Source organism: Rhincodon typus, chromosome 23 (genome assembly GCF_021869965.1).
Source record: "Rhincodon typus isolate 14 chromosome 23, sRhiTyp1.1, whole genome shotgun sequence".
In the NCBI taxonomy this organism is placed as follows: domain Eukaryota; kingdom Metazoa; phylum Chordata; class Chondrichthyes; order Orectolobiformes; family Rhincodontidae; genus Rhincodon; species Rhincodon typus.
In genome coordinates, this window is record NC_063354.1 from 12,705,295 (window position 1) to 12,770,480 (window position 65,186).

A 65,186-nucleotide genomic window follows, 5' to 3' on the forward strand; every position below is an offset into this window, starting at 1 on the left:
TGCCTTTTTCCGGAACATTATTTCTATGTATAAAAACATCCAATGCCTTCTTGAATGCCTCAGTTAAACCTGACTACACCACACTTCCATACAGTGCATTCCGGACCCTACCTACTCTCTATGTGAAAACATTTACTTTTACCTTGCATTTGTTTCTTTCACAAAACACTTTAAAACTGTGCCCTCCTGCCCTCGATCTCTCTTATGCTCGTAAGGGAAATTTCTGATGTTATTCTGAATAAAACCAAAACTTTGATTTTAATCTTGAGTGGGTTCAGGGTGGGCAGGATGCAGAAAGGGTGGGAGCAGGAAGAAGTAACTGCTCATTTCCCATGAGCTCTTGAGCCACATACCAGAAGACTTGCCAAGGCATTGCAGTGCTTTTGCTGAGAGTGTGGAGACGTTTGCTTCCAGTTGCTGTGTATCATCTCCCCTCTGCAATGTACTCTGGATCGCGTAGACATTTCCACAAATACTCCACCAGATCTTCACAACAGATATCCACCTTTGCCTGCTTTCTGAATTTGATTTACGGGGCTCCTTTGAATCCACTATTTTGACCAAGACATTGATCACCAGTTCCAAAACAATCCAAATGACTCACTTGCCGAATTTTATTTGGTAAGATTCTTATGAAGAGTCCCTCCCTGTGGAATTCACTCCCACAGGAAGTGGTTTTGGCCAAAACTTTTGTTTTTCAAGAGGGAATTAGATATAGCTCTTGTGGCTAATGAGCAGAAGGGATATGTGGGGAGGGTGGGATTAGCTCGATGATCAGCCATGATTATATTCAATGGTGGAGCAGACTCAAGGAATCCAATGACCTACTCTTGCTCCTATCTTCTCTGTTTCTATGTTTCCATATAAATATAGTTTGTTGTACATTGGCAGAGCTAGAGCAGCTGCCAGGCCAACTGTGGACTCCACAATGGTGAGATTGATGAATCATATTGCCAGATTGTTTGAAGGAGTGACTGCCTCCAGTTCTCCTTTGGAGTGGCAGTAGTGCAAAGGGCGTGGCAATACTGTCTTCTTGAGAGATGTCAGCACAACTTGCTCCCCTGTCACCTCTCCAATCAAATAAAAACCAAAAGAACTGCGGATGCTGTAAATCAAGAACAAAAACAGAAGTTGCTGGAAAAGTTCAGCAGGTCTGGCAGCATCTGTGAAGAAAAAAAATCAGAGTTAATGTTTCGGGTTCGGTGACCCTTCCTCAGAACTGATGGTGGCTGGGAAAACATCAATTCATATGCAGAAAACAGGGAGGGGGATGGGGTAGGGAGTAAATTATAGGAAAGAGCCCAAGGAGAGAGAAGAGCAGTTGGATAGACAAAGGACTTGATAACGATTTTGCTAGGAGGGTGAATAGTTGTTAATGGGGACTGTTAGTGACTAACAATAGGTAGTGTGTGTTGGCAGGCTGTGTGATAACAAGGCCTGGTGTATAGGGTGGGGGCTTAGGGCATGGGAGAGTTTAGATCCTAAAATTATTGAACTCGATATTGAGTCCGGAGGGCTGCAGAATCCCCAAGCGGAAAATGAGACATTGTTCTTCCAGCTTGCGTTGAGCTTCGCTGGAACACTGCAGCAAGCCAGAGACAGAGATGTTGGCCAGAGAACAGGGTGGTGCATTAAAGTGGCAGGCAACAGGTAGCTCAGGGTCTTTTTTGTGAGCAGAACTTAGATGTTCTGTGAAGTGGTCATCCAGTCTATGGTTCGTTTCCCCAGTGTAGAGGACACCACATTGTGAGCAGCGAATGCAGTAGACTAGATTCTAGGAAATGCAGGTGAAGTGTTGCTTCACCTGGAAGGTATGTTTGGGTCCTTGGATAGTGGGGAAGGAGGAGGTAAATCGGCAGATGTTACACATTCGCTGGTTGCAGGGGAAGATGCCGTGGGAGGGTGTTGGGGGTGAAGGAAGAGTGGACCAGGGTGTCCTGGAGGGAATGGTCCCTGTGGAAGGCAGACAAGGGCAGGGAGGGAATATGTGTCTGGTAGTGGCACCTCGCTGGAGGTGGTGGAAATGGTGTCTGGGTGTGGATGCTGATAGGATGGTAGGTAAGTACAAGGGGAACCCTATCGCTGTTGGAGGAGGGAAGAGATGGGGTGAGGGTGGAAGTGCAGGAGATGGGTCGGACCTGGTTGAGGGCCCTTGTGCTGGGGAATCCTTGGTTGAGGAAGAAGGTGGACATTTCGGAGGCTCCCTTGTCGAAGTTGGCCTCATCTGAACATATGCAATGGAGACAGAGGAACTGAGAGAATGGGATGGAGTCTTTACAGGAAGCAAGGCATGAGGATGTATAATCCAGGTAGCCAATCAATCTCCAATCTCCAATCAATACCTGTCATAGCGCCTTCAAAGCTGGGTAACACTACTCTGGAAACTGCAGATGAGCAGTAGTCTGCAATTGGCTCTCACACACTCAAACACCAGGAAGTCACTGAGTGGGAGTATCTTGAGGGTTCCCTCATGAGAAACAGCAACTTGGTGCCATTAAGGGAACATCTCATAGGAGCAAGTGGAGGCAGTGAAGCCTATTTGCAAGAAAGCACCAGGGGTCCTTCATTTGGGTGAAAAATGAATCAAAGCCATGCATTGTAAACTTGGTGTGACCTTTGCAAAGGCATCAGGAAAGCTTCAGTTTTAGTCTCTAATGTGGGGCAAATCTGTTGACCTCAGCAAGGGGCAGTAAATAACACGACTCAGTGGATCTTCACGTGAGGAGTTTGCCAGGGCCTACCAAGCCTTGCCAATCCAGTACGGGGTGGGCTGAAGGTAGATTTTTCTCCTGGGTTTGTCAGGGATATTTCCCACCTGTCACTCGCATCTTTGAAAGACCTTGGCAGATCATTTTCGCTAAAGTTTGAGGCATCTATGGGTGAACAATTCATCCATTGCCCTTCAGGCTATTTAGCTGTAAGGAGGTAATATACCTGAGGGTAACACACAACTCGCCTGTAGGCAAAATGATTCCTTTTGAAAGTACAGAATCCAAAAAAAATCTTTTTTTTACTTCAGATCCATTGTGAAACTGCAGCGACAGTGAGAGGGCTGTCTGCCTTTCCAGCCAAGAAGTATGGAGCAGAAAAACCTCACTGATAGCTCCTGCAGGTATATGAGGCCCACACTAACCATACAAACAACACTTTCCTAGTTTTCAGAATGAGTTCATTGGCCTAAGCCAGAGGGGGCTCAGGCATATGATTCACCTCAGTTGTGCCACGAGAATAGACTCTCAGGATGTTGCTTGACTGCCATAAAAGTAGTAGCACAGATTATTTGAGAACAGCAGCATGTATTGCAGTGATCAGCAGCTAAATCCCTAACTTCGAAATTGTGAAGTTCAATTGCAGCTGACATTTCAGTTCCGTTTGATCATTTCTGGCATTTTTTTAAAAAATCATTTCCACTGTTTGGAAGTTTGTGTCACTGAGTGCAGCATCTCTGCGGATAGCTATCAAACTCCACATTTAGTAAATCTCACAGCTTGTTGCTCTCCGCAGCACATCAAGAAGTCCAAAGGTCAGCGTGTCTTACCCTCCTTGTTGGTGACCCAGTTGGAACTTAAAGGAAGCAAAAGATAAGTCGATTTAAAAAGTGTGCAGCCTAATTAAGTAGAAAAAACTTGGCTCACGTTGTGAACAGCTGGTCCTTTGAATTATATTATCAAATCTAAGCCATGTTTAACTATCAGCTTGAAACATGTCATTACAAATATTTACCACAGCAAAATGAGAGCACAGTGCATATATTACAGATGGAGGCCATGTCGCGCAATTTAGTGAATTACTCTTTATTATTCAATTTGCCCTGCATTTCTTTTTGTACCCTGCTTACTATTCTGAGGACTACCAGAGACATCTACACGACTATCACTTGTTCAGCAGTTTCCCTTTTAACTTTCATGAGCAGGATGTGATCAATCTGTTATGATAAATACAACAATTGATGTCATTGAATTATAATTTGATTTTTTTAACGAGAAACCACACTGGTTATGCTGCAGGATGGTGGTCAGAACTGATCCTCTTGTATACATTTAAAATATTAACATTTGGAAATATATTTGATTATAGCATGATCCTGTCTTAAACTGAATTGCTGAGTGATGACTATAACGAAAGGCATTATCAGCATTTCCTAGATGTAATATGGCTGTAGTGAATCTGGCCAATCCTTCTTTGTAACCTCTGATGTGAATCCACATAGATGATTGCATTCCTTTATTCAGTTAGGTGCCATTTCAGAGAAAGCAAAACTTATGCCTTCAGGCAACACCTCTTAAAAGCTCATAGGCATCTTAAATCAAAAAGAATTTGCAGCATAGAAACAGGCCATCCAGCCCCAACCTATCCATACATGCAGTTATTCTCTACATCAGCCTTTTCCCCAATCTATTTGACCTGACCTTATCAGCATGACCTGCTTTTTTTTTAACCTCAGAACTTAGTACACCTCAGCTCTTCCCTTCAGCTATTCCTTGAGATAGCAAGCTGGGCAGCCTGAGTTCTGTTGGATATCTAAATACAAATGTTGTTTTTAAAAAAAAGCTGTTTCTTGGACCTGCAACACATGAAAAGCCTCCCTCTCAGAGTGCTATGCCAGTGAAATGTGAGAAGTGAAACCAGACAACCCAGGAGCAAATACCAGAGATGTAGGTGTCAGCATTACTTGATGAGGATTAAGCTGTTTTGAGGTAATGGCCACCTGACTGACTATTTTGTAAAGCATGAGCTGTGAACCATTTCACATGATCCTGGCAGTCAGGTAGAACCTATATTAGGCTGAAATCTCAGTAAAACAAGGAAGGAAGACTGTGTAACTACCCAGAGAAAGCAAAGTGACAGGAAATGCCGATTGCATAGGAATTTTGAAACATATCGTCATAAAATAAATTTTGTGCTGACATGGTCCTTTTCTTAATTGATTAAAGGTAGAGTCCTCCAGGAAATTTCCATTTATGCTGTGACAATTGCCCCTCGTGTCTTTTTGAAGGATATCCTTCAAAAAGACATGAGGGGCAATTGTTTTACACAGAGAGTGGTTCGTGTGTGGAGTGAACTTCCAGAGGAAGTGGTGGATGCGGGCACAATTACAATGGTTAGAAGACATTTAGATAAGTACATGAGTAAGAAATGTTTGGAACGATAATTAGTTTGGGATTATGGTCAGCATGGACTGTTTGGACCGAAGGGTCTGTTTCTGTGCTGTAAGACTCTATGACTGTAGAAGTTGATGTAGGTGCAAAGATGGCTGATCACAGTAAAAACCAGAAGAACGCCAGCAGTGAGGAAGGGTCACTTGACTCAAAATGTTAAGTCTGATTTCTCTCTACAGATGCGGCCAGACCTGCTGAGCTTTTCCAGCAATTTCTTTTTTTATCACTGATCATAGTAAAATGGGCAAAGACTCGAGGCAATATCCCTTCATATTGAAGTAGAGAAGAAGGAATTAACTCATGACACATTGTCTCATGGAAGAGAAGGTATGAATTGTGATGATGCTTGCAATAACTGCTGACTAAGCCTCCTTTGGCGCCATACTGTGTTATTGATTCTCCTCCATGGGAAGGACATACAGCCATATCTCCAGAAAGGACACAATATCTATGCCTCAGAATCCCTAACTGCTGTAGGAAACAATTGGGTGAAGGAGATCTGAACATTTGCTGTTGGTGTAAGGTTATGCTAAGCGTATGCCCCAGAGTCCAGTTTATCAAAAGTGAAGAGCTACTGGGATCAATACTAAAAGCAGCAGTCTGTTTTCCATAGAGGCATTGACTGGTTTGGCATTAAGGTTAATTAGTGTCAACCTTTGCATTACAAAGCAGGTAAGCTGTTGGAGTCTTTGGCTCCAGAATATTCTTGATAAAGAAGAACAGGAAGCTTGCTGAGAAATAACTGCCAGGTAACATTATAAAGCAATTCCTGTCATGATGAGCCTATCATCAGACATTACCATGGCATTAAAATAAACAAAGCCTAAATTCCACAGCTTAAAATTTTTGATTTTTCATCTTTTGAAATGAGATGGTTCAATAATGAATCAGTCTCCAAAAGCATGGTCAGTTAGTTAAAGGAGAAAAAACCCAAAATATTTACTCATAGCAAAGATTATCAGCTTTCTCCCTAGTTTTAAGGAGAAATGCAGATACAAAACGTTTAACATGATGTCTTAGAGTGGTAGAGGGGTCAAGAAAGACCACGTATTTTATGTTCTCAAGTGCACCTCAACTTTATAAATTTTTTAATCAGTAGTTGTTTCACAACGCAAAACAAGAAGACTTAGATTTATACGGCACATTTCCTGCCCATACAGCCAACGGAGCACTTCTGAAGTGTTGTCACTGCAGTAATGCAGGAAACGCAGTCACCAATTTGTGCACAATAAGCTATCACAAACAGAAATATGACAATGACAAGTGGTGTACGAGTGGTGTACCACAAGGATCTGTTCTGGGTCATCTTCTATTTGTGATTTTTGTAAATGATTTGGATGTAGGAGTGGAAGGGTGGATTTGCGGACGATACGAAGGTGGGTCGAGTTGTGGATACTGCGGAGGGCTGTTCTAGGTTACAAAGGGACATTGATAGGATGCAGAGCTGGGCTGAGAAGTGGCAGATGCAGTTTAACTCTGAAAAGTGTGAGGTGATTCATTTTGGAAGGATAAACTTGAAAGCAGAATACAGGGTTAAGGGAAAGATTCTTGGCAGTGTGGCGGAGCAGAGGGATCTTGGGGATCAGGTCCACAGTTCCCTGAAAGCTGCCACCCAGGTGGATAGAGTTGTTAAGAACGCATATGGTATGTTAGCTTTCATTAATAGAGGGATTGCGTTCAAGAGCCATAAAGTTATGCTTCTGCTATACAAAAGCCTGGTTTGGCCACATCTGGAGTATTGTGTCCAGTTCTGGTCGCCTCATTACAGGAAAGATGTGGAAGTGTTGGAAAAGGTGCAGAGGAGATTTACCAGGATGTTGCCTGGAATGGAGGGAAGGTCTTATGAGGAGAGGTTGAGAGAGCTAGGGCTTTTCTCTTCAGAACGACAAAGGATGAGAGGTGACTTGATATAGGTGTGCAAAATGATCAGAGGTATAGGTAGAGTGGACAGCCAGAGACTTTTTCCTAGGGTGGAGGTAGCTATTATGAAGGGGCATAGTTTTAAAGTGAGTGGAGGTAGATATAGGGTCAGAGGTAGGTTCTTTACTCAGAGAGTGATAGGAGCATGGAATTCATTGCCGGAGAGGGAAATGGAGTCGGCCTCATTAGGGGCATTTAAGCGGCTATTAGATAGGCATATGGATGATAGTATAAGATAGGGGTGGAGGTTAGATAGACCTTAGGTTTAGGGTAAAAGTTCGGCACAACATCGTGGGCCGAAGGGCCTGTACTGTGCTGTACTGTTCTATGTTCCATGTTCTATGTTCTAATGAGAATTTTTGTGTCATTTTTTTCTGAGGACTAAATGTTGGTCAGGACATCAGGGATAATTCCACCCAAGCAGACAGGGTCTCAGATTAAAGTTTACCGTGAAAGATTGCACCTCCAGCAATGCAGTGTCCCATCAGCACTGCACTGGGATGTCAGCGTTGATTTTTGTAATCAAACTCTGGACTTGAACCATAAACTTCCAACTCAGAGCTACAGCTGACACGGTGTCCAATGGACATAAGAGTTAATGACCCAGGATATCTGAAATCTAATAAAACTATGTAAGATGTCTTTGTTAATGATAATGTAGAAGTACCTTTTCCCATTGGATAGTTAGCTTGTAGAATAAATTACCAGTATTTATTCAGTTGTCACCAATAAAAAAGTTGATCCTTATTTGTGGGGAGGGGAATTGAGAGTTTTTGAGATATTTAACAACATGAGCTGGATACTGGTGAAAACTAGATCATTGAGTAAGAACATAATGGGCGCCCCATATGTAAGGACAAGATGCAATCAAAATTGAAATGCTCGCTTAAAATAATATGTATGAAATACTTTTCATTTAGCTCCATTCCACATATCATGAACAAAGCAAGACACTAAACTTGAAAAGGAGACAATCTGCTCTTCTGTTAGCCTTTTGTTCAGTTGTACTTAAATCTCACCTTCCTATCAAGAGAATTTCAAGTTAGTTCAACCAACCTGGAAGTAAGAATTGCTTAATATGTGTTCTTTTTATTTAAAAAGTACAAGTAACAAAATATTGCACAAATGCTAACCACAGGGTGAATAGTTTATATGACGAACTGTACCTCATTTGCAATCAGCACTTGCCTCACTTGAGAAATCAAGGAAGTACTAAATGTGTCTGTGCACAATCACATTGCCTCATCATTTCTGCTACCGAGACAAGTTACTGTAAATAACATGCTGTATACATTTTAAATAAATAAACCAAAGCCTCCGGTATATGTAGGGAACTGTCTGTTTTTGGAATGTTAAAGGTGGGAGCCTTTCCTTTGTGAGTAATAAAGCTTTTATTTTTCCCAAGTGTTCACATTCCATTGCTTCCCTTAAATTTCAAACAGTTGCTGTGAACTACATATATCATCCAACACTTTGCAGATCAATAAAGTTTTTCCCTACATTCCTTGGCATCCTTTGACATGTTCACTTTAGACCAGGCATTAAATATTATTATTTTGTGGGCACGTCTTTCGAAGAGACAGGTCATGATTTTATTTGATGAACTCTTGAACCAGGTTAGGTAACACTCTTTCTCTGAAGATTTGTTAGCATTGTGAACCCTTGTACATTTGCTACTGTGCAAAGACCCATCTCCAGTGGAATCACTGCGTTTATAAGCAAAGGTCAAGTGCTTTGCTGTTTGTTAGGTGACAAATGGGTATGATTAATTTAAATCACTATCAACTCAAAGAAGTGCAAATGTGAATTGGATACCCCCTGGAAGATTCATTGTAGTATAATGAGGTTGCATAGCCAATTTCCACTATTATTATGAACACAGGAATTTATTCAGTTGGAATTCAGGAAGTGTATATAACATAGCAGTAAAATTCAAAGTTGGCAGAAGATGTAACACAGTAAACAGTGTTGTATGTTGATTAAAAACTAGTTTCTTAATTGGCGGGTTCAATCAGGGAGGCTGTATTGGGGGAGCTGGTAGCACAATGGTAATATAACTTGGCTTATAATCCATGCTCCTCTATGCTAGTATTGTTGGGGAATTGGTTCAAATCCCACCATGGCAGGTAATTAAAATTTGAATTCATTTTTTAAAAAATTAGTCTAATGGCAATTAATGTCAATTGTTGTAAAGCACCACCATTTCACTAATGTCCTTGTGGGAAAGAAATCTGCCATCATTACCTGGTTTAGTTTACATGTGACTCCAGACCCACAGAAATGTGGTTGACTCGTAACAGCCCTCTGGGCAATTAAGGACAATAAATGCAGCAACACGCAAATCCCATGATAAAAAAGAAACATGCAGCTGATCTGCTATTATGCTTTGGGCATCTTCAAAATTTTCATTTTAACCCATCATGTTAATGTGTTACGTAGACAGGAACATTTGGACATCACATTATTCTTAATAGATAAATAGCAAGTGAGGTGGCAATTTCAGGAGAAAAGAGTGGCTAGAATGTGAAAATTATTACTGCAAAGACTACTTGAAGTGAATACCACAGATGCATTAAAGGGGAAGCAAAATAGTTATACTGAGGGATATAGGGATAATAAGGTTGAGTTTGATAATCCAGGGTGGGACCCAACTCATAGAATCATAGTCATACAGCACAGAAACAGACCCTTCAGTCCAACCAGTCCATGTCAAACATAATCCTAAACTAAACTAGTCCCACCTGCCTGCTCCTGGCCCATATCCCTCCTACCTTTCCTATTCATGTACTTATCCAAATGTCTTTTAAACGTTGTAATTGTGCCCACATCCACCACTTCCTCAGGAAGCTCATTCCACACACAAACCACCCTCTGTGTAAAAAATTTGCCTCTCATGTATATTTTAAATCTCTCTCCACTCACCTTAAAAATGTGCCCCCTAGTTTTGGAATCCCCCACCCTAGGAAAAAGACAACTACCATTAACCCTATCTATACCCCTTGTGATTTTATAAACTTCAATAAGGTCAACCTCCTATGCTTCAGTGAAAAGGGTCCCAGCCTATCCAGCCATGCTTTATAACTCAAACCTTCCATACCTGGCAACATCCTGGTAATCTCTTCTGAAACTTCTCTGCTTAATAACATCCTTCCTTTGTGTACAGTATAAATACTGGCATCAACTATTTGGGCCAAATCGGTTGTTCCTTTGTCATTAATTATGTGTAATTTGAGAATTCAGCCAACTGAAGCACAGGCTTTTACCTCCAGTATGAAAGGGTTCCAAAATTGAGGTAAATACTGGCACAGGAATGCTACAACTTTACATCAGCAGTTTCCATTACAAATGTGGACATGGGGATTTATAGTGGGGAAAGCTTTATAGACAGGAAATGTGTCCAGACATGGGATTTTAATATATTGTAGATAAATGATCTTAAGTCTCAACGCATTTGATTAAAGTATGGGAGGGTGCGCTTACATAATCTGGTTATGTAGCCAAATGTAGCAAACCTCCAATGTTGTTCCGATCTTTGGTTTCATAAATATCATACATTCTGGATCTTAAGGGAGAATAGAATTTAGATTGTTCCTTCGATCACTCAGTTCATGGTCTCCCTTGAAAGATGATTCAAGGCTATTGTTTTGATTGAGTTTAACCTTCATTTATAGAACGAGAACCATAACATCCACAGGCTGCATGATTCACTTTTTTTTTCTTTGGCACATTGGACCTCATTGAAGATTGTGCCATTTGAAAGATTTCTGGGGAGACTAGAAGCAATTCACATATTTTCAATCTGCGTTTTGTTTCTAAGCTAGAATCTAAGATTTGTTATAGCTTTATACATGGGTTCTGGCTATTTAAATGGCGCTAGATGTGCAAACTGTGGGGCAGAGGCCAGACATTGTGCAATGATTAACTGACCTCCCGGCTCCCAAAGTCTGACCACCTGCTGCAAGGCACAAGTCAGAAGTGTGATTGGATACTCTCTTTTTGGCTGCAGCAATTCATCGAGCTGCCTTAGGCAGCATTTCCATATCCATGATCTTTACCACCTAAAAGGACAAGAGAAGAAGGCAAACAGGAACAGCACAACCTGTAGGTTCCTCACAAATCAACCACCATCTTGACTTGAAACTATATACCTGCTCCCTTGTTCTTGCACAGTCAGATGCCTGGAACTCCATCCTTAATGTACAGTGAGTTAACTTCCACCACATTATCTGCAATGGTTTAAAATAAAAGTTCACGATCACTTGCTCAAGTGTAATTAGGGATGGGCAATTAAACCTGGATTGTACAAGCAATTATTACATCCCATTAATTAATAAAGAAAACAAAACATCATTTATGTGTCTAAAATCTTTGCAGCTTAACATTTTATATAATTACTAATCAGAGTCTAACTGAGGTTTGAAATGCCATTGCATTTCTCTAAATTGGCCTCAATGTTTGATGGAAGGGGGAAAATGCTCTGAATATGTTTTTCACCTAAGTGCACTTTGTTGCTCAATTCTTCATTCAGCATAAATACTTTGCAAGCAAATTTTAATATTAAAATATTTGGGTGGCACTGGGAACAAATTAAGTTATTTAGATGATATCCTACCTCTTCTATACTATTGGCGAAACGTTGATGTGTTAGGAGCCGGTATTGGGCTGGGGTGGACAAGGTCAGAAATCATACGACTCCAGGTTATGGTCCAACAGGTTTATTTGAAAACACAAGTTTTCGGAGCCTCATTTCTTCTTCAGGTGTGAAGAAGGTGTGAGGCTTCGAAAGCTTGTGTTTTCAAATAAACCTGTTGGACTATAACGTGGTGTCGTGTGAGTTCTGACCTGGTGAAATGTTTTCAGAGGTCAAAATTCTAGCCTTGATTTTAAAGAACGCTTTGCAAGTTTTAGAATATAAAAATGTTGATTGATCACAATAGTACAATAACTTGTACTTATAGAGCGTCTTGAACACGATGTTTGAAGGAGACTCGCAGGAGCTTTATCAAACTAAATTGACACAGAGCTACGTAAGGAGATGTATAGGACAATCCAAATGTATCATCAAAGTGGTAGGTTTTAAGGAGGTTGTGAAAGGAGATACAGACAGATGGAGACAATGAGGGAAGGAATCAAGAGACTAGGGCTAAGGTGCCAGAAGTTGAAGTTACCACTGACGGAGTGAATAACATAATGGATGTGCAAGAGTTCAGAATTGGTGAAGTGCAGAGATTTCAAGGGTAGGAGGAGGTCACAAAACATTCATATATCATAACATTCAAGGCTACGAGCCAAGTGTTGGAAAGTGGGACGAGTGTAAATACATCGGGAAAGACTCGATGGGATGAAGGGCCTCTTTATGCTGTATGACTCAATGACTCTACATTGCAAAGATACAAGGATAGGGAGCAGTGAAGCCATGTGAAAACTAGCGTGAAACATTTAAAATCAAGGCATTGACAGAATGGGATGTACTTAACTGAGATAACCCAGTGTTGATGGTTCAAATTGGGTTAAGTGCCAAAATTCTACAGAAATAACATTCTGTACATTCTTTGTACATAGTTTTAGAGAATTAGAGAAACGTACAAAGCTGTGCTAAACTCCTTGGGCTAAAACTTACCATAAATCAGCGAAGGGTCAATTTCGGCGTGTTTCAAAGAGGCTTTCTCTCCAAAGGTGCCGGTGAGTTTTCTCATCTTATCTTCCCTGACCTGCCTCATCAGCTATGCACCACGTCCTTGTGGCACCCCCGTTCTTTATAATCTCCACTTGCCATAAGTGAAAGCACTTTCTACTACTATGACCACTGGGATTCCTGTTGTCAGTGCCACCTTCAAAGCCCAGTCGTGCACACAACCAAGTGCTGGCAGTCCGTAGCTGCCCTGCACAGTTCCTGTCAATTGCCCCGAATATCTTGGAAAGAGGGAAATTGCAACCCTGTTTTGCCACTGAGGCATGGGCATGCATGCAGCTACTATCTATGGAACATACCCGGGGATGTTGGTGCCGGTTTCCAGGATGCAGGACTGGAGCATCGAGTGATGTGTTGGAATCGCCAAGTTACGGGATCTTTTGGTCTCAAAGTTGGGAATTTCCTCAGTTCTTCCAACTTTTTCACCAATGCCCACATCGTTCAATGGCTGTGTAGATAGTGCTGCTTGCTTCCAGGTGTCCAAAATGGCAATAGAGTAATGCCAACTTGCCTCTTAATTGAGGCCACCACCAAAAGTGCAATACAATCATCAAAGAGTTAATAGACCATCTGTGTTCAGCAGGTTGGTTCTTTCTGGAAAGTAGCACCTAAATCTAGTTTAATGACTTTACAAAGAACAATTTTTGAACGTGTCTCTCGTGCTAAAGAATGCTGAAAAACCTGTCTTTCCTCCAAAACGTTTATGTATCTATCACTTGCAAATGTCCAATGATTGAATGAGTACTGAAGGCTTTGCATGGCTTAAGTACATTCATAAGAATACAATTCTGCAAAAGAAATATTTTAAATGTTGTCTCATGTCCACATCTGTCATACATAAGACTGCTTCTCATTACAGCAGAACCATGCTGCTTCAAATATTTCTTGCAATTCCATTTTGCACCTTTCAGTTTATTTTACTGGGTGAATGAAGATAATCAAAGTCTTGAATTCCATGTTATTGGGCTGCAAGCCCATGTTTTATCCCTTCTCTTTTAAATTTACATTCAAACGACATTCTCTTGGGATAAATTTATTCAAATGCATTTTGTGCATTCAGTGTGGGATCTTCAAGTACATCGAATTTCTGTTTTGAGACTATTTATTTGGTGGACACAGCAGAGGTGAGGAGTCCAACTTCACGCTTGTAACTGGAGATGCTGTTGAGTGCTAATGGGATCAGATGGAGACTTAATCGTGGTTTGGCTCTGCATAGAATTTCTCATTAAGATAAATGGTGTTGAACTGGGCAGGAATCTGCCTGAAGGAAATTAAAATGTGCATAATTTCACAAAACATTCCAATAGTGGCCCACTGTCATAAAAAAAAGTTCTTTTACAATGAGCTAAAAATTCCTGCATGCAAATGCAGACTGAATTCCATGACTTGGATCCCTATATGGCAGCAGTAGCAAAGAGTCCACCATTATCTTCACAGTAATAAAGGTTGGAAATCTATCTTGAAAAATGCTCAAAGCAGCTTTGTTTTCCACAGCAACTGCAATAAGTCACTGATTTTTTTTCTCTCTCTGGCCCAACTGTAGTGATCCAAATTTGGATTCAGCTTTAGCTTGTCCTGTTAAGAATGGATTGCAATAATATGGTAAATTGGGATAAAAATTGTCTCCTGCCAGTCCATGTCAGCATTGGTCACATCCCTCAACATGTTTCCTGTCATCACCACGAGTACAATAATGAAAAGGAATATTTAGCATTACATTGTTGCATAGTGCTAGTAACTGGTTCTTGGCAGATAAGTAATGGAAATAGTGGTGACTGGCTGGCTGCATACTTCTTCTCTGACAAACTGGACAATTGTTTTCAGTTGGTGTCCTGCGTCTTTCAAGTTCGCATTGCCTGGGGGTGTTTCTGCATGTATTTGCCTCATGAAGTGGGGGCAGGAATGTCAAAAAACAATCAAAACTTCCTTTCCTTCTTCTCTGATGCAGTCCTTCAGGAATGACGGTGACTTGTTCCCATTCTGGTTCAATGGGTTCTGATGCTCAACATGCAGACAGTGCCATGTGCCAGGTGGAATGTGCTTGAATCCTTGGGCGGATGTGTTGTCAGGGGTTTACAAGCTCTCTCCAACGTCACAACTTTGCACACTCCCATTGAAGACTCTCGATGTATTTGATGCCTTCCTGTATGTACCTTCACCATTTTGATCGTCACAAGCCAGTAACAGCCATGAGTTAGCAGCGACCTTTCAGAGATCTCCTCAAAGTGTCCCCTGAAGTGCTTTCTTGTCCTGGATGTATTCTAGCCCGTTCAAGCTTAAAGTGGAGCAGTTAATTTTGGAGTTTGATGCCAGGCAGGCAAGTGACATATCCACTCCGTCAAGCTGGTTTTGACCCATTAGCTCCTCAAAGCTGGGCGGGTTGGCCTGGGAGGAGAGTCGGCAGATGGACTGCGTTTCATACCACTAGACTTGGAGGATCCTGTGATAACACAACTAGTGGTACATTCCGACTGCTTTCAGGTACTTGCTGTAAGTTGTCTGAAGCACAATGGAGCATGGGGATCAGCGTTGCCTGGTAAACACTGATATGGTTTTGTGTTTGAGATCTGTTGTCTGAAGGCTAGTCTTGCACATTGCAGGGGGTGATTAATTTTGTCATCTAAAGGAAGATCCTAAAATATGAAAAATGGCTCACATTTTCCAGGAACCTGCCTGGACTTAGTAACACTTTTGGACTTCATGTTGCTGTTACAAATTTAAAGTTATAAATGATTGAAAGGTTTTGGGATTATATCTCTAATTTAGAGTAAAATGTGGGAATGGAAAAAGATCATGTGACCTGCTTTGAATCCTACTGGCATCAGGCTTGGGTATGTTGCTTGTTAAAGATTAAAGGATGAGAGAAAGAGCTGCGAAATGTTCATAGCTGTAAACAATAGCTAAGCAACCATTCCAACCATGGATGAGCTGTTAGTGCTCATGTTCAAGGGAAGTGTTACAAATATCAGGTTTTGCAAATGGTCATACTTTAAATTGTCTCCTTAATTTCAAAGTAGAATTTGAATTGCTGGATATGTCAAGGATAGCTAATTAACATTTCTACCTGGATCTGAAGCCTATGTGATTCCTGTTGCCATGGAGATGGATTTTGAGAGGGGTAGCGTCCACACAAAGTCGATCTCGGATCAGGGTGCATGTTTTCCTAAAAGTATCATGGAAACTCAGCGACAGGGACAATCTACAAGGATTAAAGAGTGAAACAAAGCAGAGGGATAGAGGCAGCAAGTCTCTGGTTTGTCATGCAGAAAGCAGATGGGAGTTTGTGCTTGGATTGATGAGACCAAGTTTGTGAGTGTTTCAGGGAGCCTGGCAGATCCACCTTAATTTGATTAGAGATAAAAATCTTTAATTCATCCCTCATCATGAAAGTTAATCGTTATGTGGTATTTATTACTGAAACTAGTTTTTTAGTTCAAGATTCATTTTTTAAGGGATTTTAAATTGCCCAGCTGCCACGAGGAGATTTTAATTCATATTATTATTACACGACTCCGAATGACTCATTCAATAACTTTGCTCCTATTCCCTTAAAATTTCTCAGCTAAGCTTACACACATCTTTTGGACAAACATCAATGTGATATTATCCATACGACCAGTTGTATACACAGCATGACTTTTGCATCGGACAATTGTGACAAATAAATTACATTGTGTACTTAGCGTGCTAAGTATGCTTCCCCACAGCTTGTTTTAAGAATTAAATGGAGGAAGTGAATCCATTTACGCATCAAAGGTACTCCACTTTTTCTGGGGCTTAACTTAATTTGCCTCAAAGGAAGGAACTTATATATGAAGTCCAAATTGTGGGTCAATTAATTTTGAAACACTTACAAAATGTTCAACATGCTTGTGACGCAAATGTAAAAACTGATGCTAAAAAGATGTTTAAAATGTGAAGCAGACCTTAATGGTGTAACCATTGAAAATTGAGATCTTTTTATTGTAGAATCATACAATTGTGGAATGATATAGCACAGAAGGAGTTCATTTGCTTACTGTGCCTCAGTGGCAAATCTTTCCTTTTAAAAGGAAAACATTGCAGTGATACAGTGCCTTTCATTTCCCCAGGCTGTTGCAAATAACTTTGTCGTCAATTAATTGTATTTTGAAGGGTAATCACTGTTCAACACACAAAAGACTAAATGAGGTGAAGGAGTATACAATTTATTTTTGTGAGGTTGACTAATGGAGGAATGTTGATTGGAAGAATACCCTGTTATTAGAATAGTCTGATGAGAAGAATTGCATCCATCTCATGAGGCAGGTCAGGCACAGTTTAACTTCTGTTTACAAAATAGACTTTCTACTATGGCTCCAGCTGATGGTAATATTGGACAAGTCAGATTCTAGAGTTGAAACCTGGCTTGGTAGGCCATAAGACTAACTACTTTTTAATTTGGTTGCCATTGTGGTTGGTCATAGAACATATTCACAAGAGGCTGCCAATGTACTTTTAACAACAGAACATAGTTTTATGACACAGAAGAAGAAAAAGATAGTGACAATTTGAAATGATCTTACCATGACCAGTGAAGGTTACATTCAATCTTTTATCTCAGCTATATCCTTTATAGACATTCAACCCCTTATCACTCCAATCTTCACGTCAAAATTTGTTATGACTCTTACCATTAAACTGTAACTTTGAACATTTTGAAGCTGATCAACAGCACATCCACTGGTATGGATCTTATGTGCATAACTTAAGCTGCTTGTGACCTCTGGCCTCTCTATCAGTCTCTGTCTGGGCTTTAAACTCAACTTGGTTGTATTTCAGCAATTATCTCACCAGGTAGCTTGTCTGGTCATTTAGTTTAAGACATATGATTTTTGAAAAGTGCTGTTTTGACTCACTGTCAAAAATATAAGTTTCTAACTCTTCAAGAAAATCCTCCCCTTCACAGGATGGAAAACCAAAAGCCTATTTACCTCCAATTTATAAGTTACCAAATAATATTGATATATTATAAATCTTGATATATTATACATCTGGCCAGCATATGAAGAATAGTTTCCCTTACATCAGAGAAAATTAGTAAGAATCACAACTATTTTTGAATTTGTATAGTTCCATCATTCAGATTTAAGAACGTATTTGTAAACAGGGTTCTGCTTTCTTTCTGGTACTGAAGGGTTTGATTTATAAGGAGTGGTGGACAGGCAGTGACTTTTTTCCCTGGACTGTTGGAGGCTGAAGGGTGACCTTATAGAGATTTATAAATTCATGAGGGGCATGTATAGGGTGAATAGCCAAAGTCTTTTGGGACAACTTTTTGACATAGAGGGTTGATTTGATTTCATTGGATTTATTACTGCCGCGCATACTGAGGTATAGTGGAAAATATTGTCTTTTGTGCTTTACAGGCAGATCATATACAGGTGCATCAGGGTAACTGAAGAGAATGACACAGTGTTACAGCTACTGGGAAGGTGAAAAGAGAGATCAACATTAACATTAAAGAAGTCCATTCAAAAGTCTGATAACAGCGGGGAAAAAGCTGTTCTTGTATCTATTCGCACGTGTATACAAACTTTTATATCTTCTGCCCAACAGAAGAGGGTGGAAACGAGTATAACCAGGGTGGGAGGGCTCTTAGATTATGTCGGCTGCTTTCCTGATGCAATAGGAAGTCTAGATGAAGTCAATGGATGAGAGGCTGGTTTGCATGATGGATTGGGCCGTGTTCACAACTCTTTGTAGTTTTTTTGGTCCTGGGAAGAGCAGTTGCCATACCACACTGATATCCAGAAAAGATGCTTTCTATGGTATATCTATAAAAAGTTGTAAAAGCCTTTGTGGATATGCCTAATTTCCTTAGCCTCCTGAGGAAGTAGAGGTGTTGCTGTGCTTTCTAGACTGTAGTGTCAATGTGGGTGGACCAGAACAGATTGTTGGTGATCATCAATCCCAGGAACTTGACGCTATCAAACATCTCCACCTCAGCACCATTGATGCGGACAGGGGCGTGTCCTCCACTCTGCTTCCTGAAGTCAATGACCAGCTCCTTCATTTTGCTGACATTGCTGGAGAGACTGTCGTGTTTACACCGCACCATTAAGCACTCAATCGCTTTCCTCTACTCTGCCTTGTCGTTATTTGAGATCCAACCTACAATGGTGGTGTCATCAGCAAACCTGTAAATGGATTTGGTGCAGAATTTGGCCACACAGTCATGAGTATATGAGGAGTATAGCAGGGGGCTGAGTGTACAGCCTTACGGGGCACCGATATTGAGGATCATCATGGAGGAGGTGTTGCTGAGCTGTCAGAGGAAGTGGTTGAGGTGGGTATAATTACAACATTTAAAAGACATTTGGACAGGTACATTGACAGGAAAGATTTAGAGGAATATGGGCCAAGTGCAGACAAATGACTAGTGAAGTTTAGGATATCTGGTCAGCGTGGACAAGTTGGACCGAAGGATCTATTTCCATGCTGTATGACTTTATCAATCTCTATAACATTTGCCAATATTCCTATTCTTCTATAGCCTATGAATGGAGCTTTGTGACATTGGTCACTGTGTAATCCTGTCAAAATCAATAGCTACAGTGTGTTAAACTGACATTTCTCATCTTGTTCCTCTAGGCCAATGTGATTACTGCAAGAGACATTTACCTCTTTGGATAAGTTAATTAAAAGAATCAAACTCCCTGAAGATAACCTGCAAGCAGCTCTGAGCAAGTCAGAACATTAACAGAAGGATTTAAAATGAATTTCATCAATTTAAATTATCAAACTGTGAGCTCTGAGGATGATCATAAGAATTTTCTAAAAAATGGTTGCTATATACCAGTCAACAAAAGAAGATACAGAAAACGGTTTCTCCGCAAAGATGGGAACTGCAACATCCACTTTAAACGTGCATTTGGTGAATGGGAAAGCTACTTTTCCGATATCTTCACAACACTCATAGATCTCAAATGGAGACAAATGTTTCTGATTTTCTCCTTGTCCTATATATTGTCATGGCTCTTCTTTGGTTTTGTTTATTGGATCACAGCAGTTGTCCATGGAGATCTGCAAATTGAAGAAGAAAATCTAGTGCCCTGTATTGTCGAGGTTCACAGCTTCACTGCTGCTTTCCTGTTCTCTATTGAAACACAAACAACTATTGGTTATGGATCTCGCTGTGTGACAGAAGAATGCCCTTTTGCTGTTTCTATGGTCACTTTCCAATCAGTGATAAGTTGTTTAATTAACACATTTATCATTGGCGTTGTAGTAGCGAAAATGTCCAAAGCCAGAAAGAGAGCTCAAACAATTAGGTTTAGCAATAACGCAGTGATAGCTGTAAGAAATGGGAAACTATGCATGATGTGGCGTATTGGAGATTTTCGTGAGAGCCACATCATTGAAGGTACTGTTAGAGCTCAATTACTCCAATTTACGGTATACGATGACAATAAGCTATCTGTGGAACACCAGGACTTGCAAATAGTCACAGGCAATATCATTCTCATTAGTCCTGTCACTATTGTACATGAAATCAATGAAAACAGTCCACTCTATGACCTTAATAAGAAAGACTTAGCTGAAGGTGACTTTGAAATCATAGTTACATTTGTCTATTCTGAGGACTCAACAGGAAATACTCATCAGTCTCGAAGCTCATACACTCCTCTGGAAATCCTATGGGGTCACCACTTTAATGAAGTTCTCAAAAACAAGCCAAGTTACTATAAAGTTAACTACTCCCAGTTTCACAAAACTGAAGAAGTGACAACACCAGAATGCAGTGCCAAGACATTGTATTCCACACCAGAACATAGCATCAATGTGCTCACGGTAGCTGGATTGGACAGTGAAGATGGAAAGTGTGAGAGCATGGTCATTCCAAATAACAATGGAGAGCACGATGAAGAACAATATGTGTACCCAAAGCCTGAATTTACATTCAGAAGCCTCTCTATGGAGTCAGAACTGTGATTCTTGCCTTACTATTGCTAGTGCGCTTTCTGAACACTGCTTTGGGGTTCTTTACAGCCGTAAAATTGGTAAATAACTGTCAGGAATAGAATGAATGAAAAATAAACTTATTGGCTACTCCCACTTTTGTAATTCTGATTTATAAACATCAATGTGGATCAATGGATAAACTGAGGTAGCAGATACAATGATTTCCAAACTCTTTGTCATGCTCTATATTAGTTATAATGGTGAATTCTTCCAAAATAACACTTCATCATCCTCTTAATTTTTGTTGCACAACAGGCAAGAGTGCAAATGGTCGAAACGTTAAAAGATAGTCACTGTGAAGATAATGATCTTTAAATACGTATTTGATGACATTGCTGTCATTGTAGGCAACGTGTTTCAGCCAACTGTCCCTCCACCAGTTATTTAGGCAGGCACACTTCAGTGAGCAGCACATGGGAAACGTGACTAGTACTAACAAAGAAATCAATCACTTTTAGGTTAATGACTGATTGAATTGTACTGGCTTTTCGTGTGTGTTTAGAAGTGTTTTGTGGTTTCCGGAGTGTTTAAAGTTCCTGAAGACTACACGTAGTATGGCATGTGTTGAAGACCTTTGGCTTGACTTCAAAGATTTTACACAAACCGTTTGTTTCACACGTAAGAAAAATTAACAGATATGACACAGAGCAGGACGAGTTGTTGGACGAGCATGGGGTGAAAAGCTCTCAGAAGGAGGCAATATCCAGGGTGTTCAAGACGCAATTCTCCTATCTGAACCTCAGTGAGGAACAGTGTGTCACAACTCCCTGCTTCACTAAGGAAGTCCTTTCTAAAATCTGCTGCCTGCTGTGGCCACTACTACAATCTCAGAGGCAAACTAGGATGTCACCTTGAGGGGCTTTGAAAGTGACCATGGCTGTGAATTTCTATACATTTGTTTCCTTTGTGGCTGGAGCCATGAGTATATTCAATGGTTCCCATGTTGCTGTGCACTGTTGCATAATAAGGGGATAGCAGAACAGATGGAGCAATACAAAGACATATTGAAGTCCACACTTAAATCTTGCCGTATTTACTGTGATACCAGGAAAAACACAGATAACCAACGAATCACAATGTTAGCATGTTAGGTTGAATGAATTTCAGGCTGCGAGATGTAGCTGCTGACAATGCAAGTATTTCATCGACTGTCCTTGCTTGGCTTTCAATGTGTTATATATGGCTGTATATGTTCATGCAGGGCAAGGCCCTTCCCCCACCAGCACATGCACATTCATTATTCAATTTTAAAGGATATTCCATTTGAAGTCAGAGTGCAGTGTGAAACTTTCCCTGAAATGCAAGAACCAAGAAGGATGTTTCCTTACCAACAGTGGCCATAACATCAAATTTCTACAACTGAATCTTCATGTGATGACCACACCAGTATCTGAAGCCTGGGATCATCTCATGAATTTTTAAAAATCAATTCTATTTCTCGCATGTTTCAACTGGAGGACGGTTGTCACCAGTATACAATCTGAGACAATAAAAAGTATTAAATCATCCTCCAAATGGACAATGATGGTGGTAGACATAGATACATACACAAAAGTGAGACTAATTTGCCAATCTCATTGGTGACATTGGAATGTAAAGTGGAAACCTCTACAGTGGTATCCTGAGAACTGCAGTATCTAATTTGGAGGCAAATCTGTTGCAGAATAGACAAAACTTTAACTACATTGAATTATGCTCTCCCTGACCTGGCAGCGTTGATGCTGAGACAACCTAATTGAAAAGTGGAAAAGAACTTCTTTCACAGTTGTAACATCCTAAATTAAACAGTGTAAAATATATTTTAAGTTTGCTTTAAATCTAATAGAGATGACTAACGTCTTCTTGCATGTATTAACAGAATGTGCAGTAAGAACAGACGATTTTGCAAAATTTTTCCACTTCAAAATTGATGGCTGATAAATAACGAAGGCACTGGTGACATTTTTTTGTGTTTTCCAATGATGGATTAGTTTGAATATTTTCCACAATATTAACAAGTTACAAGCAAGATGTAAGCATATTTGGCCAGGTCTAACTGGTGGTGTTCTTACTATAATGGTTAAAGATGGACTATCAATACTCAACTTTCATCATGTGATTTTAATACCCAAGACCTTTCATGGACTAAGATGGCATTAATATAAAGAACAAATAATGACCTAAAATAGCTGCCATGATCACCTGACCACAGATTGAGGCAAGTCCAGGAAACCAATGTGGAATAAATAAAACCATCTGAACTGAAGTGACCATTTTTATCTACAAAAAGGCGCTAGGGATCTTTATGTCCTGCTATAACTCACTTTTGAATGATAATTTCACATACTGGGGGAGGAAAGGCTTACCTGCCGGTTAGCCATCTTGGAAAGACAATAGGGCTAGCCTCTGGAATTGACACTGAACTGTAGTTTAACATTTAATTATATTTGAGCAGCACAGCAAAGAGAAGCAAAATGAATCTGCAACAGCAAGATATGGAAATTGCTACCCGTGTCTCTCAGCAAGTCTGAAGACAAAGTCCAGTGAAAAAGCAAATTGGGAAAATAACTTTTCACTGTGAGCACAAAGAATTCTTCAGACTTTGCCATTGATGAGGATATAAGTCAACATTTAAACAACTGTGGTCTCAGTTTAAAAATCTAATACCCCAGGACTCTAAGGATTAGTAAACTATGTAGCCTTTTATCATTCTATCTGGACCAGGGACTCTCTCCGTTTTTAAAATTTATTGGCTATGTTTGCGTGTGTTTTTGACATCACCTTTATTTTTCTCAGGATTAATAGGTAATACAATTCTTAATTCTTCCACTCAAGAAATACTTACCTCCATCTAGTCAACAACATTTTTAATTGGCATGTGATATAGTGAAATATTAAATAGAAATAAAAAAAAATGTATTACGGCTGACCAAGAAGGGATTAAAAAGAGGGGAGTCAAATCATCTTTCCTCACCTGGTCATAACACTGAGCCAAAGGTGGAGCCTCCATTTCTTACATACTTACATAATATGAAGGCATCCAGGTAGTTAGGAAAGTAAGTTGTGAAGAAGGAAGTTACAAAGTGATACTGACAGGTTAAATGAGTGGGAACCAATTTGGCAAATGGATTGTAATGTGGGAAAATGTAAAATTTTCCATTTTGGCAGAAAGAATAAATCAGAAACATATTAATCAAATTGTGACAGATTGAAGAGCTCTGAGATGCAGTGGGATCAGGGTGTCCTCATGCATATATCACAATAGTTAATGGGCAGGTACAGCAAGTAATTAGGAAATTGATAGAATGTTTTTGTTTTTACAAGGGAAATTGAATACAAAAGTAGGGATGTTTTACTTGAGCTATTTAAGCACAGATAAGATCAAATTTGGAGTCCTACATGCACCACTGGTCTGCTTATTTAAGGAAGGATGTAAATGCATTGGAAGCGATTCAGAGAAGCTTGACTATCTAATATTTGGGATGGATGTTTTACTTATCTTATGGAGGAAGGTTGGACCGTCTAGACTTGTATCTGCCAAAGTGTCGAAATAAAAGGTGCCTTGATCAAAACTCCTACGATGCTGAGGTTTTGACAAGATGGATGTGAAAGGATGTTTCATCTGTGGGCCAATCTACAAACAGGGGGGTCACTGTTTAAATATAAGGGGGCACCATTTAAAATAGAGATGAGAACATTTTTCTCAGAAAGGATCCTACGTCTTTGAAAACTTTTAAGTCGGAGATAGATCAATTCTGCACAAGCAAGGAAGTAAAATGTTATTGAGGATAGGCAGAAATGTACAGTAATCAAATCAACCATGATCTTATTTAACAACAGAGCAGGCTTAAGGGGCCAATTTGCGGACACTGGCTCCTAACTTGAATGTTCATGCGCAACTTTATTTTTAAAAAATGATTCAGTGTTTGAATACGAACACTACTGAAGATCAGGTTGGGTTTGAAAGTGTTAACTAAAGGCTCCAGTTTTCAGCAGACTATTTCAAAGCCATTTAGTGATGTCAATCAGACATTTCCGATCCAACCAAATCTTCATTGAGCCTAATTTTCGTTCCTAACATTGGTCCCTATTCGCAAGCCTTTTCTTTTTGTGCCAATTTGCTAAAATACTGTTTTTTTCCATGATTGTTCTGCAGTTTTCCACAAAAATATTCTGCAAGCAGTCACTTTCAAAATAAAATGTTGGAAAACCAGATTTTATCTTTAGCTTTGCTAATGCGGTTTCAGTCAATCAGTGCACTCATTCCTGGTATAGGCAAATTCAGATTGGAAGCAACTTTTTGAAAAGATATCATCCTGACCTGTTACGAGAATGTATTATATATCTCTCCACAACATGATGCCAAAGCTATGTGCAAAACATCTGTTCAAAATTTTCTGTGAACTTACTAAGCAACTATATTCAAGTATAGAGTTTTTGGTCTTTGAAATAAGAATGATGCTAAAACAAATTCCACAAGTGTTAGTCATTGCATTTTTCCCTCCTAAATTGTAAATTATTTCTTACTCAAGGTGCTTTGAACACTACAGATCTTGTCACTCCATCTGTAAATTAGTACAGTTGTTGAAACTTGTCATGTTCAAGGTGAGGGATAGATTTTGACACTGTACGCATTCAAACATCACCAGAGTGACAAGGCTGAGGGTGTTGTTTATGGCCAGCTCGTGTGTGACCTCCAAAATACAAGCTGCGCATCTCCATGTCACTGTCTACAACAAAGCAGCACTACAAGAATTACCCAAGTTATTTAAAATGGAGCAAAGTCTGCAAGAGTGGGCAGAAAAACTAGGAACAGGAAATGGTCAAACGTCTGCTGGCACTGACAAGGAGGAAAGAATTGTCAAACAAACACAATTACTTTATCAAAAAAATTGAGAAATTAAACAAGTCCAACAGTGTCTTGTCTACAATGGCTGCGGACCTTATTCTGATTACAGATATGATTCAAACCAATTTTCAATGTGATTCTGGTGTGACCAAGATAAGGGTGCAACGTTTCTTTACAACAAACCTTGAAAGCCCATCTAAACAGATGTGAGGACTTGAAGGAAGAGCGGTAATGGTGCAGGAGCACACAGTTGGCCTCTGTAATGAAGAAGAGAAAAAGAGGCACAAATTGAAGAACCTGGTGTCAATCCGAGTCTGTACTGGATTTCTCATGAGACTGTTGAAAGACTATCATGAAGCCTACTGCCAGATAAGAATTTCATATCCATTGCAGAGCTTAAGACAATCTGCGTTTAATTGAGAAAAAAGACATATATTTTAAAAGATGCTGATGGGTGGTTAAAAAACAATTAGCTAATTCTGTTTGGGTAATTGTGAGTTGTTTGATTTTCTGAAAGAAAAAGTATAGCATTTCCAATTGCAGTAGGCTTGGAAGAGCAGAGGACTTGGGGTTAGGCTTGGTTTAAAGGATGTTATAAAAGGCACCATAGGTTGATAAGACTGACAAAAGCTAATAAAGTTGTTAGTTTCATCTCAAGACATACAGATCATAAAAAAACAAAAGATAATAATGAACATATATAATGCATAAATTAGACTTCACTTAGAGTATTATGTTTGAGTAACATGTTTCCAAGATTCTTGTTTGTGCCTTAATATTGCCTACGACCTGGTCTCACCAAACAGAAGAATTCTCCACAGCCATATGGCCCTGTGTGTATTTTCCATTCCTCTCACCCTGCTTTAGTCTGTGCAACGTACTATACCACTGGCAGCCACTCAATGAACCACATCTTTCTGAAAGTCCAACCTTAAACCCAAATACCTTCTCAGCCTCTCTGCTCCTATGATGCTGCTTGGCCTGCTGTGTTCATCCAGCCCTGCACCTTGTTGTCTCTACCTTCTCAGCTCCCTCACATTTCTCAAGCCAGAGAAATCTTAATCTTAAACCCTGCTTTCACACCTCCATTTCACTCCTATTCAATGTTTTGCCTTTGCCTTTAGTTGTGTATGAGTTACAAGATCATTGTCTCCGCATCAGGAGAATGATAGAATTATAAGATATTGCCTTTTTGAAATAAATCAATGGGTATTTTTTTTTGAGGTACAGTTGCAGCTCAGTGCTGTGTAAGTTTGTCACAGTGAAGTAGCAACTGAGGCAGTACAATCGGTCTCAGAGGCTCGCACTAAGTGGCAGAAAAACTGGCCTGGGATTCCCAAGCCTGATCACTTTCCAGTGAACCTTGGGAAGGAAGTGCACGTGGGAGCAAGGATTACATTGGGTTTAGATATGACCTTCCAATGGTCAAATAAGATCAGGCATGTAGACTTACTGCTCAGGCTAACAAATCAAAAAGGACAGTGGTTTAAGATGCGAGAGGATCACTAAGGCAGGGGGTGGGGAGGATCAGACTTTTTATTTGAGGGAAGGAAGTATAAAGTAAATTGGTCTGATTTTAGAAATGCTAATGAGTTGAATAGATGTAGCACTAAATGTCACAATGTTTCTGCTCTTTGACAGAAAGTAAAATTGATTTCAGACAGAGTTATGTTATGAATAAATATTTAAACCAAAGAGAAAATATTTGTCAAGAGTTCTTGTTTAATTTTTTTTTGTAGATTGTAAAAATACTGAAATATCAGCAAACATTGGGTTTAAAGTCTAACACAAATCCTCTGGATGTACACCAAGAATATTTGGCACAGAATATAAATATTCAAGTTGCTTGCCTGAGATATTTGCAGAGATTCTTGAATCAAGTCGCAGGTGATCAGTGCAGACACAATATGAAAAAATTGCTGGAATTTGTTTTGACAGTTTACCAGCACCATTAACTTTTTTTTTCAGTTTGACCCATTGAAATAATCCTTATTTTCATCAGGGCCAGTTTGGCTGCTTTCAGGCAGTTACAACAGGCTTGAGACAAGAAATGACTGGGATGTACCTGCCGTCTAAAGAAACAACACTGTCGTCTACTAAAGACCTGTTATCAGCAGTTAAAATCATACGAAAGGTAAACTGACAAAGGAGAGCCAACTCTCTATCACAATGAACCTGTTAAAGCACCACCTATCCAAATGACAGCCTTGCCCAGCAGCATACATTTCCCTAATCAACCTGCTCAGAGATGTCATATACCCTCGCGACTGGTGGGACTTGAACCAAGGCCTCTGGGTTCAAAGGGAGGCACATGACGACTGCACCACAATAGCATCCTTTCCTGGCAGCATACTTTCTAACCAACCTGTTTAGAGATATTACAACACACCTCTGGAGCAGGCGGGACTTGAATGTGGGTCTTTTAGCTCAGAGGTAGGGACACTTAGCACTGCACCACAAGAGCCCCATTTCCTAGTTCTACTGTACACTGGAAAATTGTAGGTATGTTACCAGTGCTGAAGTGTTGAATAAATTATACTCATTGCTTGACTATTTTCAACAGGCCACCAATACAATCGAGGAAGCATTTGAGTGACTGGGCCAGCTTTCCAGTCTCTGTGAGAAGAAACAATTTGTCAAGAATTAAGCAACTATCATTGAAACTATTTTCAAAATGAACTGGTGATGACCTGCTTCCCAATGTTTTACAGTGCAAACTGTGTTGCTTGAATTTTGTTTTTAAAATATTTGCTTTGTGTGAGTTTGCTAGAGAAGGGAGCTGGACTGCTGATGTTGTGAATGCTGATTAGCTGCCGTCCTGCAAATAAAAAAATGCATTAAGATTTTGTGATTCTCATTTCTGTTTATTTGACATTGTTAATCATCTTAATGAAAACATTGGCTAAACTGTCCTGTGCTTTTCCTGATAACATTTCTTTTACCAAAGAAAAAAGGTGTCTAAAAACCTTAGTTATAAGCAAACAATATCTTTAAGTGAATTACAACATTGATTGATTAATAAATGAAAATGAATGATAGAACAAATTATCACTCAGCACACTATATCCTCGGTGTTGCTTGTGCCAAGTTATTAGCACATATGTACCATGTGGTCCAATGGCATTTTGGATCAGTCATATCGATAATGTTTTATGTCAACCGAGTTCACAAGTGGCCAGAAATGTTGACATTAAGGAGGAGTACTGTAATGGAGAAATACTATATTGCAGTGTTCCATGTAATATTTACCAGAATTCCATCATTATCCAATTATAGTCAATTGTTGAATAATGGGCTGTGATATAACCAATTCATATTTATTTAACTCCTGGCATATTTGGAATGTAATAATGTATGAGCACTTAATGTACGAGCCTCCTGGTTGTGTCAATTGGTAATATATCTGCCTCCAAGTTAGAAGGTTTATGTCAAGCCCCATTGCAGACTTGAAACGTTAATCCACATAAATTACAGCAATGCAGCAGTGTACTATCAAGGGTAGTGTGCTGTCAACTCATTCTGTCAATTCTCTTAAAATTCTAAAAAACTATTTGTAAGGCATTGCAGTATTATTTCCTGAGCCAAACTGTCTTCTATATAGGAAAAGAGTTTAATGTATCCAGCAGTGACTGTCAATGATCATAAAATTTGACCTCATCATTCATTTTAAATTTGTCTTCAGGCGATGCATATTTGTTCAGGTCTAAATGTGCGCATTTTACTGTTGTTTAACTCTTCAATATTTATCAAGTCATTATCAATAACTGGTAGAATTCTTGTAGATAAAATACCATATCATAGAAACATGGGTGCAGCCTTGATATTGGGCAGTAAGTGTGAAGTCGGACCTAAAAGTGGGAGTTACTTCTGCTCAGGAGTGGGTCTAGATTCACGTACGATTGTGATGTCCTCTGCTCATTACATCTGCATACACAGGTAAAACGACAAGTGTTACGGGCAGGATGTTCTGAGGTCCATTCGGGTCTTCTTGGCTCCAACATCTGGGTGCCATATTTGAAAAGCATCCTCACACAACAATTCAATCTCTAAGCAGCATCACTATTCATCAGCCCCAACTCCTCTAGAGATGTCAGAGACCAGGCAAAAGCTGCCCATGCTTTAGCAATAAACCAATCTTGAATCAGAAGTTCTGAAGAACAGTCACTGGACCTGAAACATTAACTCTGATTTCTCTCCACACTTGCTGCCAGACCTGCTGTGATTTTCCAGCAATTTTCATTTTTGTTTCATGCTTTAGCAATATTCCCCTAGAGGTTCTCCTCAGGGTTGTCCTGGGAGCAAACTGACTGACAAAGGCAGCCAGGGCAGTGGTAGCTATAGAGGACTGCACCCATGGAAGGTTCAAGAGAATCCGGTTCCATTGCTACAATGAGGATGAATAATCAGCTGGTGCTACTGACTATATAATGCCCATGCCCCTATGAATGTGAGTTAGCACTGTAACAAAACCTAACAGAGGAGTGTCACCCACAAGGGTGCCAAGATTGGGTGTCACTTCATTTTAGCTGCTAATGTTGCCACGCTGGCATCACAGTGGTACTGCCTCTTACACATCTGTTCGAGTTTATACTTAAACACAAAGGGAGCTATAACACTCAGCGGCTCACACACCACTGACCTTTCATCTCAATGTGCAGAACATTCATATCTGAAAAGCTTCTCACCAAAGTTTGCCATGGGACAAGAACACAACGACAAAAGGTTAAGCAACTTACAGGTATCTCAGGAGCACACATCATGTAATGTTTGAACAACAGTAGCATTTTGAGTTGCCTTTTATTCAGAGCCCTTTGACACTTCACTTCCTCTCCACCACATTCGTCTGACGAGTAATGCATACACAGTTGTAGGGATTGACATCTTTAACTATATCAATCCATGTATTGTACTCATGTTTCTATGCTCATTTTTCTTAAAGCTTCTCTCCAGCTACAGGAGAAGAAGGTGCACAATAAGTGCGAACAAGACAAAGAGACGCTGGGGAACGATGCTTGATATTAGGTTCCTGATATCCTCTAAGGAGTGAGCTGCTGAGCCGGCAGGACAGCATCGGAAATGTGCCTGTGCTGAAGAGGAGATTGGAAACTACAACCATCTAATGAGAAGGCCTCTAGTCCATTCCACCCAACTGCTCATCGAGCATCAACATCCTAATGAAATCCTCAGGAAGGTTAGCCACTTGAGATTTTAAGAAATTTTTGTGTTTTTCAATGCAGCCTCTTGATCACCTTCCCAAGCCAGGGCAAATAAAAGAAGAGCTCAAGGAACGTCCCTACCAGCCCCTCAAACCAAACCTTTGAGGAGGATCAGTCACAACCCCTAGACAATGCATGGTCAAGGCCTTCTTCTCCACCCTGTGCCAGTCAAGGAACATTCACCACAGTGGGTAATCCATCTAGACTAGGATTGAGGGCACATCCTGTTGAGTGCAGCACTGACATCGATTGGCAGCTCCAGGAGGAAAAAGCAGGGGATGTCTCTGATACTCTGTAGGCTGCTGGTGAACAGGCCCCCTGCTAAGCCTAACACAGCTGGTGAGCCTCTAGAATGAGCCATTAATGAGATGACAAAGATTCACAGGCAAGCAGGAGAAAATACATCAGAGGTGCCAACGATCCCAAAGTGAACTCTTTGCTGTTTAATTTTTCTTTGCCTGATGCTAAGTCTTGGTGGCACTACAGAACACTGTAGGTATGGTTGAGGAAACCTGCTGAATGCTTGCTTCAGATGACAATGGTGGGTACCCTCTGGTGGTCCAGGCCCTGGAGGTCTCCAGCCTGCAAGGAGTCTCTTGGACATGTCTCTTGGAAATCTCCTCAGCCTGTCCTGAGGGAGGTGTGGGTCCCTGACAGAGGGGACATGGCACAGCTCCTCCATATTGGTGCACAATCCCCTTAAATGGATGAGATACCTGGAGATAGATCAAGTAGATCAAGGTCCCTCAGCACTCTCTCAGATAGCCAGGGAATGAATGCATCCATGCCTCAAACGATGGAGTGAATGTGTATGTAGCAGGTATTGATTCCTCAGCTGGATCTGACTGTCTATCGTGGCTGCCATCCATTCCACAGGAACAGTCATCCATTACCACAACAGGGCCACGACATCAAACAGAACTTTGGCTGACTCTTCTGGTCTTTGTTCCAAACTCCAGGTACCCAGAAACAAGAACAAAAAAATGCCAGAGAAACCCAGCAGCATAGTGGACAGAGATTAAGAATTAATGTTTGGAGTCTGATACGACTTTTCTTCTGAAGACTTTTTATGAGCTTGTTGACGTCATGTGTTTCACCACTTCCATTATGTGCGTTTAAGAACTACAAGACAACATTTGACCAAGAACTTCTCTTTAGCTGATTAAACAGTCAGGCTTCACTTCCTACACTGTCAGCACTTGCACAAGACAACAACTTAGCTGTGAAGGAATCAAGTTACTGGAAAAGTACGCATCAGAAGAAAGAAGATTACCCTGCCAGGTACACACTCATATATATAGTTGGGTTGGTGAATACAAGTGTTTCCAGTTTTGGTGTAACACAAGTGCACCTGTGATTGTCACTCCAATGGCTGGGTGTTAATAAGTGTTCATAGCTTACTAATGCAGGCAAAAGTGGCTTCCAATCATCAAGGCCAGAAAAGCTGACCCACTTGAAGAACACTGTGAAATTAACAGCAAAAATTTAACCTGCTGTTGAGAAACTGAATTTTTGCTTCCCATCCAATTAGGTTCCTTGCCCACCCTTTCTAAAGTCCCAGGTGGTGGACCCAGAAGTGTCCACCTTTGGAGTCTTGCATCACAGACAAAGGACATTTGGCCCATCAGGCCTGTTTTGGCTCTTGGCAGGAATAACCTATTAATCTCATTCTTCTGCTCTTTCCCAGTACTGTGCACATTTCCCCTCGTGTCTTTATCCAATTATATGAATGAATGATCTTTCTTTTGATACAGTGTTGAGCGGTGGAAATGAATGGAGTGTTGACTACTCACTTCAACATTACACTTACAACCATTACACTGTAACTGGGATATCTTGAGGCTGGACTGTCTCATTGAAAAAGTCAGCAGAATTGTACAACAATCCAACACTAGAAATTCAGTTGAATTTCTAATTCCACATGAAAACAGTTCCCTGAAGGACCAACTGAAATTCTAGCCTTTCAATGTGTGGTGGGTTTTCAGGTGCTGAGTACAGGGAGCCAAAGAACATGTTGGTTGAGGCCTGGTTTTTCTTTCTCAGGATCCTTGGCTGCCAAAGAATATGACGTTACTTCAAAAGTAAATGTTTCTCAGTACATGGAGGAGTGTTTACCACTATAGTAATAACATAGCTCCCTTAAAACTCTCTCCACAGAGTGAAACTGCTATGACTAACAACTTGCAGTTCTTCCAAGTGGGAGGACATCTCAAGGCAATATTGTAAATGTCAAGGTAAGAACTTCCAGATTATCACCAGTATGAAAAAAAAACGTGTACTTGTCTAAGTCTTCCTTTGATGCTTCAATTTGACATTGTTTCTGTTATTCATCTCTCTGGCAAATTCGAATCTCTTCTCATCCAGCTTGTGCTGTAATGGTGAGATTATTCCATGCATTCATTCACGAACTCTTTAGTCCAGATGATTTCGAACTTTAATCCTTTAAAGCGTCATTTTTTTAAAACCAATTTATCACTATCTTTCTATTTATTTAGTTAAATTTATTTTGGCACGCATCTGACATGTCTGCATGGCACAAGCCATACTAACTGTCTCAGATTTCAGAATCATTAAAAAGCTGTCTCAATTAATATTCATTCACAAAAAAAGAACTTGATGACATGCCTCAAAAATGAAATGAAATTGAGAATTTTTTTCCTTTATCCTGTCCTCTTATTCCTCCAAAGATAACAAGGTGTAGAGCTGGATGAACACAGCAGGCCAAGCAGCATCAGAGGAGCAGGAAGGCTGACGTTTCGCACTTGGCCTGCTGTGTTCATCCAGCTCTACACCTTGCTTTTTCAGATTCTCCAGCATCTGCAGTTCCTGCTATCTCTTATTCCTCCTGCTCCGCTGGCCCCCACCCCACCATAATAGGGACCATTAGTGTGGAATTGTCGCATTATCTGTCCTAATGTTTCAGTCTCAAAGTTCGTCTTGGCCCTACTCCTTTTATAGGTCTTGCCTCTTGTGCCAGTCTTCATTTCTGAATTCTTGATTCGGCGGGGGGGGGGTTGGTGGTGGTGGTGGGAAAGAGATGCATCTAGGCTTAGTTTCCTTGTACCATAGCAAACTATTTGCCACCCTGAAGTTTTGGTCTTTGTGCATGTCTGACAAATTATCCTTCCAGTCATGTGCTTTAGGGAGCAGAGGTTGAGATGATAATGAGCTGACAAATGTAAAAGAAAGAGAAATACACAACAGGAGACTACACAGTCCATAGAAATGGGGAAAAAAACACATTGTGCAGGAGAATATAGGCAAATGTCAATGAAAATTAAGAGCAAAGAGGCAGAGGGAAATTACGAATTGTGAATCAAAAATGAATCAATGTTGCCTTCATTATGTTACTCTTTCAGTGATAAAGCTCATTTTAAGTACAAATCCAGACAAAATACCAGTGTAATTACAGATTAGAACCTGTTCTGATTCTGGAAGTCACTAAGGCACCCCACACTAGGTTCAGACATGTGCTTGCAACTGAACAGAGTACAATTCTGGTCTGCAATTGACAGTCATTGTCTGTCATGAATGTTGTTCAAATTTCCTCCTTTTGAAGGGTTGGCTTTCAGGATGATTGGAGCTTGGGCTCAGCCAACCCACAACATGACAATATCGGTCTCAGGTCTCAAGTCATTACAATCTCATTAAGTGGGCTGCTCATGGTTTTTGCGACAGGCAACTCACTAAAACAAGTGGGACAGACGTTGGCCGTGTTGAGCCTGAAACCTATTTAAAAAGAATGTGCTTACAACTGTTTAAAGTTGTCTGTCACTTTACTGTGCAGAAATTATCCTGGTTTTGAGGTTTGGATTGAGAGACGCGTTAATTCAAGAACACCAGAGTGCAGTGGTGCCACAGTGAGAAGTCCTTACGCTGAGGATCAGGAAATAGGTCCTCTTCACATTCAATGCCAACAGGCAGGCAGAGGCAGCAAGACGAGAAGGAAGTGGTTGAGAAAATACATTGCCAGATTTGATCATCTTCAGGATATGGGTACAGTGTCACAAGAGGTTCAGTTCTTTTGCAATGACAACAATTGACATAATAAAACATTCCCAGATATATTACAGGAGCACTTTCAAATATAATTCAACACTAAAACACATGAGGGCTTTTTGAACATCTGACCAAAAGCTTTGCCAAACATGTAGCATTTATAGAATGCCTTAAAAGGGAGGGGAGAGAGGTTTGGGTAGGAATTTCGGGAGCTGAGGAACAGGTCATTGATTAGAAAATCAAGGCTGTACATAGGACAAGAATGATGCTTGATTCTCTCTTTTTCTTAGCATTAGACCTTTTTCCTAACAGCATTTTCCCACACCCCCAGTTCCTGTAATAAATACAGGCCACGTGTGTAAATGCAGTAAAATGGACATATACCCAGTTAGCATTCTGCTTTTACTGGGTCCCCGTTTAAATCCGTTTCAATCCCTTGATGATTTGTTCACATTTTCCACTTTCTTCTTCCACACTTTCAGAACTTGCTGCTTCTCCTGCAGGGAAAACCAGAAAGGCAGCCCTCATCACATCTAACCTTTATAGAGGGTGAATCTATTCAAATCTGTTCTGCAGATAACATGAGGGACTTTGGGCAAAGCAAAGACGAGGGGCCACTTATTTTTAAAAGTTGCATTTATAAAGTATAATGGAAATTGGAAAGTGTTTAACAATCAAGTTCTTTCAAAGTGTAGTTACAATTGTAACACAGAACATTTGGCAATCATTTTGTACATAGAAAGATCTTGAAAACAGCAAGGTGAAAATGACCAGGAAGTCTGTTTTATATGTATTGGTCAAAAGACAATTATTAATTATGAGAAGAGGAGGAACTGCCTCGCTGTTCTTGAAATAATGTCATGGGGTTGCATACATCCACTTGAGGATAAAGAAGGTTTATCAATTTAACTGAAAAGACACCACGGACAATGTGACATGCCTGCAGTACTGCACTGGGTTAATAGTCTAAATGATAAGACCATAAAACATAGGTACAGAGTAGGATATTCAGCCCATCAAGTCTGGTCTGCTATTCAATGAGAATATAGCTGCTCTGATAACCCTCAACTCCATTTTCCTGCTTCTTCCCTGTAACCGTTGATTCCCTGAATTATTAAAAATCAGTCTCAGTCTTAAGTGTACATAATGACCCAATCTCGACAGCCCTCTGCAGTAAGGAATTCCACAGATTCACTACCCTCTGAGAAATTCCTCCTTATCTATGTCTTAAATGAGATTTAATCTTAATCTTAACCCCTTAATCTGAGATCATGCCCTTTGATCCCAGACTCTCCCACAATGGGGAAACAACCTCTCCACATCTACCCAGTCAAGCTCCCTAAGAATCTTATATATTTCAATAAGGTCCCCTAATCATTCTTCTAATTTCCAATGGGTATAAGCCCAACCTATTCAAACCCACCTCATAAGACAGCCCCTCCATACCTGGTATCAGCCTGGTGAACCTTCTTTTGAATGTCTGTATTTTTCCTTAGATAAGGGGCCCAAAACCATTCACAGTACTCCAGCTATGGTCTAACCAGTGCCTTGTATAATTTAAGAAAAGCCTCTTTATTTTTATACTCCATTCCCTTTGAAATAAAGGACAACATTAGTTGTTAGTTTTTTTGTGATTCATGCATGAGGACTCTCTCGTCTCTCTCTGCTGTAGTTTTCTGCAGTTTTTCTCCATTTAAATAATATTCAGCTCCTCTAGTCTTCCTGCCAAATTGCATAACCACATATTTACCCACATCTGCCAAGCTTTTATCCACAGGTTTAACTGCAGACTTTGTGTCAGCCTCACCACTTGGCTTTCCACCTACTTTTGTGTTAACTGCAGACTTGACTATTGTACATTCCTTTCAATCACCCAAGTCATGAATATATATTTTAAATAATTGTGGCCAGAGTACTAATCCCCATGGCACTACAGTAACATGGCAGCAGAGTAGGAAGATCCAGCCAGAGCTCCTCTGCTCTGCCTGTTCCGTTTCTCATTTTCTTTTTCCTCTCCGTCTCTCCGCACTTCTCTCGGCCTTAGACACCTGACCTCAGCCTCCGAAGTGGGGTCGGCAACTAAACCGGAGACGCCAGCGACCAGGGGCTCAGTGAGGAGTGGGACAGCAGTGGCTCAGTACAGAGTGGGACAGTAGGGGCTCAGTGCGGAGTGGGACAGTAGGGGCTCAGTGCGGAGTGGGACAGCAGGGGCTCAGTGTGGAGTGGGACAGCAGGGGCCCAGTGAGGAATGGGACAGCAGGGGCTCAGTGAGGAGTGGGACAGCAGTGGCTCAGTGCGAAGTGGGACAGTAGGGGCTCAGTGCGGAGTGGGACAGCAGGGGCTCAGTGCAGAGTGGGACAGCAGTGGCCCAGTGTGCAGTGGGACAGCAGGGGCTCAGTGCAGAGTGGGACAGCAGGGGTTGAACCACGTGGAAGCCCCTTACGCTGGTCTGCTGCGGACAGCCCTCGGAGAAAGACTGTGATGTTTGCCTTTTTAACTTTGCTTCTTGCTTTTCTTACCTATTGTTCTACTGTGTTTAGCTGTAATGTAATTTTTCTTTCTTCATTTCTCAATTCTTTAAGGATTGTACCTAGGTACTCTTGTACCTAAGACGGTGCTGTAAGTGGCGAATTATAAACTTTTCCTTGTACTCATTTGAATACATAGGACAATGAAGCTAATTCAGTTCAATTCAATTAATTCAACTCAATTCAACTCCACTAGTTACAGATTGCCATCCTGAAAATGCTCCCTTATTTCAACTCTTTGTCTTCTATTTGTTAATCCTCTACCCATGCTAATATACTACTTCCAAAACCATGGGCTCTTATCAAGTAGCCTAATGTGTGATACCTTATCAAATGCCTTCTGAAAATCCAAATATGTTATATCTGCTGGTTCGTTTACATCTATCCTGCCTTTTATCTCCTCAAAGAATTCTAGTATATTAAATAAATAAATAATTTGGTAGATAAATGATGTACTCATGTCTCTTGAATACAGCCTAACCCCATGATATTCAGACAGGAAGTCAACTTAATATTTGTAACTTTTCTCCAACAATAATACAGGAAGAGCATAATGATGGTATCTTGTGTGGCAATATTATATACTTTTCAATGTACTTAAGTACATGTGAGAATCAAATCAAATCAATCAGTATTATTGCTGTCCCTGGTGAACATCTGTACAGGCTGCTATTGTGAAAACCCCTGACAAAATTTGTGCTTGGATTGACCATAACTGTAATTGGTCAATTATATTAACCTCACAGACCAGTACTGTTGTACTTGTCAAGCAGAGAATAATTAAAATCAAATCCCATGACTTATTTTTCCACTTAAGAGTCCAAGAGAAACTCAGAAGAAGCTCTGGGAAGCTGGAAATCCAGGGACCTCTGAGTGCATTTGTTTCTCTCAGAACCTTAGAGATAAGTTACTTTGATCAAGAGAGAGAGAGAGTTCTACAGCCTAACAGTGTGAGTTTAGGGGAGTTACAGTTTCTGGGAAGGGACCCATGAGCTCAAAACAAGGTCAATCTTTACAGGACTTTCGTAATTTGGTCTAATGGATAGTGGATCACCTTTGAGATGCCACTTCTGTGGGAGCGCTGAGTAAAAGTCAGTTTGGAGGTGTTTGATCAGAATCCAAGTCCTGGCTGGAATTCATGTGTGCGATGATTGGTAACAAATCAAGCTAGGGTTGATTGCTGTCTTGCTGCCTCAAGCACCAGGGACCCGGGCTTGATTCCACCCTCAGAGAACTGTGCGGAGTTTGCACATTCTCCCCGTGTCTGCGTGGGTTTCCTCCAGGTGCTCCAGTTTCCTCCCACAATCCCAAGACGTGCAGGTTAAGTGGATTGGCCGTGTTAAATTGTCCATAGTGTCCAGGGATGTGCGGGCTAGGTGGGTTAATCATGGGAAATGGGGGGTTACAGGGATATGGTTGGGGGTGGGCCTGGGAGGGATGCTCTTCAGAGGGATGGTCTGGATTTAATGGAATGAATGGCCTGCTTCCACACTGTAAAGATTCTATTGTTATGCTTCTGAAGAGTAAAAACAAATCTCGTTAAAAATAGTAATATTATTCACAGTATTCAAACTGACCCATTCAGCTCAAGTGTTTTTTATGTAATTTATACACAAATGTGGCTTTGGAAACATACATATTGGAATAAAGAGTATATTACTCGGAAACTAGAAAGTACCTGATAACCCTGTATTGAGAGGAGGTGTCCGTGGTCCATCAGTCAAGAACAGAGAGGGCAAAAGATTTCCACCTCCCACTTGCACCATCTTGTGGGCGAACAGGAGGTTTGCAAGTAGCTTCCTTACCCGCCAGTAGCAAAGCAGACATCAAAGGCGTAATTGGGACAACATCAAAGTCTAAACCCGTGTAATACAAAATATTAGGCAGCAATTACGTAAAGACCAGAATAAAACATCAAGATTTTGCAAATGCAGAAAATTAAAGCCTGCTGCAAGTAAACACACTTGAGAAGTGAGTTCAAAGAAATGTCACACAAAGAAAAACAAAAATTGCTGGGGAAAAGTAATGTCTTTCCGATTGATACATTGTCTATGTGCTGGACCTGGCAGTTTCCTAGTCTCTAAATAGAACATACGGCGTTGTTCAAAATTACAACTTGGAATTACTTAATTATGTTTTAATCTAGTTTATTATCAGACACTGTTGGCCCAAATTGCCATTCGTCTGTGTGGGTTGACTTTTAATTCAGGATCTTCTGCGAGATTACTTAAAATCGTTTTGGAGGAGACTTGGTTTAATTCAAACCGGTGTCTTACGCTCACGGCGGTGCATTAGCTGGTGCCCCGTTAGTTCTTCTCACTTTCCAGTCAGGAAGTGTTTGGGGTTCAATGCCAGAAGGGCTTGTTTAAAAACACAAAGACCTGAAGTGAGTTTCCCAATTTGCAGGCTGCAGCGATCACAAAGCTACAGCAAGTAAATAGAGAAATGCCAGAAACAGGTGCAACCAGCCGGGGAAACGTTTGGTTTCGCTTGAGCTCTTGTGGAGCGGATTTGGCGCCACTCGCTGGGAGTTTTGCAGCCTCGGTGGTATCGGGACCCTGGAGTGAGCGGATTTATCCCAGCTCCGTGCACCCAGTACCCGCAAAACAAAACCCGGGCTAACGAAAGCAACCCGCTCCGCTCTGCTAACAGATCGACTTGCCCCTTCTGGGTCACACCGGCGAAGCAAAAGAGGGCGATTTTTTCCGGTTTCTTCCGCAGTCCAGCTGTGAGACCACAAAAGCACACAGCGCATCACGGACGGGCCAATCGGCCCATCAGGCTTGCTGCTGTTCTCGGAAAGAAACTACCCGCAAATGAGCCCCAGCTCCTCTGCCCACAAATCCTGTCCTGCTGCTCCTTGTCAATTGCATGCCCGATTACATTTGTTTGCAAAGTTAAAAAGAAATGCATCTGCTTTCCGCCATCCTGTCAGACCGTACACTGCAGATGAGAACTGGCCAGGCAAATTTTACCCTCTCGCCTCCACTCTTCTTTTGTTTCAGTATAATGTACAATAGATTACCTTATCCTTCTCCCCCAGCACTCCGTTACCGATCCTCCTGCCAAGCAGAAGCATTTTCCCACGACTCTATCAAAACCCTTTATAATTACTATCTCTTAACGGATGGAAACGAGGTGACAATTAACACCCTCTTTCGCTCCCTGTGTTGAGGGGATTACATCTTTAAGATATTAGCACGAATCTGATTGACTAGATGGATTCGGAGACAGAAATTGCGGGAAAACTTGTCAGAGTAAACGCTGCTTTCTCTCCCCTACAGCAGCTACCAGACCTGCTGAGTTTCTCCAGCAATTTCACTTTTTGTTTGTTTCTGATGCCCAGCATCCGCAATTCTTTTATTTTTGACTCCGACGTACCTGCTCCATTGTAAACCGATTGTTTTTGCAAATGCGACACTGTTATGATTTTCAAATGTCGTTGTACAGGAATTTCTGTCGTGATTCCAAATAAAGGTCTCCCCCACTCCATCAGCCAGGGGGCCAAATGTGCTAACTGAATATGTAGAGGATAACTGCGCATGAAAATAAAATGACAATTTTAAAATCAAAATAAGTCCAACTTTTGGATGTAACTGATTGTCAATCGAATCTGGAGCTCGTTAATGATATTAAACAATGCGTACACGCCAACTTGTATAATGTGAAAACACAGGCTCTAAAGCTTGTGGCCAATTCATTGCTTCATTGCTGTTCGATGGTTTTAACCTTATTAAAGGAGGCGTTCAGTAAACAATCACTCCGCCGATTACAGCATTATCATTGTTGCCATCGAGCACCCTGGCTACTTAATAAACTCAGTTTTAGAAACAAAATAAACTTGAAGCTTTGACCCGGTTCAACTAAGTGGAACGTTTAACCTCCGGGAGAGTTACCTTGGGAATATCTTCAAACAGCAGTCTGGGAGATTTAAACAGAGAGAGAGAGCAAGGAATGGGTTCTTGCCAACGGGCACATTATCAGCAGTCTGCTACAGCAAGTTCCCAGATCTTAACAATCTCTTTCATGTTTAGGATTCTGGCGCTGATATCCCGTCACACAATATTCCTCGGGATGGATACTGGCAATATACATACACACAGTCCAAAACTAAAAAAAATAAACACACCAAAATATTTGGTCAATGACTTTAGTGACCCCTCGGTCCTGATAACAGGAGAACGAGGAAGAGGCCAAAATTGCGGACTTGGTGAGATTGGCAATAATTATGGAGAGTGTTAACTTGACACTGGAAGACTGTAGTCTTTGAATTTGCCCAGCAGGGATAACTTCACAACTCACGGCAATTTTTTTTCTCTAATAAGACCGTAAGGGAACACTGGGATTCCCCGTGAAAGACGCAACATAAAGAAACGCAAGACATATAAAGTGATCGCTTTATTGCAGAGAGGGACATTAGCTAAAGGAGAACCAGCGCAAGTAAACGGAAGCACAATTCTTTTCACCCCCACTGCCTTCATTGTTCGCCATATCGCTCTTCAATCTTGCCCTGCTGTTTTAATACAAGTTTTGTAGATCTCAGCCAAAGGCTTTGCTGCATCGACCCCAGGCCCTCTTGGTAAATGGATTGTCAGTTTCAGAGTTGAAATGGACGCAATAAGAGACGGCGTTGGGGTGGTTTGGGGGGGGGGGGGGGGGGGAGGAGGTGCGGAAGGCTGTGGATGAAGGTTCTGTCGGTTATTGGTCAAGAAGGCTGTCACTCATCCAGGTCGCCGGAGGATTGGCGAAAAGGCGTGCCCGGGGCGGGGCTTCTTCCCCAGCCGGCGCGCTTTATATCTCTGAGTGAAGTTGAGTGGTGTCAGAAACAGACCGCAACAGGACAGGATTATATCTACGGTATATGAACCCCCGTTCCACCTTCACCCACCTCTTCTCCCCCCCACCCCTCTCACCTCACCTCAGAGAGAAAGAAAAAAAAATAACCAAAGTTACTGCAATCTCCGAGCTAGAGCAGGTTACAGCCGCTGGATTTCAAATGACACTCTCGCTGCAAACACTGAGCAGGTAACCAGGATTCCTACTATCTCTTAAAATCAAATCTTTCTGTTTCTCCCACTCAAGTCACCAGAGCTTAAAGTGTCTTGCTGCAGCTAAAGCAGACAAACCACGCAAGGCAGAGCGACTTTTTTTTTGGACTGACCAGGTTTGAACGCCGTAATTTGAGAGGGGCGGTGTAAACGGGCCGAGTGGTAGACCTTTCGTTCAGAATCTCCACATTTCTGTTGATGAGGAAGGAGGTACGGTGTGGGGAGGAGGGGAAGGGGTAAGGAGTGGAAAACGTCCTTCCTCCCCCCCCCCCAAAAAAAACCTCCTCTCCTGGGTGACGACCTCTAACAAGCGGCGGCGTTGTTGCATCAGATATGTTACGACTACCGGTTTGAGAGCTTAGGGCCGTCAGTCCAAATGGAAGAATATGTAAATATTGAAATGAGATTTTTTTTTCATTGTTTGTTATGGCTGGAAGTTTAAGGGAATTGGATTCAAAGAGCGCGCACGATTCTAGCTTGGCTTTTTCTCCCTCCCCGGTTTTGATTTGTCTCAGGCCAGTTTGTGTACTTTTGAGAAAGGAGTGTTGATGTCAGGAGAGCGACAGTAGAACGTTGTCACAAATACTGTGTAGAACGCGGTTGGGTTAAAACACTGGGTTTCCTTTTGCTGTCTGTCACTTCTCCCTCTCCTTTCGGTTAAAATGCAAGAGACGGGACAAGTGTGAGAGTTTGGGCCGCTCTGGAAGTTCTCCTTCATTGAGCTATTCTGCTCGCCAAACAAAAAAAATTAAGAAGTTGGCAGTTGAAGTAGGAAGTTCGGAATTTAAGGGCGTTGATAGCAAAATGATATTTTTAAAGTGGCATGGGGAGGGAAAGTCAGTCCCGCGGCTGAAACATTTTCGCACAACCAGCTTCATCAATGTGGAGAAGATTTCTTTTTCCGGTTGTAATTCTGCAAGAGTTGTGTATGGGACTGGACAGAAGGGGAATGGTGTTTATTAAGTGATCCGCGTTCCGGACACTTCCACTCTCTCATGTCCTCGAAAGCCATTCCGGATTGCCCTGACCTTGCTTTTAAATATTGTTTTTGTTTTTTTTAAAAAAAAAGTTTATTTGCGCTGTCTCGCCGCGTCCAATTTGTAAACACGGTGAGAATTCCCAGGCTAATCCTAGACAACAGATTTTTTTTTCTTGCCAAATAACACGTGTTCGCTGGGGGGATTGTTATATTGAGTGAGCTACACCGAATAAATCCGGACGAGGAGTCGAAACTGGGCGGTTCAGTGTGAGTCACACGACACGCGCGCAAAAAAAAGGACTCAGTTTAGCAAAACCCGCAGCTCCAGCCTGAGCCGCAGAGCAGTTCAAGCCGGCAGCATCCTACATTCCAGTCTCTGCCGAGCTGTACCACACCTCTCAAACCACGCCTCAAGCTTCCAGACCTGTGCACCCTCCTGTCCCCTACTTTGCACCGTGCAGATTCCCGCTTACCCTCTACCCATCTCCTTCAGCTCAGTCACCAGCCCCTTCCTGCTTCCCTCTCGGGATTCAGGCGGCACAGCCTCCTGCTGCCGGGAAGTCTCTGGTTTGCTTGCTGCTACTGTCAACGCTGAGACAGCAACAAGTGCACGGCAACTTCAGCAGGATTCCCCCCAGGGTTTTGCTGCTTCCTCCGGCAGGGAGTAGCTGGGGCTTGGGGGTTCAGACCTCGGCAAAACAAGGGAAGAGGGGAGAAGGTTGATGAGACAGCCGCCGGGGAGCTGCAAGGGGGAAGAGTGTACATCTTGTACATCACTGGTAGTTGAGACTTTTGCTATGTCTGTTGCCGCACTAGCCGGGATGAGGGAGGGAGAGAAAGGGCAGTCAGTTTCTCTTTCGGAGCGGGGAGAAGCTGCAAGCTTGGCTGGCGTCTGAAAGCGAAATCAGGAGACGAACAAACTTCCAAACGCGGAGAGGAGTGCTCAGATGCAGCTTTTGTTAGGCAGGCTTTTAACGCTGAGCTGTGATAACTGTTAATATTATACACAGCCGAAAAAGGACAATGTTTTTAAAAAAAAACATGGTCCCATTGTTTTTATTTTGGGGGCGTAGACACAAGACAAACATTCCCAACCCCTGTCTGAACTACACAGCTGTTAATTTAATGTTAGCACCGTCCCAACTCAAATACGTTTCCGTCCTCGTTTCGCCGGTCGGAGTGATCACAAGGTACTTCAGATCGGAAGAGGGAACGACTTGAGCGGTTCCTATCCACTGTTATGTTTCCAGTGAAGTTGCTATCCCTGTTCGGCTTGTGAGAATACATTTAGTAAACAACAATAGGGCTCGGACTGAGGCGGAACTGTTAACGGAGGAGGAGCAGGATGCGAGAGAAGTCAGGAGTGTGGGAGAAAGCGGGCGAGAGAGAGAGGGCAGACTGCGCTCGGTGACAGAGTGGGGACAAGCTGAGGTTAGGCACCGAGAGGACGCCAAGACCGTCCAGGGGAATCAGAGAGTCGTGTGCAAGAGCGGCAGACGGCTCTGAGGAACACTGAGTGGCTTCTATCCAGGGAGAGAGAGATCAGGAAGTGTGTCTGGGCAGAAAGGTGACGTTACCCCCAGAAACCCGGGCTACCCAGACTGATCAAACCCTTCCCTGTATCTTATGGCATGAACAATTGGTCAGTTTTTACCCCGCCTCCGTTCATTCCAAGGACACTTACCATCGTGAGGGGCTGTTGTGGAGCGGCGGGTAGTGCCCTGCTCTGAAGCAGTAGTCCCGAGTCCAAGTCCCATCTGCTCCAGAGGTGTGTGTAATAACTTCTCTGAACAGGTTAGTTAGAAAATATATCCAATCACCATCAGCAGTTCAGGATGATAACGCAAAGTGATCCAGATGCTTCTGGGAAAATCTGAAGCAGCCTGACTCCGCCAGGGGAAGGTTTAGAGGTCTCATTCCTGACAGCCCAGCGTTGTTGGCCAAACACCATCATAAATCATACTATTTGGTAAGAGTAATAGTAAAAAGGATTATTACTTGAATGGTAAAAAGTTGCAGCATGCTGCTATGCAGAGGGACCTGGGCGTCCTTGTGCATGAATCACAGAAGGTAGGTCTGCAGGTACAACAAGTAATTAGGAAGGCAAATGGAATTTTGTCCTTCATTGCTAAAGGGATTGAGGTTAAAAGCAGAGAGGTTATGTTGCAGCTGTACAGGGTGCTGGTGAGGCCACACCTGGAGTACTGTGTGCAGTTTTGGTCTCCTTACTTGAGAAAGGATGTACTGGCACTGGAGGGGGTGCAAAGGAGGTTCACTAGGTTGATTCCGGAGTTGAGGGGGTTGGTTTATGAGGAGAGACTGTGTAGATTGGGATTATATTCATTGGAATTCAGAAGATTGAGGGGGGGGATCTTATAGAAACATATAAAATTATGAAGGGAATAGATAAGATAGAAGTAGAGAGGATGTTTCCACTGGCACGTGAAGCTAGGACAAGAGGGCATAGCCTCAAGATTAGAGGGAGCAGATTTAGAACTGAATTGAGAAGGAACTTCTTCACCCAGAGGGTTGTTAATCTATGGAATTCCTTGCCCAGTGGAGTAGTTGACACTACTTCAGTAAACGTTTTTAAAGATAAGGTAGATTTTTTTTGAACAATAAAGGAATTAAGGGATACGGTGAGAACGCGGGCAGTCATGATCTTATTCAATGGCGGAGCAGGCTCGAAGGGCCGGACGGCCTACTCCTGCTCCTAGTTCTTATGTTCTAACCTGATGCTTGGAAGCGGCCCCGGAGGATGGGTGCCTGGGACAGTGCAGAGTGTAGCTTCTTCTAGAGCAAAACTTACACCCGGGTCCCGTCCGTAACTCTTTTGCATGATGAGTGAAGATACTTTCTGCGCATGTTCTGACTGCTGTTCAATGCAGAGCCGCCACTGGACTGTTGTACTGCTGAGGGCTGCGAGTGAAGTACCGTCCCTGGGCGTGCTGTCTGTACCCATCCCCATCCCGGGGGCTCCTACCCACTGCGAGGGTACGGCTTTGCCCAGCTGGTACTACAAGTTCGGCAGCACGGTTTATCACCGACTGGAGGGAACTGTTGTAATTTCCGTGTGTTTGATCGTTAAGGTAAAGTCGTACAATCATGTCAGTGGTGTGTGTTGGCATCACGCTGTGAGCGAATCGCAAACCGAATGGACAGTTTGGAGATCTTCAAAGACCCTTTCTCTCCGGGAATACACTGTACGCATCCAGCCCCTGTTGACCCTCTGTATCTGGGGGAGGGTGAGGAATGTTTCAGACTCAGGGAGCAGGCTGGAAGCTGGGTCCCTGGGGCAGGTGCATGCGATAGAACGCAAGGTATATACACCAGCCTCCCCTGTTTTTTTTTAAATAATCCACGTTTTCAGCTATTTACCGACTAGCTGGAAGGTCAGGGGTTTAATATAACGGAGAAAAAAGAATCTAGAGAGATTTGCCAGTTTTGTTTTTCTGAAACCATTTACGATCTGGAGAGTAACTTCCAAAATGAAATTGCATATATATTTGTAAAAGGATTTCTAGGGCCATGCGGGTGGGTGTAGATGGGGAGAGAGGAGAACGTGACTTACTGATCGCGTTTGCAGCCAACTAGCACGGGCGCGATGGGCCCAGCTGTCTCAATCTACATATGCAGGTTATCTGAGGCTAGTAATACCAAAAACTAACGGGACCGATATGAGTTTGCACGGTAACCTTGCAAATGAAACTTGATGCAGATAAACATGCGCTTGAAGGTGTAAATGATAGGGGCCCGAGCTTTGTATGGGGACACATTAAATAAATTCCCTGGTGTCAAACTAGTCGGGTTGAGATTGAAGGGGATCTGGGAGCAATAGTGATTCTGTCATTGTGTAACAACAAAAGAAACCAGAAACAGGGTTTCTGATCAATGTGAAAAATAGATGTCAGCCATTAAGCTGAAGCTGTACAGAACGCTCTTCAGATCTTGTTGTGAGTTCCGAATGCATTGAGTTGTTAAAACACAAGGGAAAACATCATTCTTGGATACAGTACAGAGAAGTACAGGTGGATGTTCCCTAGTGTCAGAGTTGTGGAAAAATTAAATTAGTAAAAGAAACCTGGAATAGTCAGCTGCAAAAGGAGAATGAGAGGCATTGATGTAATTCACAAAATCCTGAATGCAATCAGAAATATGAACTGGGCTTTTCTTTGAGTTAAACCATATTTTAAGAGAAGGCAAAATCATTTAAAAACTGAAAATAAATTTCACATTGATGTTGTGAAGCAAGGAGTAATTAATATCCAGGTAATGTAACACCAGACTGTATTTATATCGGATTTTCATGACCCCTGGCTGCCTTGGAACATTCGCAACCAGCAAATAATCTTTTGAGTGGCGTCTCTGTTTTAATATAAGAACGTTAGCAGACAATTTGTAGACAGCAATGTCCCATGAACAGAAATGACATTAAATGGCGAAATAATCTGTCCAAATGTTGTGCTGAGGGGTAAGTGTTGATGATGGCACTGACAGAATTTGCCAGACTTGCTTTCAATAGTGTTGTGGAATCTTTATATTCAGTTAAGAAGGCAAATTGAAGTCTGGTTTAATGTGGCTCAGGGCTTAAACCCTAAACCTTTCTTTTTGAGATGAAACTGCTACTTTCTGAGTTGTTGCTAACTTTCTCATATAACATCTTATCACCTATCTTGATAACTTGGTTCACATTGGTGGTTTAAAATATAACTGGGACATTTAAACATGTTCCTTATAGTACCAGAACTAGGTTTTGTTACCTATCTGATACATTCCTAACTCTCTATTCTAGATGGATCCTGATTTGTCTAGTTGCATTCTCAGTTAAACTGCCACATTTTGGTTGCAAAATAAGTTCTTTATATGTAATACATATGTCTGTTTAGGTGCAATAATCTCCCTTCTGACTTGCACCACTTACTTTCTCAGTATTGATTACCGCAGGGGAAAGAGAGAGAAGGAAAGTAAAAGATTAATGAAAGCAAATGAGAGTCTGAATTGGGACTCATAAGTGATCATCAGTTTTAGCTGCCACATTTGTAAACACTGTGGCTGTAATGTGCTGAGGTCTAAACTTATTTGTATTGCTATGTTTCATTGGTATTCTTTTATTTATTTGGTTATTTGGCAACACAGTAAAATCATACACATGAATGTTAAGTGGCTTATTTAACAATCTGTGTAATACAGCATTGCCTTTGTTATAATTTTCTATGATTAAGAAATATACTTATAAATAAAAGAAAAATTGAAGAGCTGTTAGTTTCACAGTACATTCATGATGCAAATCACACATCAAAGTAGAATGAGATTTGCATTGACATCATCCTTCGTCATAGCAAACTGAAAGAAATGGGAAGGCATATTAATACACCACTTATATGGCTTGTTGTATATAATTAGACTGAGGTGATTAGTTATACTTAAGATCACTTTAATCTCATGCAGGATGAAATGAGAAGTGTCAGGCTCAGGCACTTTGAGAAGCAGTAAAGTTTCCATTTCAACCTAGCTTGTGAGTTACTGGGTTAGAATTGCATATTTGTTATAAAGTACTACTACTTCTGAAGCCCACAAGTTTAGGTGATTGTGAGTATCCGTCATTACACTAATATTGGATTGTGTTCAAGGTAATGGATCAATGTGATCCAATTAAAACCAATGCCCTAATTTAACAAGTGCTGCAAATGATTTCTCTGCCCTTGCATTTCTCTAACATTACAAAGTGTAATTTTCATCCTTAATCACCAATAAAGCAGATTGGACAAAAAAAATCAGTGTTAGAACTTCTCAAATTAATTTAGTATTTTAATTATCAAGATTTGGCTCTGACCTTTATTTTAGCTAACAGTAACATCCAAAAATGTTTCCTATAAATTACTTGAATTATTTAAACTTTTGAAATTATTCCAGGCTGTAATTTTATTTGACAGTAACTTTAATTTTGTTTCATTTTCAGATCATACACTGATGAGTGCTGAATTACAACACACTATTGGATAACCAAGTTGTCCTTAAAAAAGAGACAGCTTGGTGGAGCCAAGGACTCTTGCAGAGGTCTACTTTCACAGACGTGGTGTGCTCTTCCTTAACGTTCAAAACTGTTTCTTCAAAGGTTGCTCCAGAAATTTTCAAGACTGTATCCCAAAGTAGAAACGCAGCAGTCCCAGGCGTTGGCAATGGGCAGCGTGCGTACCAACCGCTACAGCATTGTGTCCTCAGAGGAAGACGGGATGAAACTAGCTACAATGGCGGTTGCCAACGGCTATGGCAATGGCAAAAGCAAGATACATACCAGGCAGCAGTGCCGGAGCAGATTTGTGAAGAAAGATGGCCATTGCAATGTTCAGTTTGTAAATATGAGCGAGAAGGGGCAACGCTACTTGTCAGACATCTTCACAACATGTGTGGACATTCGTTGGCGGTGGATGCTGGTCATCTTCTGCCTGTCTTTCATCTTGTCCTGGCTGTTGTTTGGTTGCATGTTTTGGCTTATTGCACTGATGCATGGTGACTTGGACAACAAAGAAATGCATAAACCATGTGTTTCAGAGGTCAAAAGCTTTACAGCTGCGTTTCTATTCTCCATTGAGACTCAGACCACTATTGGATATGGCTTCCGTTGTGTGACAGAAGAGTGCCCCATAGCTGTGTTCATAGTAGTCTTTCAGTCCATTGTGGGCTGCATCATTGATGCTTTCATCATTGGTGCTGTCATGGCCAAGATGGCCAAACCAAAAAAGAGAAATGAGACACTCATTTTCAGCGACACTGCTGTGATTGCTATGAGAGATGGAAAGCTCTGTTTAATGTGGCGAGTTGGAAATTTACGAAAGAGCCATTTAGTGGAAGCCCATGTAAGGGCCCAGCTGCTTAAATCTAGAATAACACCAGAGGGTGAATACATACCCTTGGATCAAGTAGATGTTAATGTAGGCTTTGATAGTGGAATAGATAGAATATTTCTAGTGTCACCTATTACAATAGTACATGAAATTGATGAAGACAGTCCTTTCTATGACTTGAGCAAACAGGACATGGACAATGCAGATTTTGAAATTGTCGTGATTCTTGAAGGAATGGTGGAAGCTACAGCAATGACCACACAGTGTCGCAGCTCGTATCTTGCAAGTGAAATTCTCTGGGGTCACCGATTTGAACCAGTGCTCTTTGAGGAGAAAAACTACTACAAAGTTGATTATTCCCGCTTTCACAAAACCTACGAGGTGCCTAATACGCCTCTCTGCTGTGCCAGGGATTTGGCAGAAAAGAAATACATACTCTCCACACCCAACACTTTCTGCTATGAAAATGAGGTGGCCCTCATGAACAAAGACGATGAGGACAGTGAGGCTGGGACACCAGATAGTCCAAGTACAGAGACACTAACTAACACGGACCATAATCAGGCCACTGTCCCATTAGAGCCTCGCCCCCTCAGACGAGAATCTGAAATCTAACATCTAAAATGTATCTTTTTCTTTAAAAAAAAAGATAATGTATCCATCAAAGCATATTGTGCTTAACTGTGCCCAGAACAGCACATCAAGAAAAGGGTACTGTTGAAGTCAGGCTTTGCTGAAAGGCAGTCCTACACAGGTTGTTCTTGTTTAGTGACAGACGGTAGGAGAACAATTCTTTCAAACAAAGCACTAATAATAATTTTTAACCTGATAAGGAGGCACATAATAGCAAATGCAGTAGCATATATATATATATAATATACATATATGGCAAAACTTGAACTTGCAGGAAAGACTGGATGGACGTAAGTTAACCCAAAACATTATCTACATCGAACAAAATGGCTCTCAAAGGAAACTTAAAGCTCTGAGCGAGGCTTTCATCTGCCCTGAAATGGTTTAACTGAACTCCTGAAAGAACAGTGACCACTGAAGAACAATTTAATTGATAAGTTGATAAGTGAAGTTGCGGCTTATATAATATTTATTTTTGAAGTTTTCTTCTATTGATTTATTGTGATCAAATCAAAACCAGTATTTATGATTCCTTTTGTTTTTCTAAAACCGGCAATTAAAATTTGGTTTGATTTTCTTACTCCTAGTTCTTTTAAAATTGACCGACTTCAGTTTCCAAAGAATTGGCTGACTTAATTCTTGATGGCAGTGTCCCACATATGAAAACTTTGACAATTTGCTGCACTGACTCTATGAAGTTCATAGTTCCACTGTTCAGAAAAGAAGTAAATGCATGAAGATATCTTTGTCCATTATTAGCAAATCTTACTGTCTCCCTTTTCCAGAAGTATGTATATCATAAAGTCAAGTTTAACTAATGACAAAGGGCAAGCATGTCTGGCTATTTAACTATTGCAGATGTTGACATACTTTTCCTTTCCTAACAATCTTTATATGTGAATATAGATCTTCCAAAGGTGAAGCGCAGCGCATTCCTCTCATTTTAAGCAAGTAATGAAACCCAAACCTTAGTCCTTGCATGTTTATCAGCTTCTTGCTGCTCCACATTCACTTGATAGGTGGAACAATTTGGCCAGCAAACTTTCCCAGCTGTTGGTATTATCCGGTAATCGCCCAGTAAATGATGTGACTTGGGTGTAGCATGATGGAAAGACATTCCTCTACTTTGCCCTTCCCTGTCCCCTTCCTCCTACCCTCTCCACAAGTTGGATCTATTCTCTTGAAACACTCTGATAGCAAGTGAGACATTAATTATGGTGGTAATACGCAGTTCTATCCTGAGAATTGAACTTACAGCACATTGGCTGGAAGTCTAGTTGATCAACTAAGCACCATGACCACTTGCACTAGAAACAAACCTGAGCTGTATTGCTGCCTTTCTGGGGTATTATATGGTATGATTTCTCTGTAGCGAAATAGCTCACAACAGAGTGAAGTAGAAATCATCTTTCCAGTGAGCAAGTCCTATGGTACTAGCCCTCAGAAGGTTTGAGCATCTGTGGCTTATCTAACCTGCTCATCTGAATGAAGCTGCACAGAGGAGGGAACAATGGAGAGGTCAAATTGCATTGTTTTAATGTTTAAAGTTTCTTTAATGGAATGTTACAAAGAATTTTAAACTCTTTTGATTTTCCATTGTCAGCGCTTGAAAGAGAGCATCCCATTTCTCTTTCCTTTCCACAGCTGTTCAGCTGATGTCACAGCACTAGTTCAAGTCTATAACCCTACATGCCAAAACTGGTTTGTCCGAGGAAGATGACTTACTGCTGTGAAAACAAATTTAAACAGATTTCCCAAATGTTCACATAATCTTTAAGAAATAGTCAGTTGCGCAAAACAGTTTCTGGTCCGCAATGAAGTTGCAGCAGAATTAACTAACTCCAGACCAACTTAGAAGAGTGGGAAAAGGGCCACTGAACATTTTGGTAAAAGAGTTGGCATGTCACCAAGCAAATGACATCCACAGTTCTTTTTAAAAAAATATTATTTTAATTCAATATTAGGCGCACTGGAAGAAAGACAGAACTTTTTTTTAAAATTACCAGTATTTTTTAAGCAGTGAGAGAGGTTAGCAAAACTCAACTTGTTTTGATGTGGTAGTTAAATATCACTGACCGTCTGAAAGCAGACAGTAATGTGGGGTCAGCACATCTGCCAACTAATTGCAAGTGGTCTTCTTGCCAACTCTAATTATAGCTTTATTAGCAAATTTTCCCGTGGAGGACTTTGAATTGCCTGTTTAGGCAATTGGCAGCTTTCTCTGACCTATAAGTGGTTATGTGTCCTACCGAAACCAAAAGCAGTGAACAATATATGACAGCTTGGAACTAGTAATGGGGTTGGGTGGGTGTAGTGGGAGGGTAAGTTAACCAATACACACAAATGACTGATTAGTTAACTGTAGAGAGAAAATATGCACAAGGCAACTTGAAGATGGATGCCATCCGTCAGTATAAAAATTGCAAAAATACTGCACATGCTGCTAATAAAAGTGCATCCCTCGGTTCCTCAGAATGGAATTTCAACCAAAGAGTATTTACACCAGCAAATAAAGCAATGGTAAAAGAGCAGGAAACCAAGGAGCTGGCTTACAACACTTTGGATTGACCTGCAAAATGCTGCCATTTCACTGAAGAAAAATTAGCACATTTTAAAAAATTAAAAAAAAACAAAAAAAAACTTTCTTGAACACTTCAGGGCTCAATTGCCTGATGCATATATTTATCAGGAAAAAGAAACAGCATTTTTACAACAGAAAACTCTTGCAATATATAGTTTTTAATAAAATGTACAGTTTATAAATGTTTAATGAATATTTTCATATTTAAAGCCAAATGTAAATAAAGTCAAAGTAAGATGCCACATGAGGATAAAAACTGGCAATTCAGTATCTTGTAACAACCAGTAGACCCAAGATGCTGCAGGTTAGCGCAGGTCACTTGATTTTAACATTGTTCAAGCTTAATAGGGTTTGTTACAACTATGAACTTTCATTATTTATTATTTAAGCATGACATAGAGTTAAAATTCATAGAATACCTTAATGACATTAAAAGAAAACTGGTTAGAATTTGGAATGTTGCAATCTTGTCAAGACATGACGAACTAGTTTAACTCTCATGCACTCTTTGTACGAAATATTTCCACTAAAGATATATATTTTTGGCCTTCCTACAAGGCATGTTGGGATAACAAAATTGTGAAGTACTGTAATGTCTATAAAGTATAGCTGCTCTCGACCATTTAACTTATTTAGTGCTGCATGGTGGTCACCTCTCTGCCAGTAAGATTTGTTGTCTTATGAACTCCTTACAGCTTTCCCTACAGACACTTGCAGCTTGTCAAATCTACGTTTTGATGATGTTCTTGATTTTATTGTACCTGTACCATTTTTGCAGCCTTTTGTATCAACGTCTTCCTACTGTACTGCACAGATCCACCAATTGTACAGATTTTTTTTTAAAGAAATGTATGTCTTATTTTATGGTTGAAATAAATTTTTGTGAAATATTACAGGCTACTGACTTTATCATGCATCCTTGTGTTTTAAGATGATACCTATTCACCAAGAAATTGAATAGAATTCCCACACATCTCTTGTGGACCATGCTAATCTTTTTATTTGTTGTGTGTTTTTTTCCCTTTAAACATTATTATGGAAATTAGCACACAATAGAAAGGACAGAGAGGGATCACTGACAATATAACAACAGCAATAAATCAGATTTCTCCAAATTACTTTAGCAGTGTTGTCAGAAAATGTGCCACTAAGAAATGTAAGCTTTGTCCTCGGCCCTTAGCCATCTTCTCTGAATATTGTTTTTGCACGCTTTATGAGGAGCTTTATGGCCTACTTATGCTCTTTTAATTATGACTGAAATGAGTGTGAACAACCTAAAAAAGAGGGAAAATAGTGAAAATTTCAGCCACCTATTGACAAACCTTGATGACTATCATCTAACCAGCTTCATTTTTACTTTTTGTTCATGTTAAGGAGCTCATTAGCTGCTTGACAGACAGAAAAAGAAAAGGCCGTGGCTACAGCCACATGCTGTTTCTGACAGCTAAAATCAATAAATTAATGTTGCTTGAACATATGAGCAGAAAGCCAGAGGCAATTGCCAGTGTGATTGACATGCTAAATGCCAGGAACAATAACAGTACCTTATAAAACTTTCTAACAAAGCAGGACACCATTGCCGGTGTAAGGACAAAAAGAGTGAGATAACTGACTTGTTGCAGATTTTGCACAATTTCATTCAGAAGATGAATCTTGAACCTGTTTTGCCATTCAGTTGGACTATGATCAATCTGTACATTAACTCCATCTACCTACCTTGGCTCTATCCCAATCAATATCCTTGCCTAACAAAAATGTATCAATCTCAGGATCTTAGTCAGAGTTGCCCTTGCCAATATTAATCCCTCTTTCAACACCACAAACAAAGCAGATGATCTTATTACCATTGCATTGACATTTATGGGAGATTCCTGTGCACAGACTGGTTGCTTCATTAAAGGCACTAAAACAGTGTCTACGCTTCAGAGGTACTCCAGTGGCTGGAACATCCATAGGTCATGAAAGACATGATATAGTTACAGTCTTTAATATTTGTAAATCATTGAGGACTTCACTGAGGTCACCATTTGGGCCACATGCCTGTATATCTTTTCAGCACTGTCAATGTCTTAGAAACCAATCTTTAGACACTGCCCCAAATTCTGATCCATTAGATTTAGATTTAGATTTAGATTTTCTTGTCCGCGCATTCAACTGCAGGAGTCGAGTACTAAGTTTTCAATGTTGCCACATACAGTGCCATCTCACGTACAAGTACTGAGGTACATAAACTTAAGAACAAGGTAGAAAGAAATAAAGAACAAAGTTAAAAGTTAAACATTACAGCCACACTACATTCTAGCTAAAGCGTGTATGTCTTGCTGCTGTTCCAACACACCCGTGATCTTTTCACCCCTCTATTCACTGACTGTCTGTTATCACTGATGTTCGCATGTAAATCTTTCTTAATACAATTTGCTGCTGTCTCTGTCTGGCAAATACTCATGATGTGGAAATACAGGCACAACATACGCGTAAGTGTCTGAATCCCTGTGCGATGGTTTGTTAATGTGCTGCTTGTTCTGTGCATTGTGGGCTTTCGATCCAGGTGCTCCATGTTTAAGTAGAGAGAGAACGTGATAAACATTAAAACACATCAGCAAAGTTTATTCAGAGATAGTGGGAACTGCCGATGCTGGAGAATCTGAGATAACAAGGTGTAGTGCTGGATGAACACAGCAGGCCAAGCAGCATTAGAGGAGCAGGAAAGCTGACATTTCGGGTCTGGACCCTTCTTCAGAAATGGGGGAGGGGAAGGGGATCCTGAAATAAATAGAGAGAGAGGGAGAGGCGGATGGAAGGTGGATAAAGGAGCAGATAGGTGGAGAGGAGACAGACAGGTCAAGGAGGCGGGATGAGGCTGGTAGGTAGGAGGTGGGGGTGGGGCTTGAGGTGGGAGGAGGGGATAGGTGGGAGGAAGGACGGACAGGTTAGGGAGGTGGAGATGAGCTGGGCTGGTTTTGGGATGCGGTCGGGGGAGGGGAGATTTTGAAGCTTGTGAAGTCCACATTGATACCACTGGGCTGCAGGGTTCCCAAGCGAAATATGAGGTGCTGTTCCTGCAACCTTCGGGTGGCATCATTGTGGCACTGGAGGAGGCCCAGGATGGACATGTCGTCCAAGGGGTGGGAGGGGAAGTTGAAATGGTTTATTAGTTTTTTTTGACATGACACTAATCCATCACATTTAGCATAGCAGTGGTATAAGATGGGCTTGAATTCTACTCCAATATTCCTAATATTCTCTATTACATTCATATTCTACAACAGAATTAGCATGAAGTTGACCATAATTTATCACAGTCAGAAACTGGTCATTCAAAATAATCCTCTTTATTGTCCTCTCGGTCTCCAAACACCACCTCACAGAGAACATTGTGTAATTCTTCAGTTTCGTGAATCGAAACATATTTGTTTCATTAAATTGGTGTTTGAAAATTTTAATTATCTTTTTAGATTATTTTTCATATGAATGGTCTTTCCTTGCGCACCTTGTCATGTCTTTTAATTTTTGGATATACCACTTAAACCAAAAAATCATGATGCCTCCTCTGCATTATTCTGATTTTAAATAGTTTAATACATCGTTTCAAAATGTTTAATGTCTTTTAATGTCCTGTTAGAACAGGAATCGAGAGCTTCATCTGAGGTGCTTATCAATGTTGTTTATTAATCTGCACTGAATAGATGCCTTAATTGGAGCTTAAAATACTTGCAATTGACTTGCAAGTAAACTTATAGGGTATAAACTTATAAACTTACAACACCCAATGGTCCAAAAATAGGACGCATGGCGTTATCTCAGATCGGTTTCAGATGTCAGTCATTCCCTGTTGAAGGGCACTATCTCCTGATGGAATATCTTGTGATTGTGTTGTCCAATCACAGCATTTGAAAATACAGAAATAGATCATCGTCGCTTCCACCAGAACTGAAGCAGCTAAACCTCCAAAATGTAACAGTAGAATGAAGTGCTATTTATCAAAGTATGCATTTTCTTTTCGTACTAGATGTTTTAATTTAAGATTTCCAATATTTAAGCATTTTGTTTTTGTTTAGGAGATACTATCTCATCAGTCAGGTAAAGCAAGGTGGCATGTTGCAAAAAACAGAACTGCTGAAGAGAAATATAAACAACAAAACAATTCTACAGAGAGCTGACATTTCCAGAGTTATACCCAAAGGCAAGATTACGTTGCTGCTGAAAGCTATTGTACCCCACATAAACGTACGTAGCATGACAAGAGCCAATCATGCTGGCTCTGAGGCTTTAGTTTAAATCTGACTGAGCTCACTACATGAAAAAGCACAAGGCAATTGATGGTAGCCATGATGTGGAGGTGCCAGCGTTGGACTGGGGTGGACAAGGTCAGATATCACACGACACCAGGTTATAGTCCAGCAGGTTTATTTGAAAACACAAGCTTTCGGAGCCTCGCTCCTTCTTCAGGTGTTAGTGAGAGAGGTGGTATCAGACTTATAAGTAAAATCAAAGGGTTACATCATTGCTGAGGATGTATTAAACAAAGCTAAGATGCTGTTCCAAGCATGATCCTTAGAGTTGTAAACAAGAACAGTGAAAGGTCCCTGGAGATTACATAGCTGCAAAGGATTAAGTGGTGAAATGGGAAGAGGTTGGGATTTTGTGGTCATCATGGTGTGGGCAGGCTTGAAAGATTAGTGGGAGTTTTCTAACCATTATGCTTGTGGCATCATAGGTGAGGATCATTGACTTTGTGTGAACAATTCTGAAAATTTGGAGGGAAAAGCTGAATTCCACACTTTTGAACATTTCTCTGATATATTTTATTAATTATACATTTCCTTTACATGCAAATTTGTGTCTCAAAAACAATCAACCAAATAGTCTAAGCACAAAAAATAAACTGTACTATTTCTAAATTGAGTCTATTTTGATTAAGCTGCTAAGAAACATCCACTGATGTCTCTAAGTTCTCGGAACTACACGAAGCCAGGGTGTCAAACCTTGTTCACACTTCAGCTCCAAATTGAATTGGTTTGGAATTTAAAACCTGTAATTCCAGAATATAATGTGCGAAGCTCATCAAATTTCAATGAATACCGCATCCAAATCCAGGAATCCTTGTCAGATGAGAGCAGGTTATGTGGTACAAAGAACTTGCTTAAATGACTTAACACAAACTCCATTTCTAAAAAAAAAACTGCATTTATTTTGTCTTAGTCAACACATTATGGCTTATGAGTGTTAAAATACTGTTTCCAAAATAACAATCGAAAATTACAACTTTTCTGATTTGAGTTTAGATTTCCTGATTAGCAGCACCATTAATCTTGATGTTTATCTAAATAGAAAACAAAACTGACCAATGTCTTGGTGTTAAAAATTTATAGAAAAAATTGCTAGTATGATATTGTGTAAAACTGTCCTGACAGTATGAAAGGACAATTGGAATTGAAAGCATTAAGACATAACTAATCTACAAGCATATTTGTGTAAGGAGTCACCATTTCCAAATGCACCTCTTTATTTGAAGAGCTGTAGAACAACTTTTATCATTCTAAAGTAACAAGATCTCCAGTATCCCCATTGCAATTAACTGTCTATTTGATTATCCACTGGAGGTTTTGAAATAAAGGCTTTTGCACACATGACTCTCCTCCTGTATAATGTAAATCAATTATACCATAAGATATAGAAGTAGAATTAGGCTATTTGGCCCATTGAGTCTGCTCAATCATTCGCTCAGTGCTGATCACACTTACGAACTGCTGTGAAGAACAAAGATTTGCCTTTGATGCTGAAGATTAGTCTTTTGTGCAATTTCCTTTCTGTTTGTTATCAAACCAAGTCCAAGATATCAACAAAGCATGAAGGTATACAGTGAAAAACACATTCTGTGATGAATACAGAATGACAAAGGGAGGAGCAAAGATAAAACATTTCTTTACTTAGTACGTAACATGTCTCCACTTTCTCAAGATTGAGAAATACATAATACCCTCCTTCTCTCTATTTGAATATTTTCTGATATCTAATAATTTTGCAAGACCCACTTTTCTATCTATTTTTGGTCACTTGAATTTCTATTTATGCTAATTACTGTCTCATAGTTTTCTCTCCAAATTGCCAAAGGCTGTCAAGCAAATGTTTGTTTATTATCATCGTCCCAACTTGACCCCAAGTAAATTTGCTAATGATAAACTTCAACGATATTTTGGATTTTACACATAAACCAATAACAGAATTTATAAATAAATTTCAAGAAATTATTCTGAAAGAGGAAGATTAAATAAACAAGAAAATGCATTTACTAACACCCACAAAGAAAGGTTGTATTTATTCTCATTCCACTACCGGCTGTATTACAGGACCACCTGCAAAAGAGCAATATATAGGATCTCTTCAGTTTCTGGCAATGGGAGGTAAGGAGGATTATTTATTCCATTGTAATCATATCACATATTTTGTTGATATTTCCAGGGTCCTGGTCTTTATCGACACCAGCCTTTCTATTTGCAATCACTGATAATGTCATCACATTATTGCTCATATTTGCCTGGTATGAACAGCTATTCAAACACATGAACTATTGGCTAGCCCTACAGTCTGCTGTGACTCCAGACTAGCTGCCCATCATGTGGCATAAGTGGTTGGTGTTAAGATTTAATCTATTTAATTTATTGTTCAGGAATTAACACACACTATAAGTGGTTTTGGATGCCATGAGGCTCATGAAAGAAAGAAATGTGAAAAATGTCTGTTCACTCCAGTGGTCAGGTTGTTGTTTTAATCTCATATATGCCAATGTGACATTTGAATTTGGCTCCTCACACTGCATAACAAAAAAAATGTACTTTTGATTTCACTGCATAAAACACTTCACATATTCAGTTCGAAAGGAAGAGAGAAAACTACGCAAACGGTCCATAGATTTGAAAGATCGCCTTCTGATGTTTTATTGTAGCTGGGTTAGTCATGCTTGCTCTTCCAATTCACTGTCTTTCTGGCAGAAGCGTGATGCATGGGGGCTGTTCTGGTTTTGGGTTTTATGCTACAGCCCTTGTGATCATCATTACTGCATGTTCTCACAAACTGATTTTGGGTGCCTGAAGAATCACTCCCACAGAGTCTCTGATTAACTTTGCAGCTCTTGATTCACAAGGAACATTCCATTTTACTGGGGTTTCTTGTGATCTTTGTTGCTGTTAGTTGCCGTCAGCATGGTGGGCACCACATGGGGTTTAATTGAGCCTGGGATTATCTCAGTTGTTTGAATAGAATGGAATAGAATAGAATAGTCATTTATTGTCATTTGTGTTTTTTACAGAAAAAACAGGAAAAGTGTTTAAGTTGCCATACTACAGTGCCTATATTAATAACAGAAGGCATAGATAAGGAAGACAAAATTAAGACAAAGTTCACCTTAGTTCAATTCATGTTTCCTGGGTTTGAGAAACGACAGTACTGCTGGAAGACCACTACCCTAGGCTGCTAGAATACTGGGCTGGAAGCCACCGCTGTAGTCTGTGATGCAGAGTCATACCAACAATGTGGTTTCAGTTCCAGCACTGGCTGAGGTTACCATGAAGGACACTTCTTCTTAACCTCTCCCCTCGCCTGAGATGTGGGGGCTTTCAGGTTAAACCACCACCAGTCATCTTTTTCTAATGAAAGTGCAGATCTGTGGGACTCTGACGACTAGTTTGGCCTCTAGTTAATTTGGTGCCTGAAGACCTCATCAGGATACAAGGCTGCCATTTAAGTTAGAGATAGTACGAACTGCAGATGCTGGAGAATCTGAGATAACAAGGTGTACAGCTGGATGAACACAGCAGGCCAAGCAGCATCAGAAGAGCAGGAAGGCCGATGTTTCGGGCCTAGATCCTTCTTCAGAAATTTCTGAAGAAGGGTGTAGGCCCGAAACGTCAGCCTCCCTGCTCCTCTGATGCTGCTTGGCCTGCTGTGTTCATCCAGCTCTACACCTTGTTTCTGCCATTTAAGTTAGGTCTCTCCACTCTGTTGGGAGAGGCAGCTTTACCCTAGGCAAGTAAAATAGCAGGACGTGGGAATGCAACTAACCCTAATCTTAACCAGGTGGCCGTACTGCTCTCACTGGGGAATAGGGTCTTCATATCCAGCTATTAGTCTCTGAAGGCAAGATAGCATCCCTAGTCTTAAGTATGTGATTTACTTACACTTAATAATATTTTTACAACATGAAGCATCTTGTGATTGATTACTGCTTTGTGAGCTTGCAAAGCCACATGGTTCCTTCAAATGAAAAATAAAGATAAAAGCACATGTTATGTAATTCACAGGCTCCACTAATTCCAAAAAGAAAATCTTCTCTCTGTGATGAACTTCAAAGCGACATCTGCAATTCTGTTTGTTCCAATATCTCAGGCTCACAGCATCAGTGTGACTGCACTGACACTTTTACCAATGACAGACAATTTTCAGGTAGCTGAAGCACTTCCCACACAATGAAACCTAAAAGTATTTTTAACCTGTATTGCTTTGTTACACATATAAATGCGCATATAATATCTTCATGCCTTGTGCTCTTTTCCAGGTTAGCAATACAGATTGGTTGTAAAAATTCCTACCTCTGGTTATGATAGCAGTAGTGCAATGTCAAGGAGCTTTTGTCCCACAACAGAATGAGGCATGGAGTAGACTATTCATAAGGCATTAAGACAACATACCACTGGTATCATAATGCAGTGTTGTAGAACAAGTTGGAAAAAGTGACAAATTTTAATTGCTCATCAAATGTGTGACAGGAATTTTGCATCATGTGGCAGTGATAGCCAAAGTTGACTGTGTTGACTATCATAGAATAATTATAGAGTGAAAATGATTGTGTTTCTTAGTGTTATTTGAATGTGAATGAGAAAATAATTTGCAGAAGCATTATAGTGCATCCAAACTGTTAGGAACTGGGCATTATCAAGAGCAGACGGCATCTGTTGCATCAGTCAGACAGTTGTTCACAAATGTAATAAAGGAAGGATGACTTATTTTGCAGAGCCCACAACTTTATAAGGTTTCCTGCTGATCCACATAACCAACTGGTTACGGCAGTATGACTGTTGTAGGGTTGTTGATTAGCCAGAGTTTAGACCATCATTTGTTATTTATGCTTCTGCCCACTGTCAATATAATGTAAGATAGAAGTAGTCCATTCAGCCCTCAATCTTTTCAGTTACATACTGGTTGATCTGTATTTTGACTCTTTTCAATCGTCAACCGGCTCCACAACCCTCAATACCTTTGACAAATAAAATTCTATCCACCTTAGTTTTGACATTGCATCTGATCTACTCTGAGCAATAATTTGTGGAGACAGAGTTTCAAATTTCCATTGCTGTCATGTCTTACTTCAATTATCAGCACTCATTTTCCATAAATAACCAGTTGACAAGGAAGAATAATGTAGTGGTGATGGCTCTCCCAACAAAAAGCCTCTTTTTCTAGTATACAGGCAATTAACCTTCCACTACCAATGTGGTCATGGTTTGTGATAACTTTCCTTCACCTCTGGATAAAGGTAAAGCATAGTTACAGTGAGATTCATAGGACATAGAACAGTACAGCACAGGAACAGGCCCTTCAGCCCACCTAGTTGGTGTCAACCATGATGCTATTCTAAACTAATCCCACCTGCCTTCTCATGGTCCATATCTCTCTATTCTCTGCTTTTAAATGTTGCTATCGCACCTGCTTCTGCAATGTCTCTGGCAGCACATTCCAGACACCTCCTATCCACTGTATAAAAAAACTTTCCTCATACATCTCCTCTCAACTTTCACCCTCTCACCTTAAACCTATGCCCCTTAGTATTTGACATTTCTACCCTGGGGAAAAGGCTCTGATTATCCATCCTATCCGTGCCTTCTAACAGGTCAGCCTCAGGCTCTGATGATCTCACAAAAACAATCCAAATTTGTCCAAGCTTTCCTTAAAGCTAATACATTCCAATCCAGGCAACATCTAGGTAAACCTCTTCTGCACCCTTTCCAAAGACACCACGTGCTTTCTGCAGTGCAGTGACCAGAACTGTGCACAATATTCCAAATGTGGCCTGACCAAAGTCTTATACAGTTGCAATATGACTTGCCAGCTTTTACACTGAATGCCCTGAGCAATGAAGGCATGCATGCTGTATGCCTACTTTACCACCTTATCCACTTGTGTTGCCACTTTCAGGGAGCTGTGGACTTGGACTCCAAGATCCCTCTGTATATCAATGCTCCAAGGGGTCCTGCCATTTACTCTATACTTTCATTTTACATTTGACCTCCCAAAATGCATCACCTTACAACTGTCTATATTAAATGGCATCTGCCATTGCCTCACCCAACTTTCCAGTTGATCTATATGGTGGAATGATAGAATCCCTACAGTCTGGAAAACAGCCATTCGGTCCAACAAGTCCACACTGACTCTCCGGAGGGCATCCATCTTGACCCATCTCCCCCCCACCCCCATCCCTGTAACCCTGCATTTCCCATGGCTAATCCACCTAACTTACACATCCCTGGACTCTATGGGCAATTTGGCATGGCCAGTCCACCTAACCTGCACATCTGTGGACTGTGGGAGGAAACCTACGCAGACACAGGGAGAATGTGCAAACTCCACACAGAGAGTTACCTGAGGCTGGAATCGAGCCCACATCCCTGGTGCTATGAGACAGCAGTGCTAACCACTGTGCCGATCCCTGCTGCATCCTTTGATGTCCTTCCTCACTATCTACAACTCGACCAATTTTCATTTCATCTGCAAACTTACTAATCAGACCAATGACATTTTCATCCATATCATACATAAGAAGAGGTGCCAGCACTGATCCTTGCAGAACACCACTAGTCACAGACCTCTAGTTGGAAAAACACCTGTCTACACCGACCCTTTGTCTTCTATGGACAAGCTGGCTGGGGCAGCTGGGGGTTACGTGATGAATTTTCCTGATAAATTTGCCAATCAAAGTTGGCAATTTTAGGCAGTGCCCAGGTAGAAACTCTTCTTTTTTTTAAGCAAACAAACATGTATGAATATTGTGTGATTAATGATGATGCTTAGTTATGGCTTTTCGTGTGATATTGTGAACTTAAACCTCCTTTATGATTGCTCAATGGAATGTGTAGGTTCACTGGCAGACTCTAGGTTAGTACCACAAACCTGCTGGTGTTCTATTATACAAGACCTGCAGAAGTCATGAACACTCCTGATTAAGACAGAGAGAGATCAGTAACTGCTGGACTGAAAGTTCCTTCATGCTTTCTAGCTCCTTGACCATTCCTTATGCAGGGATGCTGCACGCTTAGAGGGAGATCCAAACTGTGTGCTAGATGATACACTTACATATGAACACTCTTCTCCATTAGTACAATGTAATCACTGAGATATTGGCACTCACTGGTTTGATGACTAGTTTCCAAAACATGCCTCTCTAATGAAATTTGAAGATGGGAAATGATACTCAAGGGAGGCCATAAGCCCAGTTGTATAAAATATCAATAAACGTGATATGCTAAATGAAGCAGAAGTTGTCACAATTCATCTGAAAAGGGAGATAGAAGTAAATGCTAGCCAAAGTGCAACCACAAAGGCAATGACAAGTGCATGTCAGATGTCACACTTGTGGAGAAAGAAAAACCCATGTTATGTATTCGACAGACCTTGCAGAAAACTGTACCAGTATCTTCTGAAAGGCCTGAGAATCGAGATCTAAATACTCATATTCTCCTGGCCAGTCCATTGTGAGGAAGGTCAGCTCCCATCTAAGTA

The 65,186-nt window shown here is 40.8% G+C and overlaps 2 protein-coding genes and 1 long non-coding RNA gene across 6 annotated transcripts; all 3 read left to right on the forward strand.

Moving 5' to 3' along the window:
* Positions 1 to 19,328: 19,328 nt before the first annotated feature.
* LOC109936428 (potassium inwardly rectifying channel subfamily J member 16) lies at positions 19,329 to 20,724 on the forward strand. The gene has a single exon (XM_020535048.2). The coding sequence runs from the start codon at positions 19,507 to 19,509 to the stop codon at positions 20,722 to 20,724; it is 1,218 nt and encodes a 405-aa protein (XP_020390637.1). The 5' UTR covers positions 19,329 to 19,506.
* Positions 20,725 to 27,368: 6,644 nt separating this feature from the next.
* On the forward strand, positions 27,369 to 28,423 carry LOC125485886. Its single transcript, XR_007264613.1, has 2 exons — positions 27,369 to 27,716; positions 28,146 to 28,423. It is a non-coding gene; the product is annotated as an uncharacterized LOC125485886 (long non-coding RNA).
* Positions 28,424 to 31,973: 3,550 nt separating this feature from the next.
* On the forward strand, positions 31,974 to 54,304 carry kcnj2a (potassium inwardly rectifying channel subfamily J member 2a). 4 transcript variants are annotated; one of them, XM_048610934.1, is made up of 3 exons: positions 31,974 to 32,079; positions 32,956 to 33,032; positions 49,312 to 54,304. In XM_048610934.1, exon 3 carries the CDS (start codon positions 49,532 to 49,534, stop codon positions 50,810 to 50,812), a length of 1,281 nt encoding a protein of 426 aa, XP_048466891.1. In that variant the 5' UTR covers positions 31,974 to 32,079; positions 32,956 to 33,032; positions 49,312 to 49,531; the 3' UTR covers positions 50,813 to 54,304. The 4 variants fall into 4 exon arrangements, with proteins under 4 accessions (XP_048466891.1, XP_020390633.1, XP_048466892.1 ...); XM_020535044.2 differs by lacking the exons at positions 31,974 to 32,079; positions 32,956 to 33,032 and adding an exon at positions 42,155 to 42,350; XM_048610935.1 differs by lacking the exons at positions 31,974 to 32,079; positions 32,956 to 33,032 and adding an exon at positions 42,729 to 42,761.
* The last annotated feature ends 10,882 nt before the right edge of the window (positions 54,305 to 65,186 follow it).

What these genes read in the sequence shown, in the direction of transcription:
- kcnj2a (XM_048610934.1), top strand. Translation starts at nt 49,532, where the DNA reads ATGGGCAGCGTGCGTACCAACCGCTACAGCATTGTGTCCTCAGAGGAA.
- LOC109936428 (XM_020535048.2), top strand. Translation starts at nt 19,507, where the DNA reads ATGAATTTCATCAATTTAAATTATCAAACTGTGAGCTCTGAGGATGAT.